The 72,089-nt window shown below is 34.6% G+C and overlaps 4 protein-coding genes and 2 long non-coding RNA genes across 10 annotated transcripts in view; 1 reads left to right on the forward strand and 5 right to left on the reverse strand.

The window, feature by feature from the left end:
* Positions 1-936, reverse strand: part of LOC106381796 (CBL-interacting serine/threonine-protein kinase 20) — a 2,541-nt gene extending 1,605 nt beyond the window's left edge. Inside the window, exon 1 of the mRNA XM_013821725.3 lies at positions 1-936. This exon is cut by the window's left edge and continues 1,605 nt beyond it. The gene's annotated coding sequence lies outside the window, so the exon portion shown is untranslated.
* A 15,299-nt stretch (positions 937-16,235) lies between these two features.
* On the reverse strand, positions 16,236-20,596 carry LOC106381795 (protein MALE DISCOVERER 1). 2 transcript variants are annotated; one of them, XM_013821723.3, is made up of 14 exons: positions 20,234-20,596; positions 19,651-19,998; positions 19,440-19,572; positions 19,283-19,354; positions 19,058-19,201; positions 18,808-18,957; positions 18,644-18,724; positions 18,487-18,536; positions 17,925-18,362; positions 17,655-17,845; positions 17,446-17,578; positions 17,199-17,353; positions 16,918-17,109; positions 16,236-16,829 (listed from the first exon to the last, which is right to left on the reverse strand). In XM_013821723.3, exons 2-14 carry the CDS (start codon positions 19,748-19,750, stop codon positions 16,572-16,574), a joined length of 2,097 nt encoding a protein of 698 aa, XP_013677177.1. In that variant the 5' UTR covers positions 19,751-19,998; positions 20,234-20,596; the 3' UTR covers positions 16,236-16,571. The 2 variants fall into 2 exon arrangements, with proteins under 2 accessions (XP_013677177.1, XP_048603837.1); XM_048747880.1 differs by having other exon boundaries at positions 20,391-20,595.
* Positions 20,597-23,915: 3,319 nt separating this feature from the next.
* LOC106379662 lies at positions 23,916-25,666 on the reverse strand. The gene is made up of 2 exons (XM_013819564.3): positions 24,328-25,666; positions 23,916-24,243 (listed from the first exon to the last, which is right to left on the reverse strand). Exons 1-2 carry the CDS (start codon positions 25,585-25,587, stop codon positions 24,202-24,204), a joined length of 1,302 nt encoding a protein of 433 aa, XP_013675018.1. The 5' UTR covers positions 25,588-25,666; the 3' UTR covers positions 23,916-24,201.
* Positions 25,667-30,521: 4,855 nt separating this feature from the next.
* Positions 30,522-32,890, forward strand: LOC106379661. 2 transcript variants are annotated; one of them, XR_007319575.1, is made up of 3 exons: positions 31,794-32,201; positions 32,268-32,501; positions 32,631-32,890. It is a non-coding gene; the product is annotated as an uncharacterized LOC106379661 (long non-coding RNA). The 2 variants fall into 2 exon arrangements; XR_002655556.2 differs by lacking the exon at positions 32,631-32,890 and having other exon boundaries at positions 30,522-32,201; positions 32,268-32,549.
* Positions 32,891-40,681: 7,791 nt separating this feature from the next.
* Positions 40,682-52,261, reverse strand: LOC106379658 (protein LIGHT-DEPENDENT SHORT HYPOCOTYLS 9-like). 3 transcript variants are annotated; one of them, XR_007319576.1, is made up of 3 exons: positions 51,006-52,261; positions 41,808-41,908; positions 40,682-41,651 (listed from the first exon to the last, which is right to left on the reverse strand). XR_007319576.1 is itself a non-coding variant. In XM_048747882.1 (2 exons), exon 1 carries the CDS (start codon positions 51,707-51,709, stop codon positions 51,050-51,052), a length of 660 nt encoding a protein of 219 aa, XP_048603839.1. In that variant the 5' UTR covers positions 51,710-52,261; the 3' UTR covers positions 41,665-41,912; positions 51,006-51,049. The 3 variants fall into 3 exon arrangements, 2 of the variants coding, with proteins under 2 accessions (XP_048603839.1, XP_048603838.1); XM_048747882.1 differs by lacking the exon at positions 40,682-41,651 and having other exon boundaries at positions 41,665-41,912; XM_048747881.1 differs by lacking the exon at positions 40,682-41,651 and having other exon boundaries at positions 41,667-41,908.
* Positions 52,262-62,310: 10,049 nt separating this feature from the next.
* LOC125581830 lies at positions 62,311-65,558 on the reverse strand. Its single transcript, XR_007319577.1, has 3 exons — positions 63,997-65,558; positions 63,711-63,900; positions 62,311-63,368 (listed from the first exon to the last, which is right to left on the reverse strand). It is a non-coding gene; the product is annotated as an uncharacterized LOC125581830 (long non-coding RNA).
* Positions 65,559-72,089: the final 6,531 nt, after the last annotated feature.

A 72,089-nucleotide genomic window follows, 5' to 3' on the forward strand; every position in this document is an offset into this window, starting at 1 on the left:
TGTTTTTTTCTTGAGTCTCAAAATCTGCATATATAAAAATAGTATTTCTACAAAAAACTCAAGAGCAAAAATCTAGATTTGTGTGGCTCTGAATATTGCTTGAAGTGGGCGCCCCTAAATACATGTATCTATATGTGATTTTTATGGGCTCCTAATTATAGTGAAGGAGAAGTTGATAAAAAATAGTATTTCTAAATTTTTTTAAAAGATTCCAAAATTTAATTTTGGAGCTATGTTCTAGATTCATGAGACTGCTAAATATTAAATATTCCAAAATAAAACTTTTTGCCATCTCCAATATATAATTTAATTATTTACTATTAATTTATATTTCAAATTAGATGTCGTGTAAATACTAAATTATTTCTTCCTTTTATTAACAAATAAAATAATAAAACTGTAGTAAAATTATATTAAAAATATGACATGATATTTATTTTATAATGAAACGTTTACATTTAATTTGAAACTCAAGGAATATATTTCAGTGGCTGCCCATAAATCTTGAGATGGTGAAAGAGTTGACGAATGACATGTCTTGATTTAAAATAATGGCGGGCGAATCATGAATTTTTTTAAAATATGTGATGTATTAAAATTTTCTTTGGACTATTTTTATATAATTTTAATTTTTGACTGTTTTTTCCAGTTTTGTTCATCTTTCGAGAAGCTGGCGTAGTGATCAACTTTGTTTAAAATGATTCTAGTTAATTTATATGTGTTCAAAATGTTTGTGTCAAATATATGATGCATATAAAACATTTTTAGAACCGTATTTTCATATTTTGGACATAAATTTTAGTATTACATAACGTATCTATTCATGTATGTATCTTACTTGAGCTATAAAAAAAAAAGTTTTTGAGCTACAGTATTGAAGCTATCTACATCAGCTTGGAAATTCTGACCAATTAAAGAGTGATGAATTGCCACGTCATAAGAGATTTTTTCGAAATAAATACTGAAACTCTCATGTGGGTTTATGATATTTCCTAATGGCTCAGTCAAGCCCACTTCAAGATACGGCCCACACACTTTGTCTTCTCCGTTTCGTATCCTTCCTTTACGATTTCGTTTCACCTTCCTATGTATCTTCTTTTATATAAATCATTTCTTCCGATCAGAGGTGACCAATCTATTGTTTGTGTTGTGTGTGAGCAAAGTACTTTGGGTTTTGATTTCTTAGAATTAAAAAGTATGAAAATTGATTGGTGTTAACTGATACATGGTTTGCCTTCCTGTTTTGTACAAGAAATTCATAGCACACTGAAATTCTCTAAACATTTGACTATTTTTAGCAAATTACCTGTTTTTATCAGCATACATTTAAGTACTTAACTCCATACTTATCAATGGTCTTACATAATTGTCTCCATGGAATCAGTGGCCTTATTCTACTGTCGATATACTATAGATTCCAACAACAATCACAGCCAAAAAGGGGGAAGATGAACATGGCGACTTGAACTCTGTCTGATGAACTGGCTCTGGTGAAAAATCGTTAAAGAACACGGCGATGAGAGAATTTTCAGTGGCTACCATTATAGATTCATTAGTTACTATTCAAGTTATGCTGCAAAATGATTAGTTTCATAAGTTTCACCTTCTACATTGATATATATGTACAAAAAGAAGAGAAAGAATAAAAGCTTACAAGGATTGAGGATGTTTAGGGTCGTTAAAAGGAAAAAGCACTGCAAGAAATGAACGGCAAGAGCAGCATTTTGAAGTATTGGAGTATTCCTTATGTATTGCTATTATATTACATTGAGAATATAAGAAATGTATTTCTTAATTTGCTTCACCAGTTCCAACAATCACACAATTATAATTTGTTCTTTCTTCTTTCAGATTCTAATGATTGGTTGTTATTTGAGGTGTTGTGGTTTTTAGTAAGGATGATTAAAGGAAAATGGAATCTAACAAGTCAGTGGCGGAGGTTAATGATGAAATTGAGGGATGATGGTAGTAAATAGGTTTGTAGTTGATCATTTTAAATAATGTTTCATTGGACATAGTGTTGAAGTTGATATGATGGCCACATACTGCTGATGTGGTTGGCTAATGGTCAGATTCATCTGATGTTGATCACAAGCTCAGGCGGTGATCTTGATAAGAAGGCTAGAAAAAAGCTCAGACATATGGCTCTAGCCTACAAGGTCCCGGTTATAACAACTGTAGCTAGAGCATTGGCCACGGCTGAGGGAATTAAGAGCTTGAAGCCAAGTACTATTAAAATGAATGCTCTTCATCACTTCTTTGAGGTGAAGAATGAATCTTTTTTGCTCGTATGAGTTGAGCTTTTATTTCTATGTTTGCTCGTTTATGTGTGGAACGTTTACGAATTCAGTTAAATGTTAACTGATTTTGTTTTCTTATAATCATTTCAATGAATAATCTTCAAAGGTCTATTTCTGAAATGCAATAACAACTAAAAGCCATTTAACTCTGTCTTCTTCTTCAATTATGTATCTCACTTCTCTCCTCTCTTCTCTTTTTTCTATGATTTGGGAATTTTTTTCTCTCAGCTTTCAATTTAGGGTTATGAAATTGGATCTAGGTTCATGGGCTTATGGTTTTTTCGGGTCTAGGTTTTTAATTTGTGATTTAATAGATGTAATCTGGTCATTTATTGGTCCAAAACTTATTTCATTAACCAAAACACTACAAGAAAACATGACCTTAACGACTACAGTATTAGTAGCTATTTGGTCGTAATATAGGTTTTACGACTAATTAGCTTCAAAAAACGATTGGTCGTTAGAAGCTGGTCGTAAATAATTATTCGAGGCACATTGGTCGTAAAGTTACGACTAATGGTGTTAGTCATAAAGTTACGACTAATGGTGTTAGTCGTAAAGCAGATGTAAATGTACGACTCCATTAATTGGCCGTAAGTTATACGTAAATGCATTAGTCGTAAAGCAAACGTAAATGTACGACTCAGACACTTGGTCGTAAGTTAAACGTAAAATCATTAGTCGTACATGTGACGCACATTTACGTCTCATAAATTAGATGGACATAGGTCATAAACTTACGACCAATTTGCTTCTACGTTGATGTTTATTTGTCGTAATGTAACGAACACTTTACATCGACGTTAAATGTTCATTGGTCGTAAATTAACCCACTTTATTTATTTATTTTTGAATTTTGTATTTAATTACGAATTTAATATATTAATTAAAATCAAATATTTAAATTTATTTTGATTTTAATTTTTAAAATTTGATAAAATTAAAAGAAAATATCTAACATTTAGAAACATAATAATATCCATCATATAAAACATTCATAATACTAATTAACTAAAACCGAAAAAAACTAAGTGTTAAGGTTTATTTCGCCGAAGAGGTCGGAACTATGCTCATCCGCACGTCGCTCTAAATCTGCCTGCTCTTCCGGAGTGAGATCGGGGATAAAGCTCGGACGTAGAGACTGTCACCTAGAGGCAAGAGCCGGGTTGACGTTTGGGGTTGTCTCTATCATCATATCGAACATATTTGCCATACATGCAAATTTTTCCCTGTGGTCAGCTATGACTTCCTTGGCCGCAGTAAAATCCCTACGGAGAGAAGATTCTTCTTTCATTCTTCCAGCGTGTTCAGCTCTCGCCCTCGGGACATCGTTGACAGACCCGATCCCAACAATACGTCCCCTTTTCTTCGGGGCAACCTTCAATTAATAAATAGATATTTAATTAGTACATATGTAAAACTAACTTAAAGAATAAAAAATGTAAATAAACATATATATTTAAGAGATCAAATTTTTAACCTGCTCAAAAATTTTGTTTTGTTTGACGGTGGACAGCTGGACCGGTGCACCTTCCGGATTTTGTTGCGACAACTGAGTCTGGACCTCCTGGATCCGAGCCTCAATAGTGTTGTAGATCCTCTCTGCTCGAGGATGCGAGAAGGTGCCATCAGAATGCTGATGTGTTGTCTTGTAAAGTCGGGCCAGAGATGGTGGTGCTCCTTCTTGAGCAGCCTGTATAAGAAAAATTAAATTAAACTCACGCATTCAATAAATAGTCAATTAATATATATTTAATAAAAATTATGAAAGATCGAAGACTTACAATTTGTATTGTCCTCCGAGCGTGTGGAATATGTACGGAAGTATGAGGTATTGGCAGGTTACCATCATCATCGCGGGTCAACCGAGCCGTAGAGCAAGTGACAGACCTCTGAACTAACTTAGGCAAATTCCAATAAGCCTTCAAGCCCTTCCAAACGTCATTGTTGAGGTAGGCTTCTTTTGCGTCGTCCCCCAAAACCCTCCACTTCTCCTTCCAATCACCAACAATGTTTCTTAGGCGAGCCATCGCCTTTTTGTAGTACTCTTCCTTCACCTTTTCGTTGACAGCAATGGACCAATTCCATTTTTGCTACGATAAAAAAATTAAATTAAATAAATAATTGTTTTTAAAATAAACAATAAAAAATTATATTTAAAACTAACCGCGAAGCACTTGAACCAATTCCTCCGAACGTGATCAGGTGTAAGAGACCAGTTCGGATGCGCTTCCCGGAAGTTTGCTCTGATGATATATCCAACGCTCTGTCCCACACAATTGTCCGTCGGAAACCTACAAAATTTGAAAGAATACATATATTTAGAGCAATATGTATAATTAGTATATTTAAATGCAATTAAAACTTTAATAAATTAAAAATTACCAGTAAGTGTGGGGTGGTCGATCTGGGTTGATGATTGGTAAACCTTCTCGTCCCGGCATCTGGAGAAGGTCTTCCACTGTATATCTTGCATATGGTGCATTCGGTGGCACCATCAAATCAGGATGAACAAATGCAGGAGCCGGAGCAGCTGCATGAGCCAGAGCAGCTGCAGGAGCCGGAGCAGCTGCAGGAGCCGGAGCAGCTTCAGGAGCGGTGGACTGCTGCTGAGGATGGTGTGGAGGATAATGCTGCTCATACCGAGGCTGCTGTGGAGGCTCATCGTACTGGGGAAAGAATTGAGTAGGGTCATCGAACCGCGGATAGTAAGCTTCAGGGTCATATGCCTGTGGAGGCACATACGGATGGGCAGTAGGAACTTGGCTATCAGGCACATTCTCTTGGCCGGATGCAGTGCCAGAAGTAAAAGTCGATGGATCCGGATGTGGGAAAAAGTTACTCGCGTAAGAGTTTTTAGGCGTAAGGTTCCTAAGTCTCTGTCTACCGCTAGCCATAGCAATATCGTCAATCTGAAAAAAACAAACATTAAAAATAGATGGTTATAAACAATTCAAATTTATTATATAAAAATAATCTAAACCTATTCTAATTTGATCATAATCTAACTTCTTCATAATCTAATTCCATCCTAAACTAATTCCAAACCTAAACTAACTAACCACCTAAATCTTAAAAAAAATAATAATAATACCTAGAGAGAGATGGGAGGTCGTTGTTAGAGAGAGGGTAATGAGCAACTAAATGGCTTCGCGAGGTCTGTGTACATATAGAGTTTTGTCGTTAGTCGTAAATTGGTTGTAAATATACGACCAATGAGAGACTAGTAGAAGTAAATAAGTCGTAAGCTTACGACTAATGGGGGACCAAGTGTTGTTACGACCAATGAGAGACTAATTTTTTTCTTCGTTTACGACCAATGAGAGACTAGTAGTCGTAAATAAGTCGTACATTTACGACCAATGAGGGACGAAACCTTTACGACCAATGAGGGACGAAACCTTTACGACCAATTACGGACTACCGTTGAAAATTTGAAAAAAAAAGAGAGAGAAGAAAGATGCCTAGAAACACAGGTGGAAAGAGACAAAGCGAGACCTACGTAAAACATACGTAAGTCTCGCCCTGTCTCCAACTACATGTTTTCTAGCATCTTTCTTCTCCTCCTTTTTATTCAAATCTTTCTGATTTGATAAGTAAATTGGTTTGGGATTATGTTTGATTTGGGGAGCAAAGTGGTGAGCTTTTATAGGAAACTGCGGAAGGCTTTACGACTTAGTAGCGTCGTCTCGTTTTCATATAGTCGTAATTGACCCGTAGTTTATGACTAATTAGCTTCGATACCTTTTAAGTTTGTCGTAAATTAGTAGTAGTTAACGACTAATTAGCTTCGATCCCTTTTTTATTAGTCGTAATTTAGTAGTAGTTAACGACTAATTAGCTTATATCCCTTTTTTCTAGTCGTAAAGTAGTAGTAATTAACGACTATTTAGCTTCGTTATCTTTTAGACTAGTCGTAATGGAGTCGTAGTTGCGACTAATTAGCTTCGATTTTTGTTTTAACCCTAAAACCGAAACCCCAAACCCCAAATGACAAACATCATAAGTTATACACTTTCAAACCCCAAACCACAAACCTCAAACATCCTAATTGAACAAACATGATCGGATAAGTTATATAAATATTATTTGTAATACAAAGAGTTTAATAATACAATAAAAACTCGATCACTCATCATCAAAAACATCATCCACTTCATCATTTTCTTCAAATTCATCTTCGTGGGATTCGTCTGTTGCATCGTCTGGAAGTTCTTCATATCCCTGGTTGTATGGATCAACAAGTAAGATATCATTTGTAGCTTGCTCTGGTACTTCTACTTCATATACGGTATCTTCTTGTAAAGGCGGTTGTTCATCAGTCAAGACTCGACCCCGAGGTGTAACTTTTATAGCGGCTAACCAAGATATTTTAGATTGTCTAATCCTCGGATATGGAATAAAACAAACTTGCTCTGCTTGAGATGCCAATATGTAGGGTTCAAATTTATTGTACCTCCGTGTAGCATTTATATCAACAACTTCAAACTTGCTATACCGAACACCTCTATTGACGGTGGGGACAAACCAGTCATATTTGAAGAGAACGCATTTCAGCTTCACCAGGCCGGGGAACTCCACTTCGATGATCTCTTGTAATATTCCATAGAAATCAGTTTCACCTTTCACACATACTCCATAGTTCATTGTTGCTCGCCGACTTCCATATCCGTAAGTGTGAAAAGTGTAGCCTCGTGTGAAATACATAGATGCTGTGGTGACCTTAGCGACCGGACCTTGTATCATTTCGTGAAGCCACTGAGGATATAATGGATCATCATAATCAACCTAGATCATCAACATATATATATAAATATATAACTTCATAATCAACCTTAAATATTATATTGTGATGTGTATACCTGCGTTTTCAACCACTTCACAAAATGTTGGTCTTTCCTTTTGTTGAGATCATTCGTTGATATCCCTGGTATAGCTTCTTCGACTTGGGCAACGAAATCGTTGTTTTATGCCAATATATATATATCATTAAAGAGTACTATATATATATATATGTGTGGTAAAAATATGTAATGGCCAAATTAATTTTAATTACCTTTCAAATGCCTCAATTTCCTCGCTGTTAAAAAGTATATATGTGTGGGCACTGTGAGCATCATCTTCACTCGACCACCAAACTTCTTTTCCCACCTAGACGTCCAATCTGACAGAATATGTCTGGAACATCTTCAACAATATATGTCGGCATAACACCACCATCATCATATCTGCTCGTAGTCGTTTTTCGTGTTCGGACTTGGGACCCAAAGTAGTACGACGTTAAGTGAGATGTTTCCTCATTCAAACTCCCAGCAACTATTGAACCTTCCACCCTAGCCAGATTTTTGGTTTTCCCTTTCAAATAATTCATGGCTCGCTCGTAAGGATACATCCATCCGTTATGAACAGGTCCACGAAGTAATGCTTCGTACGGAAGGTGGACAACTAAATGTTCCATGACGTCAAAAAATAACGGAGGAAAAATTTTCTCCAAGTTGCACATCAAGATTGGGATTGTAACACCCCCGAACCGTCCTAGGCATAGGTCAACCCACCGGCCAACAATCAAACAAGAACATGACCGACGGACGACCCACACCAAGGGTTGGAGATGAAAGGTCAACCGGCCAGCCAACAATCAAACAAGAACATGACTGACCGTCCAACCCAACACCATGGTCCGGAAGCGCTACGTGACAGGTTAGGAACGATCCGGCCAGAGTCATAAAATTTACTCTACGACCTAGACCAGTTCGTCCACTAACACGTCCCGCTAACTCAAGGCTTATGGGTTTGCAACCTACACCCGAAGTTAACGGTTCCGTTAGATCGAGGCCTAAGACTTCTCAACCCGTACCAATACCTAACGTTGTGTTGGTTCGGACTAAACCAATATCATATTGGACCCGATGATTTTTAAATTCAATTCTATGTCTTTTAAGAACAATTAAATATTTTAGGGATCCCAAATCCAAATAAAACGCAACGGAAACATGAAATGTTTTAAGAATCAAACCGTAGCCAAATGCACTGCAAATCTACTCTGGTGGCCTACGCGTCCAATCCTCTACAACCTGGTTTCCTGCAAAAAGGACAACGAGAGTTGGGTGAGTAACGTAAGGTCACCCAGTGAGCTGGCTACCTCTACCCAAAACCTAGTAGCTAGCCCCGACAACCCCAAAATAACAATCAACTTAGCCTAAGCGCAATAAACAAAGCTTAAGGCTAATCCGAAAACACACCGACTAAGGTATGCTCAACCTTAATCTAATATTAATCCTTGGCCACACGGCCAACTACTAATATGGATCCCTTACAAGTCTAACAATCAAGACTCGATTAAAGACAACACCGTATCTCGGTACTAACACTGACTCGAGGGTTCCACAACCCCAAACACAAATAAGACTACTCGTCACGACACAATACTCTAACTCGGGCCCTGGTGACATCGTGTTCATCCTCTCTATCGGCAATATCCTATCCCCCTACCACAGAGGCCAGAAGAAGGAACTTTCAACCGACCGCAGCCCACAGTCCTTCGGGTCACCGCGCGACAGCCCACAGTCCTTCGGGTCACTGCCACGTTACACCGTCGTGTAATCACTCAGCCATTGGCCATGACCCCGTCTATCTGAGTCTTCCCGATCCAGCGAATAAGGGGTTTCCTTGAACCCACTGAATACGAGGGCGAGGAAACACTAGTCCACCCCAAAACATACCTAGCATGGGCGGGTTTCGCACCTGCTGTCGGCATAACACAGACTCGACACAATTATCCCTAGGAAAGACCTAAGGGACAAGACTCCAACCCAAAACTAAAAAATATATAGGAGTCTACGACAATATCAACCAATACTCGTAGTCCAGCCTATATGGCATAGGACCCGTAGTATTAACATCACAACCAGGAGATCGGCCTATATGGCCAAGATCCCTAAACAACAACATTATCACTAAACAACTCAACCAGTTAGTCACTCCCTTACCAAGAGATGACTAACCTCAATCAACAAGATTAATTAAACGAGCAAGCATTTAATTAAATCTACTCAATCAATCTACTCAATCAAACCGTTACCCAGATAGTTCGGCCTCATGCTACGACACTATCTTTAAAGATAACGGGAACCTGCACTCAACCATATCAACACGCAAGAATATAAATCATGATGCATCCTAGTCCTAGTCAGGTTATTATCTCAGTCTTAATTTCATTTCATCTCAGCTAGCCCGTGCTAAACTGAGTCCGGTTTAATAAATAACCCCAAGGACTCTACCATGCAAGAATGTGAGCATTCTACTCTATATGAATACTCGATCTTCCCTAAGTTCCAAGTGGAACTCAAACAAAACCAACTCACAGTGTTCTAGCAGCTTTTTGGTCGGAGAGAGAGCTTAGCCAAAACCCAATGCTGACAATTTGGACGGGCTGGACTGGACTGATCAGAACTTGGACAGAACCTCCTTTAGCTTCTGGTCGATATTCGGACTTCCGGGTAGCGTATCGGCTTCAAAGCTTCGACTGATATGAACTAATCTGAGCAGCACCTCTACTTGATCACCAAAGGAAAGGCTTGTACGAAATGGTTTGGACAGAGCTTCTGCTTAGAGATTGCAGAAATTCTTCGATCGGGCAGAACTTCTCTTCTCGGTGATATCTCGGTCTTCCGAAAGAACTTTTCTTCTAAAAATTATTTTTCTTTCTCTTTCTCTCACTAGACACGTCTTTAAGTGTCTTTTGGTGTGTGATGGATCAATGAAAATGAGCAGGGGGTGAAGGGTTTATATAGAAATCGCCAGCGAGTCAGACGGTGCCACCCAAGCGGCTGTGTGTCGTCCCGCATGCTTCCGGTCGCATGCGTTGCGACACACGGGCGTCCACATGTCCTGATGCATGCTTCCTTTACATGCCAGATGACAGCACCACGTCCAGATGGCTTGCTGCATGGCTGGAGTGCATGCGTCGCGACACACCGGCCTCTGCGTGTCGATTCGCATGCGCAGATCGCATGTATTGTGACACCTCGAGCTACGACTTGTCAAGCTGCATGTTCAGCAACCATGCATGTCTACGCCTCCTCCTTTTGTTGACACTCAGCTGCTGATATGCTAGACAGAACGTCCTGGCCATATGCATAGAGACACCTCGAGCTTCTTGGTCGGTTTACGCGATTTTTGACCCTTCCGGCATATTTTCGACCCGCGATCAATCCCGAATATTTTTCCGCTCCCGTTCTGATGAGCTAAATATTCTTAATAGACTCCAAAATATTTCTGACCTTGATGAAAAATATTTCCCGAGTCTCCAGCTTCCTCGAAAAATTTCATAATACCGAAATTAGGGTTTTTGCCCGATTTCGGGTTTTCCCGTCGTGCTTCAATACCGTCGTGCTTGCTTCCCGTCCAGCTTAATTCCCGTCCTGCTTCCAACTTATTATGTCCCCAGAATAATATTTTACTGATACGAAGATTTTCCGAGAAAACTTCGTGATGAAGAAACGTCGGTCTTCAAAAACGTCGAGCTTCTGAAACGTCGTGCTTCCAAAAATGTTATGCTTCCAAAACATTCGTCTGATCAATCTAAGACATCTTCTAACTATGGTCGAGCAGCTTATTCGACTCATAGTTCCCTCGCAAACAATTCTTCGACCACCTCATTCTTTGAAATTTGCCGATCGATCTTTACCGCCCGCTGTTCGACCACAAAGTTGATGCTCGACCAGTCTTCTCTTTTCTTTGAATCATGTCAAGTTTTATGTGATCAAAACTCAACATTCCTCCTGATACTTAGACTCCCAAATGCTTGGCTCCAGATTCATTTTTTTTTTATCCCGAAGGGCGGGTTATCACATGTCTATTCTCATCAAGTTGTCTGATGACATCTACAGTTAAGGTGCGTGCGCTAAGATCTCTGAAAAAATTTCGGATGCCTGCAAATGTACAAGCCAACGTAAGATACTTTTCATAAGTTTTTTTTCCGACAAGAAGTAATAATAGCTTTATTTGTTACCTGCAAGTGTTTCGTGAACAATTTTTGGAAGCAACTCCGCAAATACAAATGGTAGAAGTCGTTGCATAAACACATGATAGTCATGGCTCTTCATCTCTGAAAACTTATGTCCCTGCTAATCAACACATCTTGATAGATTTGAAACATATCCATCAAAAAACTTCACATCTGATGCCACCCACTTGAACAACGCTGCTTTTGCTTCTGCTGACAATCTGAAAATGGGAACCAGAATTTTCCCATCGTTTCTAATATGCAGTTCAATCCTAGAACATAATGCAGGCAAATCCAACCTTGAGTTCTTGTTATCTTTTGTCTTTCCGGAGACGTTCAACAATGTATTGATGATGTTGTCAAAGAATTTCTTCTCTATATGCATCACATCAAGATTGTGGCGTGGAAGTAGATTTTTCCAATATGGAAGTTCCAAAAAAATACTCTTCTTGTGTCAATTATGTTGTGTCCCGTAACCAGCAGACATATTTGCAGTAGTATGCCAATTACCCCCTTTCTTGATTGTGTCTTGTGCACCATAGTAATCAATATCCTTCTCGATTTCCTCTCCAGATAAATATGGCGGAGCGGTGTCTCGTACAACCCTTTTTGACCGAAACAATTTCTTGTTCCTTCGGTACGGATGGTTAATGGGAAGAAATCTCCGATGACAATCAAACCAGGACGTCTTCCTACCACTTTTCAGTTGAAATGCGTATGTGCTTCCCATACAATAAGGACAAGATAGCCTTCCATGCGTCGTCCAACCTGACAACATCCCGTATGCAAGAAAGTCACTAATGGTCCATAAAAGAACTGTTCGCATTGTAAAGTTTGTTCTCGTTGAACAATCATATGTCTGCACGCCTGTTGACCATAATTCCTTCAATTTTTCTATCAAAGGCTGTAGAAAAACATCAAGGGACCTCTTCGGATGCTTTGGCCCAGGTATCAATATACTCATGAAAAGCAATTCTTTTCCCATACACATCTCTGGTGGAAGGTTGTATGGCGTTAAGAAGACTGGCCAACGCAAATATTGTCTTCCAGACATTCCAAATGGACTAAAGCCATCTGTGCAAAGCCCAAGATAAACGTTTTGGGGGTTGCTTGCAAAATCAGGGTACACCGAATTCAAGTGTTTCCATGCTTTTGCATCAGAGGGATGATTGATCTCGCCTTCCTTCTGAGTATGTTCTGCATGCCATCTCATCGTTGCTGCCATCTTTTCATATTGATATAATATCTTCAGTCTATCCTTGATAGGTAAGTACCACATCCGCTGATACGGCACCCTATTCCGCCCACGTCCTTGCAAAATCAGGGTACACCGAATTCAAGTGTTTCCATGCTTTTGCATCAGAGGGATGATTGATCTTGCCTTCCTTCTGAGTATGTTCTGCATGCCATCTCATCGTTGCTGCCATCTTTTCATATTGATATAATATCTTCAGTCTATCCTTGATAGGTAAGTACCACATCCGCTGATACGGCACCCTATTCCGCCCACGTCCTTGCGGTTTATATCGTGGCTTCTTGCAAAATTTACACTCTAACAATTCTCCATTTTCTCCCCAGTATATCATACAGTTGTCTATACACACATCAATCATCTCCGAACGTAAACCAAGGCTATGAACCAGTTTCTGAATCTCATAATAAGATTCAGCATACTGATTATCTTCAGGCAAATACTCTTTAAACAATTCAGCCCATGCATCCATACAAACTTCAGGTAAGTTATGATCAGTTTTGATATTCATCATCCTAGTTGCCAATGATAATTTAGAAAGACCTTCTCTACAACCTTCATAAATTGGCTCATTAGCTGCTGCTAGCATTTCATAAAATCTTTTTGCATCCAAATTAGGCCCCTCTACATTTTCTACCTCCTCTATTACTGATCTTGTTTCACGAAATGCATCTGTAACCATATCATGCATCCTATCATGATCTACCATATGATCCTCTTGAAGGTTACAACTTTCAAAAGGTAAATGTGGTTCCTCTCTGTTACGAGAATTTTCAACATGATTACTACTACTAGCTTCATTCCTATTATCAGCTTCTCCGGGGTTAAACCAGATATAGTAATGTGGAGTAAATCCTCTATTTACTATATGTTTCCAAACCGTTTCACTAGCAGCAAATTTTGTATTGTTGCATTTACGACAGGGACAGAACATTTTACCCGTTTCTAGTGTGAGAGACGTCTGTCCGGCGTGGTACATGAACATCTCTGCTCCGTTGAGAAATTTTTCTGTTACTCTTCCGCTTGAATCTTTATGCGCATACATCCAACTCCGAAGCTCATAGATATTTCTAGGCATTTTTTTTTTTACTATTTCTCGTTTTTTTTTGTGCATCTTAAGAATGAGGGAGAAGATCATATTTATAGGGAAATTTCGATTTTGGTAGGTAACAATGTTACAACGAATTTACGTTTGATAATAACTTAACCACCAATGTGCAGCTGCATTCCTCGTAAATTGGTCGTTAATCAGATGGTAGATTTTCGATGTTACTTAATCGCATATTTACGACTACTTTACGACTACTTGAAAGTGTAGTCGTAAACGCGAAGTTAATTTACGACCAATTTTCGACGAGAACTATTAGTAGCAAACTTACGTCTAAGTTACGACGAACTTTCAGGTAGTCGTAACTTAGTCGTAAACGCGAAGGTAATTTACGACTACACATTTGTAGTCGTAAATCGTAGTCGTTACTCCCACGTTTTCTTGTAGTGAAACAGTCTAAATTTATAGGCTTAAACCGAGTAATTCAATTTTGTGGAGTCAGAGATTTTGAACTTTTAATTCATGAAGAGATAGGTGTTAAGCTAAAGTTCATGGGAAAATAGGTTACAAATGTTTAATTTGGAGACATCTGGAATGAGGCCATAGTTTGAGAGACATATGGTGCTATACAATATTTCTCGTGGGAAAATAGTTTGCCGTCCCATATTGTTGTTATGAACTTAATTTTGATGATATTTGGTGCTTATGGTCCTTTTTTGATTAACCTAGAGCATTTCAGACCTATGGAAAGGTCCAAATTAATTCTTAAAAGGAGATGAAGTCTACAGATAAACTCTTTTTATGGGTATTTAAATAGGTTATAAGCAATAGAGACATATCTGCGTATTCACATGTGGAACTAATAATTTAGCAGTAAAGAGGAATCATTTCATGTGTGGACCAACAGTGCAATTCCTCTACTAGTGGAAACTATTGGACCACAACAATATATGATGCATATTTATGCATACTTATGGTCATACTAATCTTTTTTATTTATATAGATCAATTTTTTCTACTTACTCAAATGAAATTTAAAGTAAAATTTTATTTTATATGACCACCCAGATTTACAGTGGTAGAATTGTTTCGAATCCAAACCGCTTAGCTTTTAAAAATTCGCCAAACGTTCTACCACTCCCATATGGGTGATATGTACGTATCTATAATATTATTTTCTATAATATGTTTAGAAGAAGAAACTGATAGAATAAATAAAATGTAAGCTTATATGGTTTAAAAGTCGTAGAACGTGTTCCAAGTTTGATAGAGAGCCTAAAATACTATAATATTTTTGGAATCGAAAGAGAGCTTAATAATGCTTTACACTAGAAATTAAAATAAGGCTAACAAATGTTTAGAGTTTCGATTACCACGATCTCCAGAGACATATAATTTCTTCTGTTTCATTTCTTGAATTTTTTGGATGGTTTAAATGATTTTCCACCTCTAGTTTTTGTCTTTTCTGTTTGAGGTTCACTTTCTTGATCGTTTTTATTGATGAAGGGTACATGGATCAGTTAAAGCATCATTTTCGAGCTGATTGTTTCGATGTTGACCATGTAGGATGAATTTTTCTCCATAATCTATTCATAACTTGGAGCAAGAAAATTTCCTGCTAATGGTTAGAAAGTAGACATAGAATATGAAAATGACACCTTTTAAATTAATAGGTGATCTTTTTTCTTGTTGATTTACTGTGTCTCTTCTAGAACTAGCCCAACTTCTTTTGGATATTCCTCATTTCCTCGTAAGTACTACTTAAAGAAAGTAGTAGCAGATGCATGGCCGGTTCAAAGTATATATGGGCCCATGAACAATTTTTTTTTCACACGTACCTATGGACATCTTATATTTTTTGGGCCTGTATCCCTAATTATTTTGAAAAAAAATTGGACTCCTCTTTAACATTATTTTTGTTAAAAAAATTGAGCTCATGCTCTATTGCCCCATGCTCTAAGCCGGCCCTGAGCAGATGTAGACCATTTTAGAGGCGAAATAGGCTTTGGAGATGATATAAAAGACATTTTCTTAGGTTGATCTATAATTATAAGGGTGAGATGTAATATTCTCTATTAAGTATAGGTACATTCAAACTTTTTTTTTGTAACTTATCCACATTCAAACTTTCATCTTAAGCTTGTGTATATTTACTCGTGGTAATATTTGAGACATTGGGTGGGAAAAGCCATCTTTTCTTTTTTATGTCACAAATTTCCGCATATCGCATATGTGGAGGGATATCCATATGTATTCAACTTCAACTAAGTAAATATTTTATTTGCTTTTCGTCATATGCAATTAACCTTGAAAAGGTTTTATCTAACTCCATTTTAATCTAATTACAAAAAAAAAAAAAAAAAAAAAAAACTCCATTTTAACAAAAAATTGTTTTCCCCATTTGCATGTACGTAGTTTGCGAGTTAAAATTGGTTTTCCAAGACCGGAAGCAATGTGACTATTACTAAGCAGTGATAACATCTATCTGGAATATTTTGAAGTTGATGTTCAAATCTCTTGGCTTAGGAGACTTGTAACAGGAAACCAAAGTGCCACAAACAATCATGTCATATACCTCTATCAATAAAAAACACTTCACATACAAATGAAAAATATCACAGAAGGAAATAGTTCAGAAAACCGAAGTTAATACTTAATAGTTACAACAACATTTCACCATAAAATACGTATACGTAATAGGTATATGTATGGTAGAATACAATTATACAGACACATCGTTGTATTATCTGGATCCAAATACACTATCAAAACCAACCAAGAAACAAATTTAATATGAAGAATTTAAAAAGAAAAGAAAACAACTTTTACATACGACGATGTTTACTGTAAGCAGAGGGAAAGAGACAGAGAAAGAGCGCGTGAACCTGGACCTCTTGACACTTGTGACAACTCGAAGAGAGAGAGAGAGAGAGAGAGAGGAGGAGGAGAGAATGGTTCTTCCAGTTAAGTAGCTTCAGAGGATAAGATCTCAAGCTCTGCCCACCAAAGAGGAGAGAGTCTCGGTGTAGCTTGTTCTGGAGAAATGTTGATTACTTCTTTCAGTTGCTCAATCACATCTTTCATTGTTGGTCGTTGACTCTGGTCAGTTCTCAGACAATGCCGTGCTACGTCACATATAACTTCAAGGTCCTCTTCTTTAAACGTTGTTAATGTAGGATCTATCATATCTTTCAACTTATCACTCTCCAGATACTTTGATGCCTATTAAAGAAACCATAAAAGTGTTACATTAGTGATGTCAATTTCAAAAGAAAATAGATCCTTTTTTGTTATATTTGAGTTGAAGTACCCATTTTGTAATTGATCCTTCCTCATCTGAATCTGGGGGTTTTCCAGAGATTATCTCAAGCATTAATACTCCAAAGTTAAAGACATTAGTCTCTGGTTCAGCTGGTAACGGCAATAAAGATTTGTCTAAATCACCACTTGTCGGCTTTCTCGATTTAAGTCCAGTTTGTGAGCCGAAAGGAACCTCTCCGACCTGAAAACAGAATAAATTATTTAGTGGTTTATTACGCAAGCAATCAAGAACCATTGAAACAGTTTCTTGTTAAGCAAGGAAACAAGAACCTTTGCTGCATAATCATCGGTTAAGTAGATTGCTGATGAAGCAAGTTTAGAGAGTGACATTGGCGGATTAAGCTCGTGCATATGTTGCAGACAATAAGCAGTTCCCATAATTATCCTCATCCTCGCGCTCCAATCAAGATGCTCCATCTCCTTATCTGAACAAGACAAGATGAGCATGGTTTGATGATAATAATAATAACTAATAAGCAACCAATATCACAAGATGAAGGCCTTTTTAGATGTTTACCATGCAAATGTTCGAAAAGAGTTCCATTTGGGGCATATTCGAAAACCATCATTCTATTAAATGGTTCATCTTCTTCACAGTAACCAATTAGATTTATAAAGTTCTTATGGTTGACTCTTGACATTGTATCAATCTGCAAAGTTGAGCTCTCCCAATATCAATCAAGATTCTTCGAAAAAGGCGAAAATGTATGATTCTTAGAGTGTTACCTTTCTACGGTAAGTCATTTCCATGGCTCTTGACCAGTCTCTCCTTTCCAAAATCGCGGTTGACGCAACCCCAATCTCAACACCACTTGATAAAGTTCCTTTATAGACAGTGTAACCATCATATGTTTCAATGATGTTACTGAAATCTTCACAAGCTGTTTCTAATTCAGACCGGTTTAGCTTTGGTACACCTGGAAAACATTTCTCACATTATGTCAAACCTAAAACAGAACCAAAATAAAAAAAAAAGTTTTAAAACCATTTTCTTACCAGTTACAAAAGCTTTCTGCAACTGTCCACTTAAACCAGTCTTCCATGGACCTATAGTCTTTACTGCTCTTTTCCGGAAGAAGAATATAACAGCTATTACTATCAACACCGCTACAAAAGCAGCAACGCCGATAAGAACATATAACCAAACATCCTTAGACCCTTTTGTTTCTTCTTCTTCAAATTGCCTCGGGGGATCAGAGCTTATGTTGTTGTTGTTGTTCTCATCTGTTGGAGGAAGAGAAGGAGGGATCAATGGAGGTATTCTCTTCTTTGCAGTAGCCAACGCAGGAAAAGACCCGCTGCTTCGAGGAAACACGTTGGTTATGATCTGAGGAGAAGGACTAGGAGCATCAGGCGCAGGCATAGCTGCTAAGTTACTTGTTCCCTCTAGTAACTCACGCCTTCTGAAGATACTAGATCCATTCTCTATGGAACCTGCCAACAAGAGAAAAATAAAATTAAAGATTGAGTTACATTTAGCATGAGTTCATTAAAAAAAAAATACATTTAGCGTATGTGTTTCAAAAGCAGAAGTTTGGGTTGTTTTTCTTTTGCTTACTTGGGATGTAAGTCACGACTTTATTCTTCCCGTGAGGCTCACTTAGCAGCCTGAACAGACATAGACATAGAAAATCAGTAAGGAAAAAATAATACAAAAATCAAACAAAAATGATTTGAGTTGTTGAATTTATATTTTGAAAAAGGAAAATGCTTTCATGTACTGTCTTGTAGTTGCTTTAATCCGCAATACAAATGCTTTTGCTTTGTTTAGTCTTAACAGTCTTCTCCTTGAAACACTGTCAAATGGATATAGTTTTTATTAAAACATTGTGTAAGAGTCCTCCAACTGAACATCAATAATGCAGAAAGTTCATTTTACCAGTATCCAAGTTTTCTATTTACACAGTCGAAGACAGCATTGGAAGCAGAAGACAGCTCTCGATGCTTGTTCAAGTTGACTTTATATAGCGATTGAAGTCTAAGGAACTTTATCTTCATATAACCAGCAAATTTGTTACCAGAAAGCAACCTGAACCCACCAAAAAAACAAAAACAAAACGTTAGTCTCTTGTCCATACATTGATTTGGTTTTATTCAAAAAAAAAAGCGTCACAAGCCTTTTGACTTACAAGTTCTCTGGTGACAACATCTTGTTTAGCTCAGGTGGAACTGCTCCGTTTAACTTATTATCTCGTAAATCCAACAATTTCAATCTCGGGAACGTGACAAATTCATTTGGAATATCACCAAAGAGATTGTTCTTGTTTAGTATGCTACACAAAAGAATTGGTTTTGAGTTCTTGTTTTTTTCTTCAAGAATCTGAGCAAGAAGATAGGTTTCAAACAGCCCTTACAGAGATGTTAGTTCACTCAATTGACTTAGCTCAGGTGCTAAAGTTCCTCCCAAAGAACATCCACTAAGATTCCTACAGAACCAAACCAAAAATATTCATCATAAACTGCGGCAAGAATTTCAAAGACGTAATATTAAAAAAAAAAACAGGAACTTACAGCATCTGGATTTTATTGTCGACACACGTTACACCAAACCAAGAACACAGATGATCATCAGAAATATTCCAATTCGCAAGAGTTCCATGAGGATCAGAATCAACTCTTTCCCGGAATTTCAACAACAGAAATCCTATAACATTCAAGAACATTTCAATTAAAAACATTCCAAAGAAGACAAGATTGAGAAAAGGCTGTTGATATGTTTTACCTTCGGAGTTGAGGGATAATGAGGAACGAGATTGAAGGGTAATGACCAAGAACATAAAGCAAGAGTATTGAAATCCAGTATGATTCCATCGACAACCCATTTCAGGTAGTGCTATACAAAATCTCCAGATTTTTTTTTCTAATAAACAAATACAGAAATAAAATAAAAAAAATTGCAAACTTTACAGAATCCTCAGCAAGAAGAGAAGGACGAGGTTGATGATTGAATAATAATAAGGGTCTCTCATTGTTTGCAAAATTTATTGCACAACACCCTAATCATCAAAAAATGAATTTTCAAGAGTCAACAACTCGTGAAATTCTCTTCTTCTTGATAATCTTTTAATACCTAAAAGCCAACACGAAACAAACACAAAAGAAATATCAAAAATTTGAACAAAAAGTATTAAAACAATTAAAAAAGGAATACGAATAACGCCTTGAAGAAGCAACGTGAAGAAAATATGAACCCACAAAAAATTCCAAAAAGAAAGAAAAAAAAATCATTCTCCCTCATAAATGAAGAACTTTTGGATACAATGTATAAACAAATCAAACATGTAATCAGAAGAAAACAAATTTACCTTACAGAAAAAACTTCTTCTTAACAAAAAAATCGGGAATCGTTTACCAAAAAGAAGGGAATCAACAACTAAAATATATCCCAGGAAGCGAAAATGACTTATAAAGAGAATTTTAATGAATATTGAGTTATATTTTCTGATTTCTTGTTGAACTTGCCCTTGTTTTTGCAGGATGTTGATGATGATGATCTCAGAGTTTTTTCTCTTCGACCATCTTTGGTCTCTCCAGGGCCAAAGGGTGGTGGGTTCTCTCTCCTTCCTCTCCTTTTTCTTTGTTTCCTTCTCTCTTTCTGCGAATCCCTTTTTTCTATTTTTTTAATTCTTTCTAACAATTTTCCCCCACAAAACTCTCTCTATTTTTTTATCCTCTCGAAACTCCCAATTCGATGAGTAAGTCTCTATTAACTTGCTTTAAGTTTTCCATAATTATAGAAATGTGTATACACATACATGTAACTATTAAAGAATTCCACATTTTTACTATATTTTTATAATTTTCATTAAATAAAAATAAACAAAAAATCAAGAAATCATTCATTTTGCGGTAATTCCTTCCAGTGTCCCCGAATATATATGCACGGCGGGAAAGATTAGCAGAAATATAGGTCCCACTATTTCAGTATTTTTATGTTTTAAAATGCGCCCGTTTTGCCGAGAACTTGTCCAATTAAACATTGATCATAGATTTTTTTTTTTTTTTTGATTAACCTAGAGGGACTTCCACCCCCCAGGGGCCAATCCCTCGGCGCGAGGCAGACTATTTGGTACTATAGGGAATTAGATACCCCAATTGCCTGGCCAGCGGTTCGAACCCGGGTGCGTATTGAGGCCGAAGCTCTCTCAACACCGCCAGGCCTACCCCGCTGGTTACATTGATCATAGATTCATAAGATTGTTTAACCAAAAAAAGATTTATAAGATTATTATGGTGAACAAATTGTGTCGGTCTGTCTACGCTATAAAACGTATTTCCCTGCAATGGTTGAAGAAAAGAAATCGGCTCTTAATTTGTGAAATTGAGTTGGCCCAATTGAGAAGCTTTGTAAATATTAGAGTTTTATGTTTAAAAAAAAAACTAAAATTAGAGTTTTATGTTCCAAATTAGAATTTGTCATAAAGCTGCTATATGTAGATAAAATTCACAAAATAACTTGTAATATGGTAAACTAATGAAAATGAATAATGTCGCCATAAAAAGTTAGTAAAATCGCAACAAAAAAAGTTGAAGACAGATATATCGCATTTATTAAACTAAAACTAAATATTGACAAAGTGCGCTCTGTGTTGAACTTGTGAGCTATGGACGCGTACTTCTAGACCATCAACATGTACATTATATATAAATATCTGGATTTATAGATAAAATACCAAAAAGCCCCAATTAATCATGTATTGTTTTTATTAGTTGTTAATGGGGTGATCAACGGTTATAAGTCTAGTGACGTGGCATATATAGTGAGCGCAGTAACATGACTGATGTACTCTATATAGTACATGACATCCACAACTTTCTTTTAAAATTGTTCTTGACTAAAAATCTAAAAAATAATTGTTCGAGTCAACCTTAATTTTTTTTTTGAAAGTCAACACTAATTATTTTTTCTCGACTTTATTATTGCAAAATTTTATAATGGGGTTATTAGTTGGAATCACCAAGTGATTTTGATACATCTATATGATTAGCTTCTTTTTATAACTATAGAAGTTCTGGGCATTAAACACATAATCTCTCACATGCCGGAAATTAATCTTTGAAATTAAAAAATTTCATACTAAAAGTAGTTTAAATTCAGTGTACAAGAGAATGAATCGAACCTCCTTGCATTACCATTAACCCTTGTTCTAAAAATCGGCCGCCTAGCCGATTAATCGGACGAGTAATCGTAAAGCGGAAGGTAACCGTGACGAAATGGTTCAATTCGTTTCATTCTACGCTCAACCGCATAACGGACGCGTAATGCCGTGGAATTAATAAAACGTCCGTTTAATAAGCAAAAACGCTTCGCCCAAACACGTCACTTCCTCGTGTATATATTTTAGTTTGGCCCAAATTTTTGTTAAACACATCTATTTGCCATCGTCCAATCTCCAAACCAATTATTAACCCAATCTTCTCCCAAACTTTATTTCCTATACAAAAAATTCCCCATTTTTTTTGAAACCCTGACTTTGAAAACTAACAAAATCTCATTGGAACATGTATTATATATGTTTGATGTGTAACTTTAACATGTATTATACATAAATACGTATAAATGAAGTGTTATACATATAAAAATACCAAAAATTCCGCTCCGCGTACTCTCCGATTTTTTCCCGTTTTTCTGATAACTCGTTAGACCCGGGTGCGCCGCACGCGTTACGCCTAGCGAGTTTCCGAACAAGGCCATTAACCACCGATACTTTGGTATTAGTGTTTTTTTCTTTCTCTTTCTTGATGAAAATTGTTGGGCTTAATTTTATTTTATGTATTCTTCGCTGAACCTAAAGATAGGTCCAAATCATTCATAATTCTTTTTCAGTAAGCCCATCCGTTTACCATAGGCAATACGCATGCTCTATGCTAGTCAAACATCTGAAATGATTTTTTTTTTTGAGAAATTCTATAGCCGGACGGATCCGTGAGGACCACACTTATTGCTACAGAGTGGACTGACTACCACACTGTCTGATCCGAATTTGGAATATCTTTCAATTAATGTCAGAGGTGAGCCGATCATCTGTTACGATCTACTTTGTAAACCAGACTGACCAAGTGATGATAATTTAGTTTTTAAGGAGAATCGAATCTAAAACTGACGTGGATACAGACCCAAAAAAATTGTCACTATGAAATGATTTGAATATTGAATGATTGATGAGCATTACAAGAAGTTAATGATTTTGGGTGGTCAGAAAATTCATATGTACGTCTCATTGATTTTTGTTTCCAAAATACCAGTTAAAACTTAAAACTAGGATCATTTAATATATATTTATATATGTATGGGTTTATTGGTGGAATAACAAAAAAAAAAGGAAAATAAGATTTTTAGAAAGAGGGGAAGAAAGAGATAGGAATAGAAAAGAAGAAAGAGCTTGGGATTTTAGCAAGATAGCTAATTATATTTTTTTTGGTGTTATTGAACCCAAATTCCCTATATATATATTTCAGTTTGGGTGATGTAGTATTTAAAAAAAAAATAGTTGTCAAACTAAAACTGATTTCTTGTTCATAAGTTTGATATGGTTTCGGTTTTCGATCAGGTTTAGGATTCAGTCACTTATATCGTTTTTAATGGTATGTAATGTTTTAAAACTATATATTAAGTTTGGCTTAAAATTATCGGATATATAATAGCTTAAGTCAGTTTTCTGGCCGATTCATGTCAAATCATAATTAGACCATGAATTTGAATCTTTTGTATTTGTAAAACATTTTGGACTAAAATTATAAAAGCAGATTGATTATACCTAAAAATTCAATAACAAAAGACTTTTGGTGTTTTTGGATCATTAGTTAAGTATATCTAGGATGTTAGAAGACATTTATAAAATACTATAATTAGACATTTGTCCAGATGAATATATTCATGGATTTTTTTATCAAATAATATTCATGGTTTAGCCCATGAATTGGATCTTGTTTAGACATTTGTAAAATAATATAATCAATATTAGATTTTAAACTTTTATTATAATATTTTAAAATAAAATGAAATTTTCGTTTAAAAAAAATTCATTCCAAATGTTTGAATCAATACACATACACATCCTTAGATACTGGTGGTGATAATAATAAATGCTGATATGTGGCACTATATTTCCGACCTAACCCAAACTGGTCCGACACGGAGTTTGGATTGATCCGACATTATTACCTCTTCTACAGATTATTTTTCTTCTTTAACACACACATACCACAATCGTAATAATAACATTAAATAAATATCACTAAATTTTACTGTACCGGAAAAGAAGATTCCGGTTTATGGTTTGTGTTGACGAGAGGGATGAACAACAGTGAGCTCCTGTACATAATCCGGAAAAATCACACTGAAAATCAAAATAAAATACATAGAAGAATAAAGATATCTTCAGAATATCATTCATACCTCTGAGTAGCGTACATTGTCATGGTGTTTATAAGATGTTTTTACAATCGTCTCCCATTTAATAGACTTTTGATCCATCATCTTCCTCAAACCGGTGTCTTGACCGGATAGAAGGACGGGTAATTGACCAGGGACGACGGTGCTGACTGTCGAACTTCTCGGAAGTGTACGGCAAAGCCAGGACTCTGAAGGAGTTTTAGGCAACGGAGGTTGAGAAACAGAGATATTCCCTGACCTGTTTTTGTTTCTGTTCCTCGTTCTCTTTACCCCCTCCGAAAGAAACCTCGCATCTTGTCTCTTGATCTGAGTACTCGATGTCCTTTGCAACCTCGAAGTTGTGGAAAGCTTTTCTGAAAATCTTGGTATTGGACAGGTTTCTTGAGACTTGCTCATAGCCTTGTTTGATCTCACGATTATTGTTGATGATGCTGGTTTGGTTTTATAAACAGAATCTTGTGTTTTAGGGTTTATGATTTTGCTAGAACTTACCGCAACATTCTGACAAGTTTTGATCCGAAAAAGAACCGGATTAAGAACATCCAGTGAGTTCTTGGAACATAACTGTGGCAAGAACCCAAACATAGCCTTCTTGGGCTCACTTGAGTGGACTGCTTCTTCAACATGATCATGACCATAATCATCATTGTTTAAATCTTGATTTATGGCCATGGAGACTCTCTGTAGAGCAATGATCCGTTTCTTTTTCTTTTTCTTCATCATCTTCTCTTCTTGGTCTCTAAAAGATCCTTTCTTCTGTTTCAAGGCAATCGCTTTAGCAGCTGGTAAAAATCTCGCCATGATGAGGTCACGATATTCAAGATTGACGTCATCTTTTGATACACTGCTTGGCCTGCCTCCATTGTTCTCGAACTCATCACTTACTCCGTTTGTACTACAGTTAACAGAGAAGCTTGCGGTTGAAGAAACCATATCCAATGCTTTGATTAGGTCTGATTCTTGGAGTAGTGTATGATGATCCTTTGGCTTTCCAGGTGGAACTAAAGATGGTTCCATTACATGATCGAAGCTCTTGTCATCTTGTAATAACCGAACCATAGTTCCATGCTCAGTTTCTTGACATGAATCTTTGACTTTTCTCCTCCTGGTCGTCGTTGTCTTCTTCTTGGTGTTCTCTGAGTCGATTGGATTCTCTAGTTTCGTTGGAATTCGTCTCACGGATAGAAACGGAGCATCAAGATTCGGTTTCTTCTCCTCCATTGTTTCTTCAGACAAAAAAATCCTTACATACCTCTGAAGCATCAAGAATGTGTAATATAAAAGAAAAAGAAGCAAGAGAGTTATTGATGTCTTCTGCTCTACTATATATTGTCATTTATATAAACTTGAAGCTCTACATGGGCCTACAAAAGGCGATAATGAAGGCTGTAGTTCCGGGGATGAGGGGACTCAAGACTCAAGAGTAGTCAAATTCATAAAAATCATAAGTGACTACTTGATGGTGACACTTTGTGGAGAGGTAAAATATTATCGGTATAATTATATGTAACAAGAAATAGTAGCAAAGGATGATACTACATTTAATCATAATTTTGGATGAGGAAATAATAAAAAGGTAAACAAAAGTTTAGCTACATATACTTTAATGAATGTTTTGATACAAAAACAAAAATAAGTGAATTATATGTATATCCTTTTAACTTCTTTACAAGAAAATCTAGAAAAACAAAAATGGCTTACAAATTTTTTTTCCCGATTTCATTAAATTTATTACCAGGATTGATAGTGATATTTTGGATCGTCAAATTCTATCATACTAGCTTAAAATCCTCGCAATTACGCGGGATATTATTATTTATTTATATTTGTTTATGTATTATGTATATAATTAAATTATAGTAAAGACATAAATCAAAACAATACATCTTGTAAATAAATCAAAACAATCATTTTATTTATTTTATATGGTATATAAATAAATTTTAATGACATGGACATAGATATACAATATATTTTTTTTTTTTTGATCAAAAGATATACAATATATTATATTTTGAGAATTTATATTCATATGATAAACACAAAATTTCTAATCTGCGATTTTCTTAATGCAAATTTCAAAATTAAAATATTAAGGTTTCAATACTTTTTCAATACAAATTTAAAAATTACCATATTTAAGTATTATTCTATGTTGTATAGTTTAATTTAAAACTATATTATTATATAATATGAATGTCTAGTAAATGAGACTTTATATTCATACGATTTATGATCATTTGTATCTTGTTATTACCAAAAAAAGTTAAACCATTGATCACAAATTTTCAATGTGAGATATTTAACGTTTTAAATAATTTTTTAGCCGTTTTAAAAATTCAAAATATAAGATATATATATGGTTAATATAGTTGTTTAATATCTTTTATTAATATAAAATTAAACAAACAAGAGCTAAGATACAAAACTTATTATCAAATATTTATTATTCATAATCATTAATTGTCATATATACGTTAATCATATTAGGCAATTCCGTAACTTTTATTTAAGAAAAAAGTGCGAGAGTATTCTTTTGTACACTATTTATCAATTTAATAGTTAGTTTAATAAAAAATATAATATAAGTTAAGATTAACCAATCTATTTCTCTGAAAATTCTGAATTTTATTCTCATTCATGATGACATGTGGATACAAAATAATGTTGTAACGTTTCTTATTAATATATAAGGGATTGGGTCCGATTGATAATTTTGGTCGTACAGATTTTATACAAATTGATCATTACAAAACCCATAGTGATTATCATTCTCACGTTAAATTTAATTCGTAGCTTGATAGATTTCAATTATTCAAAAATAAAAACTATTAGTACTTCTTTGGAAAGAGTAGTGACATTCTTCGATATGATGAATTCAACTTTTGTTGTTGGGTTATTATGTGGCTATGATTTTCTTGAACAGCTCCACTGACGAATATCAATGTTATCTTTACCGAATGTTTAGAATATGACACTACTGTATTAGTGTTAGTTAACTTCTTACTAATCGAAGTTTGAAAACGACACCATATTCCAAAACAAACCGTTTTGTCGTTGTTGTCCGTAACGTTATAATCTGATTGACCGTGAGTGTGAGTTGTGATTTGCTTAAGACGTTCTTCCATTGGGAAAAACAAAATAAATGAAGGTTTTGGTTTGTTTATTGCATCCGTTACCTGCATAGTTGTTCGCAGGTACGACCTAAAGGCTAAAGGATAAACCACCAAAATCATTGATTAAGGCAATATATAATCAAAAGTGGCACTTTTGAGCTTATTTTTATTAATATTTATAGATAAATAAAATTGATATTTTTTTAGTTTAGAATTATATTTGTTGGATATTTTTAGCGGAAAAAAGTTTGTTAGGTACGCAAAGTTTAATATAATATGGTAGAACCCATCTAATGTATAAAAATGTGTCCACAACTACACCATGTTTATGTTAGTATATGCCACATATACAAAGTAAATGATTATATGGTGGCAACATCACATTCGGGTGTAATTGATTTTAAGCTAAGTTAATGAGGTTAATCCGTAATATATTAAAATTACATCCGATTTACTAAATTTGACCTGACCCGAGATTCTTTTACCCGACCCGTGTCGACTTAAGTATCTTGTTTGGATCCCCAATTCGTAAATTAGGGTTCATAACCAAAAAATTGATTTCAAAGAGATGCAATATAGAGTAGTTTTCTTTAATATTTTTATCTTCTCCGCCATTCTTAAACCTCGTGGAACAGAGTACGTGAGTCAATCTTCTAAAAAAGATACTTTTTTTTTTCATATTCTGCAACTTTTGTATGTGAAGAAGCGTAAGAACAAGTGGGTGTGCAAACCCAAAGCTGGGGTTATTATGCAAATCAACGAGAAAAACATTATTTTCTCAGAAGTTGGACCAAGTTCTTGACAATGAGAATTTGACATTTCACTTGGCTCACATATCTCTTTTTTTTTTTTGCTGACCAATGGAAAAGCGTTATGTGAAGGCTCCTTCTCTCTTTCTCGCTAGACTTTCTAACTCTTAATGTACATAACATACATTTGGCTTTGTTCCAATACAGACACTAATCAGTTGGGGTTGGGACCGTTTATAAGAAAGAACAGTAAAAAAAACAAGCGGGGAAGATAAAAGTATTAAAGAAAATCTCCTCTCCATTGCATCTCTTTGAAATCAATTTTTTTTTTATGAACCCTAATTTTGAATTGGGGATCCAAACAAGAGACTTAAGTTGACACGGAGCAGGTAAAGTAGTTGGGTCGGGTAGGATTTAGTAAATCAGAGTTAACTTTAGTATATTACGAATTGACTCCATTAACTTAGCTTAAAATCAATTAAATCCGTTTGTGATGTTGCCACCATATAATCATTTACTTTGTATATGTGGCATGTATTAACATAAACGTGGTGTAGTTGTTGATATGTTTTTGTACATTGGATGGTTTCCACCATATTATAGTAAACTTCACGTAGCTTACAAACTTTTTTCCATTTTTAGCAGGTTCGTGAGCATTATTGAATCTGAAAAGTTCTTTAAAGAATGATATGCATTAAGACATAATTGGTTATATAATTATATTATACAGCTAAATATTTTCTGAGGACAAGTACCAAAAGTATTTATAAAAGTTACTGAAAAACTTATTTTTTTGGGTAATCCAAAAGTTTTGGAAAAAACTTTCCGAGCTACATGAAGTTTACGCTAATATGGTAAAAACCATCCAATATATGAGAATGTGTCAATAACTACACGATGTTTATGTTAATACATGCTACATTTACGAAGTAAATGATTATATGGTGGCATCATAACAATTGGGTTTAATTGATTTTAATCTAAGTTAATGGGGTTAATTCGTAATTTATTAAACTTAACCCCAATTTAACTAAATCCAACCCGACCCAACCCGACCCAAATTATTAAAACCTGATTTCTTCCTTTCCCTTAGCCCAACCCGTGTTCTTCATTTTGCCCCAATTGGAAATTTTAGGGTTCATAACAGAAATCGATTTGGGGAAAACAGAGGTGAGAAATTGAGAGAAAGGGAAGGGCCCGCCTCTAGAGACAGAGTGAGAGCCGACTGCGAACCTTTGAGTAGACAAAACAGAGTGAGATTTTGTATGCCTATGCTTGAGATATAATTGCCGGTAACCCACAAAAATAAAGCGCATTGCCTACACTTGCCTTGCCCCTTCGCTTAATGTTGGATCATCCCAATTCCATCTCTCTCTCTCTCTCTCTCTCTCTCTCTCTCTCTCTCTCTCTCTCTCTCTCTCTTCTCTCTCTCTCTGTTTAAAATCGATTTTTTGTTGTTATGAACCCTAATTTCAAAAATTGGGGATCCAAACAAGAGACTTAAGTCCACAATTGAGTCGGGTAAAGGAGTTGGGCCGGGTTCGGATTTTGTAAATTGGAATTAACTTTCATATATTACGGATTGACCCCATTAACTTAGCTTAAAATCAGTTAAACTCAATTGTGATATTTCCACCATATAATCATTTACTTCGTACATGTGACATGTATTAACATAAACTTTGTGTAGTTGTCGACACATTCTCATACATTCCAATGGTTTTCACCATATTAGCGTAAACTTCCTATAGCTGGGAAACTTTTTTCTTAGTCAAAACATAAAAACAATTTATAGATATTGTTGACTATTTGGTGTCAATCACTGTAGCTAAAAGAAAATTTTCGAAATTAAAACTGTTAAAACATATTTGCGGTATATCATGCCACATGAAATATTAAATAAGTTGGTTTTGTTATATCCATTAAACCATCTATGATTGAAATATCTAAATACACTAGTTTATTGAATGAATTCAAAAGAACATGTTATATTTATAGTCAATTGTTTTCTGAAATTTAAGTTATTTTATTTTTCTTTGTTTTACAATTTTAGATAAAATATAGAAATGGTACAATTTTTAATTCGCTTAGATCAATGTAAAATGTTAAGCATCACGGGTTATTCGTCTAGTTGATTAATCTCAGATGACTCCAATACTATGCTTACTATGCTTAAAGCATCTTCAACACACTTCTATTTTTATCTATATAATAATATTTAGAGGTAAAATCGCTCCAAGTCTCCAACTCATCTCTATTTTCGTCTCTAAAATAGAGATTACTATTTTTCTCTATTTATAGAGGAGGAAATAACATTCCTCTATATTTTGCTCTATATGTAGAAATTTCTATTTTAGAGAAATATATTGGAGTAAGACCCATCTCTATTATAGAGTTCTTCTATTTTAGAAGTAAAAATATAAATATATATTGGAGATGGTATAACAACCTACAGAACTGACTCGCTCTGCTTAAACCCAAAAGATTAAACATACATTAAGTCCAAATTCGGATAGGTTCACAAAAAGTAATAACATAATGTCTTCTTGGCTAAAAGACTTTGTTCATAATAATTATTTTCAGACTATCAAATTAAATTTCACCGTATTTAATTAACATAAAATTATGAATTAGATGATTAGTCAAGTCCAATCAATAAGAACAATCCAAGAATATAGCACTAATACACTTGTTTGCGATAGAAGACTCCAAAAAGTTTCAATAACAACAAAACATTATGTCAAAAGTTAGTAAGCATAGATAGAAAACTCTACAAAAACCTCAAAATAACTAAACACCATGTTTAAAACCAGAGTACATCAGTAGTACACTAGTAAAAATTTTCCGCATAGCCACGGTAGTGCCAGTGTAAAATCGTGGCTTATTTGAAAAAGTCATTGTTTAACCACGATTAGCCACGGTTAGCCACAATTTTTTAAAAAGCCACGATTATTCTTTTCTAGCCACGAATCAGTCACTAAATAATCATGGTTATTTTAGTAGCCACGATTTAGCTACGAAATAACAGTGGCTAATCGTTAGCCACGACTCAGCCACTTTATTTTTGTGGCTATTTAGTTTTTATATACCCTAAACCCTAAACTTCAAAATTAAATTATATATTCTAGATACTAAAACCAAAATACAAATATAACATTTTTTCAAACTTTAAATATAAATGTTAAATTTAAATTCTAAATATAAATTTCTTTAAAATCCATTATAAATCTTAAACCTAAACCCTTATAATCTTAAACTTCACATACAAAAACCATAAATCTAATGTTTTCAAACCACAAACCTTATATCATACATTAAATCACAAATATTTAAATCTAATTAAACCCAAAATTTATATATTTCAAACTCTAAAAATATTTATACTTTCAATTATTTAATCTTAACATTTACATTTAATACTAACAAGTATACTCAAATCCTATTTCTCAAACTATAAACTCTATATTGTAAACATATATCATTAAACCATGAAGCATTATATCTTAAATTCAAAATATTGAAATTTAAATTGAAAATCTTATCAATTTTCTTTAGGTTATGCACTATAATCATTAGCTAACAACTAAATAATAAAAAGAAAAGAAATACTGAAATCTAATGCTAATTCCTAAACTAACTTCTCATTGGTCAAAAGAAGAAAGGAACGGATTACCCCCTGTTAGATCACAACCATTCATAAAGATCTATCGAACGGCTACAACTACACACGCTTTTTATTTTTATTTTTAATTTATTTTCTTCTTCCTTCTCTTCTCTCATCTCTGATTGATTTTTAGATCTAAGTTTCGTTTTCACACAGATCTCTCTACCGCTCACACATCTCTCCATCTCTGCTCACAGAAGAAACATCAATGCCTCTACTCACATATCTATGTTTGTCTCTTATCAGTTGTGTATGTATTTGATTTTGTTTTGATAGATGACAGAGACGGAGGTGGACTGCGACGGTAACGAAGATGGAGAGACATAGAGGGCTGAGGAAGAAGCGGAGGTGATACTGAATCTTTTTCGTATTTGCGTTTTTTAGATTTCGATTAATGTGTTTATTTTGTTTCAGATTTTTAAACTAGGAAGAAGAAGAAGAAGGAGAGAAGACAAAGGAAGAAGAAGAAAAGCCAAGATGAAGCTTCGCTGGCTCCTTCCAGAGCCAATATTGAAGAAGATGAAGGTGGTGAGGTGGTGCGTGTATCACCGGCGACACGGGGGTAGGCTATCACCGGAGGAATGTTGCGCGTGGTTCATGGCCTGGTGCGCGTGGTGCTGTGCGAGGATATACATATATAATAAACATGTAATTTATAAGATTTTATATTTTATTAATAAATTATTTTATTTTTTATTCTTGTTTTTTTTTCTTTTTAAATTTTAATAAAGCCACAGTGAGATAGTGGCTAACCGTGGCTATTTGTTGTTATGTTAGCCACGAAAAGCAGCATGGTAAAACCGTGGCTCGTAGCCACGTTTAGCCACAGTTTTTTCCAGCCACGAGGCTATAGCCACGGTAAATTTCCAATCCATAAGCGTGACTTATTTTCTTTGTAGCCACGTTTTTCTCTTCTATAGCCACTGTATTGTAGTGGCTATGCGGTGAATTTTTACTAGTGGTATACTTGTTTTATTTTTTCATCGTAAGGTATTTTAGCTTTCGTTTATAGTTTTATAATATAAATTATATTTCCACTGTTTTGTGTTATAGCAACTCCAACCATAACACCAAAATTAATGTTGATATTACATAAAATTTAGTGTTAGTGTTGAACTTTAATTTTCATCCGTAATCATAATATCAAATTCTACACTAAAATAATAATAATAATAATAATATATCATTAATATTTTAGGTTTAATATTTAATACATTAATTTATGTAATTGAGTAATTATATTTTAGGATATTTAGATTTTATATTTATTTGTTGAAATTTGCTAATGTTATGTTTCACTGTTTTTTTTTGTACTAAAATTATATATATATATATATATATTATAAAACATTATTAAATTAAAAATTTATATATTTTAAAATGAAAAGTACATAACATGAATTTTATTTTGTTACAACTTAATGTAACTGATAATATTCATTAAGTTAAATTATTAAATATAAATAAAATAATATTTTAATGTTAACTAATGTAAGAAAATACAAAATAGCATCATATGTTTTCAACTATAAACTAAAACTATCAATAATATTAGTCTTTTTATAATCTATTTACAAATCACCAAATTTAATAAAATGATGTCATTTTGGTGTCTCATTTGAGATGAAACAGATCAGGAACAAAGAGAGTATGCCAGATGGTAATAAAAAACTCAAACACATCTACTTTGTCGGACTCAACACTACAGTACCATAATGTAATGTTTGGGCAACGACTGAAAATGCTAATAAATGGTACTTCACCTTCTATTCTCACCGTTTATGTACATACAACATAACAGCTATTGGACTATACTATACTGAGAACAATGTTGATTGTAAAATAACCAAACAACATTGTTTCATTTAGAGAATTTAGAAATATATGTGCAATAATTTATATTATTTTAAAATAATGTGAATATGGTATGACAAACCATCTTATATAGGTCATCTATATATGCTTCAATGTACGTGGATATCTGACTGTAATTTCAAATTTGTTATATATATATATATACATATATATACTGACATTACTTATTTTGCTACAGTTTTTAATAGGCTAAAAGCCTGACATTTAAGGTAAGAAAAAGAGAAATTATAGTCATGAATTTTGGCAAAGAAATAATTTATACTTTTGTAAAGATATTCATCCATAGTTTATGCCTTTCTCAAACAGTTTCCAATAATGTGGACCATATATGCATCGAAAAAGGTGAAGAAATTGATAACAAATATTAATTTTCTCCATTATTAGAATTTAATAACTACCAAACTCTTTGAAAGTGTGTAAATGTTCATTGAATTCACCAGCGGTGTTTTTGTTTCTTGTGAAGAAAAGGACGAACATTTTAATAGTAGCTTTATTTATCGGAAAATGAAATTGATATTATGATTTCAAAACTAAATTAGTACTAGCTTTTTCCCAACTACACATTTAATTGAAAAAACAAGACATTTAAAAAAACAATTAAATTTTTAATGAGAGGTTAGAGAGAGATAGGAAAATAAATAAGGAGAAAGGAGTGTTTTGGTTACATAGTGAATTTGAGGTTTTTTATCTATATGGGAAAAAAATTACCCTTACTTCAACTAAGAAATTAAAAATGCAAATTAGTGTTGGAGTCATGGCACGGTGGGTGTAGGGATTGCGTTCGGTGGAAGCGGCATTTTAGGGTTTTCCAAATAGTCTCTTAAGTCTATCGGAGAGTCGACGGCTCGTGGAGGTGGTAGATCTGTTCTTGCCTCAGGTCTGGTTTGAAGTCTGGTTGACCGGTCTGCGGCAGAAAGGCGAGGATTGCGGTTGGTTAACTTTATTTAGATGACTTAGGGTCTTCAAATGCCGCAGTTGTGGTTACGGCTACGGAAGTTTGCGGATACGGATAGCTGTGGTTTCTAGCGGTTCTAAGAGTTTTGTACGACTGGTTCTGCGGTTAGAAATTAGTACGTTTGCAGGATACTTATGACTGGTTAACCACTAAATGCAGCAGCGGTTAAATAATAAATTAATAATATTTAATTTTATATAATTATAAAAATATCAAAATCATAATATTATAATAAATATGTAAATTATATTTAGAAAGTTATAGTTTTAAATTTTTTAAAATTATAGAAAATATTTTTATTTTTAAATTTTAAAATATTAATTAAAATATAATAGTTATATTTTAGTATTCTCATAATTCCAATTTAAATATTTTATTAAATATTTTACTAAATATTTTTATTTTTGTATTTATATTGTTTAGAAAAAAGAAAAAAAATGTATCATCTCGCAACCACCCGCAACAGGCAAACGCTAGCTAGAACCAATTTTTGAATTTATGAGGTTTAGAGTGGTTTGAGTGATTGTTACAAAACGCCAACAACCGCTACTGATACACTAAAATTGCGTATTTATCTACTGCAAGCTCACAGTATATATGTAGTATTTGAGATTCAATTCCAGAGGACCAATTCACACTTTATCTTTATGGGATCAATATTAAGCTACAACAATATGGGGGTTTTAAAATTGTGAATCGCATAAAGCAAGTAACAAGTAAGTTTGGTTTCAGATTATACAGAATGCTAGCCTAGGGTGGTTGATCGGGTGTTAAACAAATGTGAGCCAAACAATTATTCAAGTTTAATTTAGCACTAGTCTAGAACTCGGATCACTTAAGATAGATCAGCCCACTGTCGTGGTGCTTCACCTTTCAACGATCAGCCTCAATACCTAAGCTCTCGCTTGGATCAAGGCGTGATGATGAACGTTAAGATCAAGTCCGATAGGTTCACAGAACACCCTAATATCTACTTTCGCTGATTAGGAATGCAATGCTCATTCATAACAGATCTAGCAACCTATTACACGATTAATGAACAGGTTAAACCTATGATCTAACAATAACTGGCCAGTTTAATACAAGCAATAAGAATAGTTATGAATGAAGAAAATTGAATGATTAACTTATTTATGTTTAGCTCACAGATCTAACACCGTAACACCCTAGACTAAGGAAGGTGACTACTCAGCCACGAAGCAAGAAAACACAGAGACAGAGACTGAATAAAACATGTGTAGATAAAATAGAATAAGTGTTCAGGGGGTTCTTCTCTATGGTAAGAGAGATGGAGCCTTCTCCCTTTACAAAGTATCAAATCACAAATCTCTAAAAGCTCAAGTCTGGTTTCTTGTCTCCAAAAACAGCGTAGAAAAATATAGAAAAACAGAAAAATAAGTTATATGGAAGCCACATGCGCCTGAGAGAGAAAATAGAGAGATTAGGGAAAATTCCGAAATATGTTGTAGTTTCCTTAAAAATCTATGCCGCTGGAACAGGTACTCGGGTTGCTCCGTTCGATCGGGAACAGCCAATCGGACTATTTTGCATGAAAATCACCAAATTGCACTGTTTTCTCCGTCTTTGCTCCAAGTGGCCTATCTTCCCTCAAAGCCAACTCTAAACCTGTAATGACTCAAAAAAGACTAGGAAGACTCGATAAATACTTGAAAACCAATTAAAAAACATATATACAATGATGACAAAAACATTATATATCAGCTACTTATAACAAAAGCTGCATTTGCGAATTGTAGCGGAGAAACCAGTCATACCCTTAATTACTCGCTGCCGTCTTTTCTTATAACATAACAGAAAGTCTAAAATTTTCTAATCAGCTTCATTCAACCTAACAGGCTAACACTCTAGAGACTTAACCATTTGAACCAACTGAATATTATGTTCAAAGGTTTGACAATCTACCCATTGGACCATACGAAATTAATCTCCATAGCCCATAACAATGTTACCATTTTTGAATAAATGTGATAGCCTTTTTCACATCAATACTATTTAAGTAGAAAGACAAATATACAAATAATCTTGGTACCACTAAAATATTATAGATTGTACTACTGAATTTGATGAAATCTGAACAAATTTTTAAAAGAAAATTGGTCATCAAACATAAAAAATGATTTTGGAAGAAACCTCCTCAATATATCCTCAAATTCAATTCAGGATTTTCCTGGGTGAATTATGAGAATTTCATGATTATTTTTAATGCGGGATAATTATGCTATTACAAACTATGAAAAACATTACAAAGACGATTATACAGCCGACAATTCTATATGCATTATAAAAATTTACGATTTGACAGCATCACACTGAATCGTCCTATATATTAGATTCTAAAAAGCTATAGCTTCAACCTAATGTGACGGTTTTGTTTATTATTTAAGCATAAATTATACTTTTTAAGTTTTTCTCTGTTTTGAAGTCATTTGAATGTTTTTGAATTTGAAGGCTTTTCAGATATGAAACAGACTTTTTAAGACTTATATTAGAAGACTCTCAGAAGACTCCCCAGAAGACTTCTAGGCAAGTCTTCTAATGCATTTTATATTAGAAGACTTTCCATGAAGTCTTCAGGTAGTCTCCCAAAGTCTTCTTCCCAAAGTGGTACAAATTTTGGATATGTATTTTATATGTTTTATATATATTAAATTCTATAAAATTATAGATTCAATGTAATGTGACTGTTTTGTTTATTATTAAGCATAAAAAAAAATATTTTTGAAGTTTTCTCTGTTTTGAAGTCATTTGAATGCTTTTGAAATATGCAAACTTTTCATATCTGAGTCAGACTTTGGAAGAGTTTTCAGAAGACTCTTGGAAGACTCTTGGAAGACTCTCGGAAGACTTCTTGCGAAGACTTCTAATGCATTTTATGCTAGAAGACGTCCCACGAATTCTTCAGGAAGTCTTCCGAAGTTTTATGCCCAAAGTGGTACAAATTTTGGATATGTATTTTGTGTGTTTTATATATTAGATTCTAAAAAGTTATAGATTCAACCTAATGTGATTATTTTGTTTATTATTTAAGCATAAAATGTTTTTTGAAGCTTTCTCTGTTTTAATGCCATTTGAACGCTTTTAAATATGTAGATTTGTTTTCAGATCTAAATCAGACTTTGGAAGACTTTTCAGAAGACTCTTGGAAGAATCTCGGAAGACTCTTAGAAGACTTGGAAAGTCTTCTAATGTATTTTATGCTAGAAGACTTCCCACAAAATCTTCGGGAGGTCTTCCAAAGTCTTCTGCCCAAAATGGTACCAAGGAATGATGTCAACTGGAGTCCACCAAGCTTATCTATGTTGAGGAATGATTTCTAGCTCCATGTGTAATAGTTTGTTTAAGCCTTGTTTTATGATTGTATCTGTACTATTTTAGTTATGAATTCTTTTGTAAATTTGAACATATTTAAATTTGAACAGATGTTAATCAAAAGAATTTGGTAAATATGTTCATATTTTGCCAAAAGTACTTGACATTAATGAAGTTATTAATACAACATACCAATAACATTTTTAGCCATTCTACCAACTCTTAACAAAACAAAACAACATAAAAACTTAGTCAAATTTACTAAAACTAAGAGAGAAGACTTCACAAGAAAACTTAGTCAAATTCACAAAATATCAAACTTGAATTTTAAGTGAAAGTTGAAATTTTAAATCTTATGTAAGTTAAAAAGTATATCTTATGATCTAAAAAGACACATTAAACTACATGACTTGATATTCTTGAAGTTACTTAACACTCTTGAAAATCAAACGTAGAAAACTTCTTAAGAAGTCTTCTCGGATTAGCTAGAAACATTAGTAAACATAAAAATTTGAAATCTCATAATTATCACCAAATAAGTTATGAATTTGATCAAAGAGCCCCAATATTGACTAATACACATGAATAAATAAGAAAATATTAAAATGTCATTTTAGTTGTAGAGAAAATGAAAGTTTATTAAACATTAACGTAAAAGATTCTACGGAAGTCTTCTATTTAGGTCATTTTTGCAATTGGGAATTTACGAAAGAAGACTTCTTAGGAAGTCTACTATATATAAGACATGTTGAAAAGTATACCTTTGTAAATTTGCTTACTTTGGAATTTTAAAAAATTTCGAAAATACCAGAGAAGATTTCTCGAATAAATAGGTTAGTTTTGCAATTGACCGAAGTTTGTCAGAAATTTGATTTTTTACAGAAGACTTCTCAATGTCGCAAGAAGTCTACCTGAGATACTTTTGCAATTGACTATATTTGACTTTTCTAGAGAAAACTTTTCTAGAAGTCTTCTCTAGTAACCAAAGGTTTGACCAAAACCCGGAATAAAATTTGAGAAGACTTCTAAAATTTTTAAAGAAGTCTTCTCATTAATATTAAAATTTTTACTATTATTTTTCAAATGCATAAGTAACTCACGCAAACTTCTTGCAACAGTGAGAAGACTTCGGAAAACTTTCAGAAGACTTCTATAAATGTTTTTCTCGAGAAGACTTCCCGAAAAGTCTTCTATAAAAAGTCAAATTTCTGACAAAATTCGGTCAATTGCAAAACTAACATGTTTATCTGGAATTTTTTACTTTTTTTTTGTTAATAAAGGAAAGTTAGAAGAATTCTAGGGAAGTCTTCTTGATGGAGAACACATCTAGCGAAGTATTCAGAAAGTATTTCTAAAGTCTTCTTCAAGTCTTTGCGAACAGATCTGAGAAAAAAACCGATTGCATACCTTGAACATGTGAGATGACTTGCTTAGCTTCTCCAAGCACCCAGAACTTCACTACAAAAGCTACCAATTCGTTAATGACCACGAATCATGAACTTCAATGTCTCTATGAACCTTACAAAGCTTGGAATCAAAATCTTGTTTTTTTTTATGAATTTGAAGAGAGAGTGAAAGAGATGTGATTTGTGTGCATAAGTAATGAGATATAAAGAGTAAAAATCGAAACTTTGGTCATGGTGGTTAATGTATTGATGACAATGTCAACATTGTAAATACTTGGTGAAGATGAAGATGATAAAGTAAAAGACTCATTTTCGAAAGAAAAAAAGAAAGAAAAAAGTAATGACATTTTTGTGAATAATTCAAACTTCTAGGCTAAATAGGAAAAATGAAAGTTTTTAAAAACATGAATTATTTTTGTGTTTCACTTGAAATTTTAAGTCATATTTTAAAAAAGAATACAAATTTAGTAAACAATTTAATTTTTATTAAATATTTTTTTTGTTAGTTGAAAACCTATACTCATGCTTTAACAGCACAAAATAAAATTAAATTTAATTCTTAAAAACACTTTTTATCATATGTTTATAACCAATCCAGCCAATACCAAAAGTGGATATAGAGCATTTCGGTTAACCATTAACCTAAGATTTAAATTTTTTTTCATTATACCTATCATCTTGTAAAAATGTTTGAGACCACGCCATTTACACTGCATGAAGAAAGCTCATACCCTAGCTTTCAATCCGCCGGTGTTGATGATCATTTATCCTGCCCAACCAACCATTCATTTAATTAATTCCCCACAGTTTTTTCTTTGCAATCATCTTAAAGACTCAAGGAAATCTTATTGAACATAAAACAATGGCGAGATTTCATATTTTCCCAATAGCTTAAGATACAAGTTTTCTATGGGTTTCTTGTAAAAGTGTATTTTATATGTAACTGAATCAATTGATGGATGTCAAAATCTATTTCAGTTTCGATTACGCGTCTAGGAAGAAATGTATAAAAGATTTACATATTGACGATATTATACAAAAAAGTGTATCTTATTGATAATACGAGTAAAAACGAGTACGAATGCAATAGGTATCTAAGAACAAAAACAAATGTATTGCTCTAAGACAATTCCCTCCTTTTCTTCTGTCTTTGGTTTTGTTTTTATAGGTCAAGAGTCGCTCGGAACGGCCATGTGATCTCCGACGAGTATCATGTGCCTTTATTCCTTTGACCTGTATTACACTGTGGTTTGATTGTGTTAGCTCGGCATGAACCGTTTGTTGAGCTTGGCATGGGCCTTAGATTTTTGTGAGCCCGTTATTTTGTAGTGAGTCTGGAGAATTTTGACTCGGGCTCGGACCGGGTATGAAGCAGGCTGAATTCTGCCTCTAACATCAATGATAACATGTTCTTTTCAAAGTGCGTCGGTAGCTGTAACTCTTTTTTTTTTCATTAAGGATAATAAAGTTCTGTCCCAGCCAAACGACAAGGGATAAACAACATAGAGTATCGAGCAGAACTAAAACCAACTCCAATAGGAGAGAAAAAAAACAGAGCCTTAAAGAAAGGAAACCAAAGCACAGCTACCCATCAGAACATGGAACTCCTTAAGCTGATGCTTCCTGGCGAATCAGAGATGCCAACCACACAGGACCATGAAGAGCTACTACATACGACTGATGTCTATGATCTCTCGTAATCATATTGGCTAAGTTGTTACAGGAGAACGGGACAAAATTCAAACTGCCTTCCACAATGGAATGTATATTATATAGCGCAAAGGAACAGCTTTGATAATCGCCTAAGGACACAAGTGAATGCTCCATAGATTTTTTGACTTCTGAAGACGAGAACTCCATAATTACCTTTTAAAGCTTGAGGTCGCACATGGCTGCTGCAGCCCACTGTGCTACCAAGTTAGCTTGGGAGGAAGATTCAGTTTGAGAAAAAGACCTGCTGTGGAACAAAACCAACCTTTCTCATCACGTACAATACAAGCACCCCCTCCGATTTTTGAACTCTCATCCCAAGATGATCCCACATTGCATTTAACAAAGGATGAAGGAGGTTTTTGCCACTTCCCCGGAAAAATGAATGCTAACAACGAAGTTGGATGAAGGAGGTTCCAAGTGAAGTCGGCCATGGTTTGATTGGTTTCTCCTTATAAACAATTTATATCCTACGTTCTCCCCTTTGTTTTCCTTTTTCTTCCTGATTTTGAATGTATATAACTATACATACGATATGTATGAATATCATGTTTTGACATGTATGATATACACGCGTGTATGTATATGGATACAAGACTACAAAGTCGTAAACATAGATATAATACCAATACATTTAGAAATAGTTTAGAAATCTTCTCAAACTTACAATTATATTACCTGGCATATATAATTTCATGGCTCAAAAACTGTATCCAAAAATGGTAGGCTGTGTCTGAGATCGAGACTATCTTTTCCATTTTTAGTCATCTTATTTGATTCTGTTTGCAAGAAGAAAAAAAAGAACATGAGAAAATTAGTAAGGAATGACCAGAGAATATCATATTGAGTTACGAAGTTAACAAAATATGTTTTACACAAAGATGACCATCCAAATTCTTGAACTTTTGTGGTGGAAAAGAATCCTTATTCAGATTCATCATATAAAGATCACATCTAAAATATAAATGTAAGATCAAAAAGAAATAAGTTAATTTATCATCGCATTCCAATTAATTTTTGCTTAGAAGTTGTGAAGATTATAATACAATATTATTTTAGGCTCTTTTCTTAGTCCAAATAGTTTAACTATGTTTTCGATTAGTGGGTATCCGTAGCGACTTTTTGTTTTTGTTATTGTTCTTGTGATATATTTATTAAATAATAAACAAAAAACTTGTGGGGGGGGGGGGGGGGGGGGGGGGGGGTGTTTATACAATACCTATTTTAATCTTTTATATATAATTAATTTACTCTAGCCATTACTACGACAGATCATGGTAGAAGATTAAAATAAGTCAATTTTTGTTATCTTTTGGAAACGTCTACTACATTAGAACAAGATAAAAATACGAAAATGTCACTTAGAAAATAATGGAGGTAGTAGTATTTAATCATAGGTTAATGAATTTTTAACCAAAAAAGAAAAATATGATAATCCATGCAAATTGTTATGAACCAGATCGTGGATGTGGATGGCTCATAACCAAAAGATTATGATTAGTAATCTTTCCATTTATCTATGACGGGGTAATCTCCTATATAAGGAACCTCTATGTTATGAATAAAGATAGACTTTTCCTTTACTTTTTAACACGTTATCAGCACGAAACTCTAAATCCCTAAGCTAATACTCAAATCGAAAAACCCTAAAACCCTAACCCTAGCCGGCGATCCGACGAACCCTAAACCCCGATCGCGTCTCTTGTTCCCGCATCTGTTCCAGCTCGCGTCCCCGATCAGCTTCAGCCCAAGGCGTTCCTGATCCTAGCTCAGACGTTCGCGACCCGAGAGCAGCTCCAACACGCGACCTCTTCCTCGTTCGCGACAGCATCAAACAGCTCGCGTCCGACGATCAAGGCATTCCCGATCAAGCAACAAAGGACGTCCGCGATCCGATAGAAGCGACTCAATCCATTTCAGCTCGCGTCCCGTTCATGTCCAGCTCGCAGCTCAACTCCTTTGGTGGTCCGATTCAACAATCATCTAAGGTTAAAAGGTAATTTAAAACCTAAGAACCCATAATCGAACATGGATTGATTGATAAAGAATGAAATCCTAAAACCTTAATCTTTATGAATCAAAACCATAGGGTAATAGATCAAAAATCCTAATTGAGTAAATCGAAGCTCTAAAAGTTCGATACCCCAAACCCTAAATCATGTTCCTACATGATTAAAACCCCAAATCGATTTTTACAAGTTAAAATCCGATAAACCCTAACCCTATATATCTATAAACCCTAACCCTATATCTATAAACCCTAAATAATATAAGTATCATAATTAATTATACTATAATTATCAAATCACATATTAAAACCCTAATCGAATATTTTGAAATCAAAATTGTTTTCGGTTTTGATCATTGAGGTTTTAAATCTGATTGAATCTGATGCTATGTTGCTAGAATTGTTTGACCATTAAATTGATAGATTTATTTTCTCATCCTGCTTGGTTAATTGTTCATCTGATTTAAAATTGTTTAAACCGACCAGCCTGTTAAAACATTGATTGAATCCGATAAGTTGCTAGCTTGCTTTGCTTATATAATCCGATAAGTTGACAGATTGATTGAGGTTTACTTGTTTAAAATCCGAATGATCTGATTGCATGATTCTTGAGGTTTAATATCATCTGCTAGGATTGATAGTTTTGTAATCTGATCTGTTTTAAATAGAAACCCTAAATAATCTGTGTTATAGGTTATATTGATCTGATTTGGATGTCTTTGAGAATTGAGAATCCGTATGCTAGGTTGATGGATTCATGATAAAATCTAATGTCTTGAAGTTTACGATTGTATGCTAAGTTCGATTAAATTGATTGATCTGATTATATGTTTTTGAGGTTTGATAAATTCAGATACTAGATAAATTATTTACACATGGTTTATGCTAAATACCAATCAACCTTGAAAGTGATTCATTGAAATTCATGATTGAAATCTATATTCTAGTATTGCTAAAATTAGCCTTGAAACTGATTCATTGAAATTCATGCTTGAAATCTATATTCTAGTATTGCTAAAATCAGCCTTGAAACTGATTGAGTGATTAATAAATCTTTTTACTAGTCTTGCTAAAATCCATTGATTGTTAAACCCTAATTGCATGATTAATTGAATCCGTTTTTGCTAGTCTTGATAAACCATAATATTATGAGCACATAGAAATAGTATTGCTGAGACTTGCTAGAAATTGACTGATTGATTAAATGCCTTTAAGATTGATAGTTTCATTGTCCTCACAAGATTGAAATCCAAATTGATTGTTTTTAAAAGTAAGGACGCATGAAAATTATACCTAAATATTGAGTGATATATGATTTGAGATGTCGAAAATCAACCTGGATTTTGCTGCCCTAAATCTCTCTGGAGATAATTATTTACGATGGGCATTGGATACAAAGATTATCCTAAAGTCAAAAAGACTTGGTGAATGTATCATAGAAGACAATAATGCCAATGAGAAAGATTGATACATGGTGAATGTATCATAGAAGGCAATAATGCCAATGAGAAAGATTGATACATGACAATATTAATTATTAGCCATCATCTTATTAAGAGTCTCAAAGATCAGTATCTGACTATAGAGAATCCTCTAGACCTTTGGACAGTGTTAAAAATCGAGATATGATCACCAAAGAACAGTGTTATTACCAAATGCCCTATTTGATTGGAGGAATCCCAGAATCCAGGACTATAAGTCCGTGGATGAGTCTATTGCTAGCTGGGCAAAATAATGGATTACTGATGAGAAACAGTGAATTGAGACCTCCTGGATTAACCCATTACCTGATACCAATAAGGCCGCAGAAAAAAAAAGATGGTAACCACGTCCAGAATGATAGACCACACGGTCATGGCCGTGGAGGGTGGAAAGGACGTGGCCATGGCAACTATAACACATTTGGCAGTGGGAATCACAATGGCAGAGGCCGTGGGTATCAACCCAATTTGAGCCATGGCCAAGGCAGTGGCCGTGGTATATCCTTTAAACCACAAAGATCGACCAAATCAGTGTGCCATAGATGTGGAATGGGAAACCATTGGGCTAAGATATGAAGGACTCTCAAACATTTTTGTGACCTCTATCAAAGAAAGTCTGAAAGGAAAGAATCATGAAACCCACTTGGTCTATAAATATGGTGAAAATAATTTTGAACATGATCAAGATGATCTTATGGAATATGAGACTTATGATTGCCTAAAAGAATCAAGTTGATAATCTGATTTCGACATCAAACTTGTGTGATTGCTTTGCTTGTATGCTTTCTCTGATTTTTATCTTCTTGAATTTATTTCTATTACATTGTCTGTTTAGATTAAATGAATGAATGATTTTCTATATGAGTACACTGAAAAACGCCAATATAAGTACTAAAGCAGGTATCGCCAGTCTGAAAGAAGACTATGGCTAGGCTAATATATTATTGCCTAAGGGTATGCATCTAGAAATCAGTGATGCCTTATATTCACAAAGACTATACCTGCATTCTCTATATATGTATAAAATCGCCCAAGACCATAATAAGTCCTAAAGACTATACCTGCATTCTCTACTGACCTAGACTATGCATAGATCAGTATAATAGAGGCTAAAAGCCTGCGAAAATATACACTTTATGGCACGACCGGATTGGCCATCCCGGTCCAAACATGATGCGAAAATTGATATTTAAAAGACACACATTAAAAGATCAGAAGAGTTATCCCAAAGAATCTCACGTGTGTAGCATGTACACAAGGGAAACTCATTAGGCTATCACCAGTAAAACGACTACGAGCCTCTTTTTCATAAATAAAGACTATATGTCTAGATAATACTGGTGAATACATGTCCCAAGCGTTTAAATGATTATGGTATGTCCATGGGGGTAAGTGTGGACAATTATGTGATACATGTCCATACCAAGAACGACTTAGCCGAAATCTTTTAAAACGCAAATAGCTGGTTGATAGACCATAACTTATGAGGTCAAAACTACCATTCACAGCTTAGGCCACACGAAATTTACATGCACCTAAGTTAATACGTATCAGGCCATTTAGTGAGCATAGATATCCCCTATCACAATTATTAACGGGTCGAGAGCCAGACATACCCTATCATAAGACATTTGGATGTGCTGTCTATGTACTAATTGCTCCACCACAGAGAACTAAGATGAGACCTCAAAAGGAGGATGAGGATATATGTTGGATATGATTCTCCCACAATAATAAAGTACTTTGAGCCAACTATGGGTGATTATATTTGAGGCCAGATACACGGATTATTTTAAGACCAGGAGGAGAAAAAAAAAATAAAACTGGTAAAAGAATGGTAAAAGAAATAGAATGGAATGAACCATCAATGTCTTGGCAAGATCCTCAGACTAAAGAATGTGAAATAGAGGTCCAAAGAATATACATTTACAAAGTTAGCTAATCAAATGCAAGACACATTTGCTGACCCGAAAAAGAATGACTAAGTCATATATAAACCAACTTGTAAAGCACCAGCGAATTTGATGTCCAAGAAGAGACACAGTCAAGTTGCTACAGAGTCTAGACAACGTATGAAACGTGGTAGACCAAATAGGTTCCTAAAGATAAGAATCCTCGGAAACAAAAGAAAGGTGCAGAGAATGATAATCAAAATCCAAATCCGAGGTTACTAAGGAAACCATCCCAGACATGGAGATAAGGCCGGCCGGCTCAAGGTACTTGTACCAAACAATGTACCTTGGGACACCAAGCTGCAAAGTATTAAAGGTCCTGATAATAATGAATCTCAATCGATTATATCATGTCTGGAACATAATGGAACCAATAAGGAATGTCGACATAAGATGATTTATTTGCATACAAGGTAGCACTTGAATTTATGAATATAAGCGAGGATCATGAACCCACGTCAATATAAGAGTGCACACTCGTAGAACATATTGGATTGAATGGAAACATGGGGTTAAATAGTTTAAGGAAGAAATGTGTATTTGGCCATATGATTAAGACGCCATATGATGTTAAAACCAGTTGATTTAAATGGGTCTTGTGAGGAATAGAAATCGTGAGATATAAAGCTGATGTTACACAAGGATTCTCACAAAGACCAGTAATAGATTATGAGGAGACATACTCCCATGTGGTGGATGCAACCACTTTTAGATTTCTCATAAGTCTGGCTATATAAGAGAGAAAATTAGACTTGCAGCAAGTTGATGTAGTGACTGCATATTTATATGGTCCATTGGATAATGAAAGTACTAGAAGGTATTGAGCTGAAAGTACAGCAAGTTCTCGAGAACAATATTGATAATCATCAAAGTATATGATCTGAATATCCTAAGAACCTCTGGATACAATTTTCCAAACAGTTGAATATCTCAAGAAAGAGTTTGAGATGAAAGATCTTGGAAAACAAAGTTTTGTTTGAGATTACAGCTTGAGTACATTAATAATGAAATCCTTGTGCATCAAATAGTATATACAGAAAAGGGTACTCAAGAGATTTAATATGGACCAGTCTCACCCATTATCTAGTACATGGGCGTGAGATCACTTGCTTTAGACACTGATCCATTCAGTCCAAAGGTGGACGATAAAGAAGTCCATTTAGTCCTGAGATGGACGATGCAAAAGTCTTGTTTTAGACACTGATCTGATTGGTCCATAAGAAGGATGATGAAGAAGCCTTTGATTTTGGTTTATTTTATACTAACCAGCCCACAGATGGGTTATTTGGTTTTGTTGATTTGTTTTCAGACATGCTATGTTTTACACATGGTGGTACACGCATATCACAGCAACATCATCCAAGATTTCGTGTGTGTGTATTTGAGGTCGATGACTCAATATGTTCGATCAGATTGTGGCATGGCAGATGGTAAAGAAGAACCAACTATCATATTCGAGGACGAAGCATATTCTACCCAAGATCTTCACCACCCACGGATTGCAGAAAATTGGAGAGGTCTAAGGGACCTTCGGTAATATCCAAATCAGGGGGAGTAATGTGTGTTGTACTCTTTTTTCGTCACCATGGTTTTGTCCCAATTGGGTTTTCCTGGTAAAGTTTTAATGAGGTAACATTAAAACACATTACAAGCACTAAATGGTTATGACATCTAAGGGGGAATGTTATGAACCAGATTGTGGATGACTAATAACCAATAGATTATGATTTATAATCTTTCCATTTATCTATGACGGTGTAATCTCCTATATAATGAACCTCTATGTTATGAATAAAGATAGACTTTTTCATTACTTTTATGTTATAAAATAAATTGCTTGTATATATATATGATAGTCTATATATGGAGACACATATATACGAGAAACTGCTTCATCTTGATCAAGCAATCTTCGATACGTGTAGAGAAGTAATGTTTAAGCGTAATTATGAATTCATGTTTATCTAAGTTAGGAAAGAAGATTAATACCTTCATTTCAATAAATATCTTAAATTTCAGTCAGTAATATCATTAAAAATACCCTATATATTAATTGAAAAATATTAAAAAAGATATAATATATAGTTTGTACTAATTAAAAAAATGCACTGCTGAGTTGTCACGTAATTGGAATGCTAATTTTGCTTACGTGTCGGCTTGAGAATCAATTGAGAATTTTATTATTCCAAAATTAAATTGCTAGAAAATATTATATTATATAATATGTCTATTATAGACCATTCATTTATCAAATTGAAATTATTATATATATTTTTCTTAAATAAAACCTACGGAATTACCTAATGTGATTAAGATATATATGACAATTAATGATTTTAAATAATAAAGATTTGCTAACAATCCGTATACTTTCTATTATTTTTTTTAATTATTTATAATTAAAATAAATTACACAACTGCATTAATCATATAATAAAAATTTAGATTTTTTTTGTATATGTTGTATTTTGAATTTTTCAAAACGAGTAGAAATTACTAAAATTGTTAAAAGTCTCGTATAAACTTTTGTGATCAAGGTTTAATTTTTTTTTCTATAATAAGATACAATGATTATAAAATCACATGAATAAATAATTTTATTTTAATAGGTGTTTATGTTAATATATATATTTCATATCGTTTAAATTAAACTATACATCATATGAAAATACATATTTGCATTTTGATATCTGCGTTGAACATATATTGAAAAGTTAATATTTTAATTTTGAAATCTTATTTTTTTTAAATGATTATGAATTATTGAAACCACTAAGCACTCCACATTAAAAAAATCGTTGGTGTAAAATTTTGTTACACAAATATGCAAATAATCATAAATCATATGAGTAGAAACCCCATTTAATAAATATTCATATTAAAAGTATATTATATATCTATGTTAATATCATTTAAATTTAATTACATATCATATACGATAGATAAGATTGATTATTTTGATTTATTTACCCTAAAATGATTGCGAATAAAATTGATTTATTTATGCACACCAATTTATTACATAATAGTAACTGATTTCTTAGTTATTTAATATATAATTATTATTTTATTATTTTATAATCTGCAGAAAAATATAAAATAAGTAATAAAATATAATATATTTATCCTCCACAAGTCGCTCTTAACTTTAAAGCATGCTCCTCTTCCGCCCTTGGCCGACGGGAACCTTCAAGTCTTAACCTAAGTATGTATCTCTTTAATAATTTTAAATCTTAAATATTTTCTAAATCTCATGCCAAAAAAAAATAACGAAATTAGAATAAATTCAAAAATCAATATTTATATCGAGCAATAACCAAAATGAAAAAAAACAACACAAAAATGAGAAAATATTGACGATAGATAGGATTGAACTTAAACTTTTCATAACCATAATTAACTTTAAATTGCTAAATCATGATATAAAACCAAACTGACATAGTTTTATTGTAACCAAATAGTAGGCCTGAGATTCTTCGGCATAAACGTTATGTTCTTATGTGATAAATGATTTTTTGACAAAAAATATTTTTTAAAAATGAGATTAGCTCATCAGTAAACAAATTATGTAATTAACAAAAAAATTAAAAAATTGTTTAAGAGCCAAAAATATTATTTCGATCAAGAATATAAATTTTATTTTTTCCGTACTATATTTCTTAAATAATTTTCATATAAATTCACTTTGCCCTCTTTATCCTAGTTATTATGAAAAACGCACTATAGCCATTGACCCTATATAAAGAAAAATATTTTAATCCAATAATTACCAAACCAATATACACATAGTAGACAATATTATACATGGCCTAATTAAGGAACATGCGGATAATTATGCTTTATATCTAATTAAGCTCTATATACACACATCATGAACTTTATTTAATATCATGGGCTGAGATTAAGCTTAAAGTTATAGCCACAGGTTATTATAAAAAAAGTAAACCTCCAAATTTATATATTGGGTTAATGTTAAAAACTAAGAGAAAAAAGAAAAGAATTATCATAAATTCTTAATTGATCCTAGTAAATGGTAACCTTACCAAACATCAAGGAATCATTGTGGAAAACATAGAAGATTAACATAATTTCTCATATTAGGTTTTTTCCCAAGGATTGACCTGTTACGGTTAGAGCATCCACATTGAATGTGCTCTCACAAGTGTTCTTAGATTGAAAAACTGAAATTTAAATTAAGAGAGAAGAAGAAAATGCTCTCCTTTGCGAACACTTAAAAGCTTTGTTTGAAATGTGTTAATATTATATTATTTTGTGTGTTATGATATCGTTGATCTAAGTTTAATTGTAATATTAATTTATATGATAATTTTATCCATAAAAGACTGATATCAAAGTCTCAACAATGCTGATGCTACCTTATGGGTCGAAGTACAGATTGGATCTAACTAAGTAAACGAGAATTGTTTTTTATTACCTTATATAAATGATCGAGTGATGAGTGATCACTGGGACTAGTGATTACGACCCCCCAGAGTTTGAAAAATCTTTCTTGATCACAACGGCGTCGTTTGCGGTTTTCTTCCTTTTCTTTTTCTTCCTGTATGGGATTCCACGAGCCTTAGCTTGAGACTCTCTAATTTCCCTCAAATGAATCCGAATTGACCCGTTCCCAAACGGGTTACTATCGGATGATCCACCACCATGTTCATCGTAAGCAGCTCTCAGCCGTCCGATCAAAGCATCTAAGCTTCCCCAAGCTTGCTTAAGAGGACAAGTGCAAGGAGATGGTGGATCGGGTTGCCCGAAGAAGGCACAAGCTTGGTGATGGACTTTGGTTTTACCGAACTGGTCTAAGTAGTCGAGGAAGCTTAGCACGTGCGTGTGGTCGAATTGGGAGATTTTTATGGGTGGATTTAGGGTTTTAAGGTATTGTAGAAACGTGTTCCAGTCGCGGCGTTTCTGTGATTCGTAGCGGCTAAGTTGTTGTTGAACCGGTGGTGGCATGTGGTGGCCGGAGTTGGAAGAGGAAGAAGGTTCATCCGGTGTATTGTAAGATGACATGGTTAGGCTGGGGGAAAGGAAAGAAAGAGAGACTGTTTTGGAGTTAAAAGTTTTAGAATGGAAAAAGAGAAAAAGAGAGAGATCTTGAATATGTAGAAACGAATATATGAGTTGCATGTTAGCAAAAAGAGAGAAGATAAGTTTATATTTTATATATTAAAGAAAGGAGAAAATACTTTATATACTGAATCATATCGTGCGAATATATCAACATATCTATTTTGTTTTGATTGCTTAATTTCAACACCCGACATAATTACCTAAGTGGACCATTATCTATGTGTGTTATACATATTTGATTACTTTAAATATGAATTTATTTATGAATCATCTTTAGCCGGAGATTAATTAAAAGAAATCAGCGGTATAAGCGTGTAGTGTTCTTTGTTTTTTATATTTGTGTATTGGATACGTTTAAATGTATTATTCGTTTACTTATGTGAATGCAAACATCCATATGAGTAAATTGGTTGAGTTAAATTCTGATTTGACCTGAGCTTGGGTTTAATAACACGAAATCGAAGTGACTAATGATAAGAAAACAAATCGAAATGTAACTAGTTTATATATTGATGAGTTCGGAAGAGTGTATAACTAGGGATGAAAGAATGAAAATATAGAAGGTTTCACATATCTGGAAGCAAGTAGTGACAACTAAAAGTAGTATTTAGTCGACCTAAACTACCATGATATTAGCATTTTACTAACGAGAAGTTTATTGATGTGTACAAAGTTTAATTCCCAAACTTTCCTTTCAAGGAATGAAGTTTAAAAATAGGATTTTATAGCCAAAAGAAACAAAGAAAAATTGTTTTTTTGGAGCAAAAAAATTATAACTATGCCCTTTTAGACTAATATATATTTTGTATCATTTTTGCCTATAATACTTTTTAATATTTTTGAAAATAAATTTAATAAATAGTTTTAGAAACAAAAAAAAAATTGGAAAAATAGTAACTATTGATAAAATACCTATATGAACTTAGTGACATTTTTTTCAGTTCTAAAAATGTTTAAATCATAATTTTTAGATCCTGTTCTAAATAAAGTAGAAATGACATTCTACGAAGTAGAAAACAAAATCTACTTTTTTCGTTGAATCTACAATGTTTAGAATACGTGATCAACATAAATAAGAGTATTCTAAAAATATTTAGAATACACATTCTGCGCTTAACCTACCGATCTAGAATCTTTAGAAATCAAAATCTACACATTAATATAAATCTTAAACACGTAGAAACTAACTTCTACAGATTTACTGTAAATCTAAAACGTGTAGAAATCAAAATCTTCACATTACTATAATTCTAAAAACCTGTAGAAACCGATTTCTACAGATTAGTTGTATTCTACGGATAAGAAATCAGTTTTTAAAAATATGGAAACAAAATATTTGGGAATATTCACTTTCATATTTTGAAAAAAGATCGATTTAAAAAAAACAAAAGAAGACAAAAAAAAGACGTGACAACCTTCTTCTCACGTCATCTTCTATATTCCATTGATTATTCACAAAAATTTCACAAAAATTTCACATTATTTCTACCAAATCAGTGTGAAATTGAGTGACTTAAGGTTTATGAACTTGAGACTTTGATTTTCTCCCCCTTTGTTCGTGAAGGAGATGAGAAATTATGGGTTTCATCCCAAAGAAATCGAGTTTAAAGAGTTGAAATCGTGTTTGGTCGGTTCAAATCAAGTGGAAATCAAACCGGATATAACCGGAAAAAAACCAGGAAATCGTTTTGGAATACTTACCTGGGCACGGGATCAATCGGTCTATAATTTGAGATCGGTCGATCTGTATGAAATCGACCTTTGTCGATCGAGTGAAATGGATCATGTCGATCAGTATATGCTCTGCGTTTTTTTTGTTCTGCATAATGATCAGTATCGATCGATCAGTTCGACCTTGTAATTTCAGATCGATCGATCCCGCGTGATCGAACCCATTATTTATTATATTTAAAATTACAATTTTAAGGGCATTAAGCCATTTTGAAAATAATTAGCCTAATGAGACATAAAGTATATGAGATTAGTCTAAAGAAACAATTCTTACGCTTCCTACTATAATTATTCGCTATAAGTCAAGGCTTTTATATAGCGGCCACCAACAGTCGCTACGTCCTGATCGCTATTATAGTCCTGAAAAACTGTCTACGCCTTATTTTTCACCATTTTGACTCTAAAATGCTCCAACCACCTTCAAATTCACCAAGAATCATCTCCAAACCCTAATAACGACAATTTCCATATGCTCTAAATACATCTAAATGCAATCTTAAACTGGTGCTAAAGGTCCTTAGAATGATGGTTAAGAACACGCAAAAACACAATACATCATTTGCCTAGTAGGTAAAACCTTTATACTATCTAGAAAGGTTTTAAGGGATCATGAACTCAATTCTCGTTGGGAGAGGTCTCTTCTATAAGAAAAAGGTTAATTTAAAATGTTATTGACCTCACTCTAAATAATCTGCGGGCCTACGGGTTAGAACCTCCTAATTATTTCAAAAAAAAAGATATTAGCCATTTTATATGTTTACTCATTTTTTTAACATTTGTAGTAGTTCACAAAATACGTTTGAATGATACAAATTATGATACTTTATGAGGTTATTAGTTACCATAAACACTTATAATAACATAGTCCCAATTGTTATAGATGTAATGGAAAAGTCGATCTTTATTCATAACATAGAAGTTCTTTATATAGGAGATTACACCGTCATAGATAAATGGAAAGATTACAAATCATAATCTCTTGGTTATGAGTCATCCACAATCTGGTTCATAACACTCCCCCTTGGATGCCGTAACCATTTAGAGCTTGTAATGTGCTTTAATGTTGTCTCATTAAAACCTTACCAGGAAAACTCAATTGGGACAAAACCTTGGTGAAGGAAAAATAGTACAACACACATTACTCCCCCTGATTTGGACATTGTTGAAGGTCCCTTGGACCTCTCCAATTTTCTGCAATCCGTGGGTGATGAAGATCTTGGGCAGAATATGCTTCGTCCTCGAACATGATAGTTGGTTCTTCTTTACCATCGGCCATGCCACAATCTGATCGAACAATTGAGTCATCGACCTCAAATACACACACACGGAATCTTGGATGATGTTGCTATGATATGCGTGTACCACCATGTGTAAAACATAATCTGTCTGAAAACAAATCAACAAAACCAAATAACCCCTCTTTGGGCTGGTTAGTATAAAATAAACCAAAATCAAAGGCTTCTTCATCGTCCTTCTTATGGACCAATCAGATCAGTGTCTAAAACAAGACTTCTGCATCGTCCATCTCAGGACTAAATGGACTTCTTTATCGTCCACCTTTGGACTGAATGGATCAGTGTCCAAAACAAGTGATCTCACGCCCATGTACTAGATAATGGGTGAGACTGGTCCATATTAAATCTCTTGAGTACCCTTTTCTGTATATACTATTTGATGCACAAGGATTTCATTGTTAATGTACTCAAGCTGTAATCCCAAACAAAACTTTGTTTTCCAAGATCTTTCATCTCAAACTCTTTCTTGAGATATTCAACTGTTTGGAAAATTGTATCCAGAGGTTCCTAGGATATTCAGATCATATACTTTGATGATTATCAATATTGTTCTCGAGAACTTGCTGTACTTTCAGCTCAATACCCTCTAGTACTTTCATTATCCAGTGGACCATATAAATATGCAGTCACTACATCAACTTGCTGCAAGTCTAATTTTCTCTCTTATATAGCCAGACTTATGAGAAATCTAAAAGTAGTTGCATCCACCACATGGGAGTATGTCTCCTCATAATCTATTACTGGTCTTTGTGAGAATCCTTGTGCAACATCAGCTTTATATCTCACGATTTCTATTCCTCACAAGACCCATTTATATCCACTGGTTTTAACATCATATGGCGTCTTAATCATATGGCCAAATACGCATTTCTTCCTTAAACTATTTAACCTCACGTTTCCATTCAATCCAATCTGTTCTACGAGTGCGCACTCTTATATTGACGTGGGTTCATGATCCTCGCTTTTATTCATAAATTCAAGTGCTACCTTGTATGCAAATAAATCATCTTATGTCGATATTCCTTATTGGTTCCATTATGTTCCAGACATGATTTAATCGATTGAGATTCATAATTATCAGGACCTTTAATAATTTGCAGCTTGGCGTCCCAAGCTACATTGTTTGGTACCTGTACTTTAGAGCCGGCCAGCCTCTGCACCTTTCTTTTGTTTCCGAGGATTCTTATCTTTTGGAACCTATTTGGTCTACCACGTTTCATACGTTGTCTAGACTCTGTAGCAACTTGACTGTGTCTCTTCTTGGACATCAAATTCATTGATGCTTTACAAGCTGGTTTATATATGACTTAGTCATTCTTTTTCGGGTCATCAAATGTGCCTGGCATTTGATTAGCTACCTTTGTAAATGTATAATCTTTGGACGTCTATTTCACATTCTTTAGTCCGAGGATCTTGCCAAGACATTGATTGTTGATTCCATTCTATTTCTTTTACCATTCTTTTACCAGCTTTATTATTTTTTTCTCCTCCTGGTCTTAAAATAATCCGTGTACCTGGCCTCAAATATAATCACCCATAGTTGGCTCAAAGTACTTTATTATTGTGGGAGAATCATATCCAACATATATCCCCATCCTCCTTTTGAGGTCCCATCTTAGTTCTCTGTGGTGGAGCAATTAGTACATAGACATCACATCCAAATGTCTTATGATGGGGTATGTCTGGCTCTTGACCCGTTAATAATTGTGATAGGGGATATCTATGCTCACTAAATGGCCTGATGCGTATTAACTTAGGTGCATGTAAATTTCGTGTGGCCCAAGCTGTGAATGAGAGTTTTGACCTCATAAGTTATGGTCTATCAATCAGCTATTTGCGTTTTAAAAGATTTCGGCCAAGCCGTTCTTGGTATGGACATGTATCACAGAATTGTCCACACTTACCCCCATGGACATACCATAATCATTTAAACGCTTGGGACATGTATTCACCAGTATTATCTAGACATATAGTCTTTATTTATGAAAAAGGGGCTCGTAGCCGTTTTACTGGTGATGGCCTAATGAGTTTCCCTTGTGTACATGCTACACACGTGAGATTCTTTGGGATAACTCTTCTTATCTTTTAATGTGTGCCTTTTGAATATCAATTTTCGCATCATGTTTGGACCAGGATGGCCAATCCGGTCGTGCCATAAAGTGTATATTTTCGCAGGCTTTTAGCCTCTATCATACTGATCTATGCATAGTCTAGGTCAGTAGAGAATGCATGTATAGTCTTTAGGACTTATTATGGCCTTGGGCGATTTTATACATATATCTGAAGGAACTCTTTGTTTCCTTCGCCCATTGTTTCAATATGGAAACCATTCATTCTTATATCTTTAAAACTCAATAGGCTGCTCTTGCTCTTAGAGCTGGGTGAATATAAGGCATCACTGATTTCTAGATGCATACCCTTAGGCAATAATATATTAGCCTAGCCATAGTCTTCTTTCAGACTGGCGATACCTGCTTTAGTACTTATATTGGCGTTTTTCAGTGTACTCATATAGAAAAATCATTCATTCATTTAATCTAAGCAGACAATGTAATAGAAATAAATTCAAGGAGATAAAAATCAGAGAAAGCATACAAGCAAAGCAATCACACAAGTTTGATGTCGAAATCAGATTATCAACTTGATTCTTTTAGGCAATCATAAGTCTCATATTCCATAAGATCATCTTGATCATGTTCGAAATTATTTTCACCATCTTTATAGACCAAGTGGGTTTCAGGATTCTTCTCTTTCAGACTCTCTTTGATAGAGGTCACAAAAATGTTTGGGAGTCCTTCATATCTTAGCCCAATAATTTCCCATTTCACATCTATGACACACTGATTTGGTCGACCTTTGTGGTTTAAAGGATATACCACGGCCACTGCCTTGACCATGGCTCAAATTGGGTTGATACCCATGGCTTCTACCATAGTGATTCCCACGGCCAAATGTGTTATAGTGGCCATGGCCACGTCCTCTCCACCCTCCACGGCCATGACCGTGTGGTCTATCATTCTGGACGTGGTTACTTTTTTTTTTCTTCTGCGGCCTTATTGGTATCAGGTAATGGGGTTAATCCAGGAGGTCTCAATTCACTATTTTTCATCAGTAATCCATTATTTTGCCCAGTTAGCAATTGACTCATCCACGGACTTATAGTCCTGGATTCTGGGATTCCTCCAATCAAATAGGGTCTTTGGTAATAACACTGTTCTTTGGTGATCATATCTCAATTTTTAACTCTATCCAAAGGTCTAGAGGATTCTCTATAGTCAGATACTGATCTTTGAGACTCTTAATAAGATGATGGCTAATAATTAATATTGCCCTGCATCAATCTTTCTCATTGACATTATTGCCTTCTATGATACATTCACCAAGTTTTTTTTTTTTTACTTTAGGATAATCTTTTTATCCAATACCCACCATAAATAATTATCTCCAGAGAGATTTAGGGCAGCAAAATCCAGGTTGATTTTCGACATCTCAAATCATATATCACTCAATATTTAGGTATAATTTTCATGCGGCCTTACTCTTAAAAACAATCAATTCGGATTTCAATCTTGTGAGGACAATGAGACTATCAATCTTAAAGGCATTTAATCAATCAGTCAATTTCTAGCAAGTCTCAGCAATACTATTTCTATGTGCTCATAATATTATGGTTTATCAAGACTAGCAAAAACGGATTCAATTAATCATGCAATTAGGGTTTAACAATCAATGGATTTTAGCAAGACTAGTAAAAAGATTTATTAATCACTCAATCAGTTTCAAGGCTGATTTTAGCAATACTAGAATATAGATTTCAAGCATGAATTTCAATGAATCAGTTTCAAGGCTGATTTTAGCAATACTAGAATATAGATTTCAAGCATGAATTTCAATGAATCAGTTTCAAGGCTGATTGATATTTAGCATAAACCATGTGTAAATAATTTATCTAGTATCCGAATTTATCAAACCTCAAAAACATATAATCAGATCAATCAATTTAATCGAACTTAGCATACAATCTTAAACCTCAAGACATTAGATTTTATCATGAATCTATCAACCTAGCATACGGATTCTCAATTCTCAAAGACATCCAAATCAGATCAATATAACCTATCATACGGATTATTTAGGGTTTCTATTTAAAACAGATCAGATTACAAAACTATCAATCCTAGCAGATGATATTAAACCTCAAGAATCATGCAATCAGATCATTCAAATTTTAAACAAGTAAACCTCAATCAATCTATCAACCTATCGGATTATATAAGCAAAGCAAGCTAGCAACCTATCGGATTCAATCAATGTCTTAACAGGCTGGTCGGTTTAAACAATTTTAAATCAGATGAACAATTAACCAAGTAGGATGAGAAAATAAATCTATCAATTTAACGGTCAAACAATTCTAGCAACATAGCATCAGATTCAATCAGATTCAAACCCTCAATGATCAAAACCGAAAACAGTTTTGATTTCAAAATATTCGATTACGGTTTTAATATGTGATTTGATAATTATAGTATAATTAATTCTGATACTTATATTATTTAGAGTTTATTGATATAGGGTTAGGGTTTATCGGATTTTAACTTGTATAAACCGATTTGGGGTTTTAATCATGTAGGAACATGATTTAGGGTTTGGGGTATCGAACTTTTAGAGCTTCGATTTAATCATTTAAGATTTTTGATCTATTACCCTATGGTTTTGATTCATAAAGATTAGGGTTTTAGGATTTCATTCTTTATCAATCAATCCATGTTCGATTATGGGTTCTTAGGTTTTGAATTACCTTTTAACCTTAGATGATTGTTGAATTGGACCACCAAAGGAGTTGAGCCGCGAGCTGGACACGAACAGGACGCGAGCTGGAATGGATCGAGTCGCTTCTATCGGGTCGCGGACGTCCTTTGTTGCTTGATCGGAAACGCCTTGATCGTCGGACGCGAGCTGTCTGATGTTGTCGCGAACGAGGAAGAGGTCGCGTGCTGGAGCTGCTCTCGGGTCGCGAACGTCTGAGTTAGGATCAGGAACGCCTTGCGCTGAAGCTGATCGGGGACGCGAGCTGGAACAGATGCGGGAACAAGAGACGCGATCGGGGTTTAGGGTTCGTCGGATCGCCGGCTAGGGTTAGGGTTTTAGGGTTTTTCGATTTGGGTATTAGCTTAGGGATTTAGAGTTTCGTGCTGATAATGTGTTATAAAAGTAATGGAAAAGTCTATCTTTATTCATAACATAGAAGTTCCTTATATAGGAGATTACACCGTCATAGATAAATGGAAAGATTACAAATCATAATCTCTTGGTTATGAGCCATCCACAATCTGGTTCATAACACCAATGCTTTTTTATCGTCTAGAATAAGTGTTACATAAGAGCAGGTTGTGAAAACTGCTTAAACATAACTGAGAAAAGAAAGAAACCACGATGAAAATCTTATGGGAAAGACTATCTTCGTTGTACTCTGCTGCTTCTCGAACAAACATGCAATCCAAACGGAAAGGTCCTGACCCTCAGAGCAAACATCCGTTTTATCTAATTTTAACGCATAGCCTCTCTGTGTAGTCTCTCATGAAGCCACGCCGGACCACCCATATATAACTAAAAAAAATTAAAATATATAATAATTATTTAAACCACGAATTTTGAAATCCACTTTTGTAAAAAAAAATTAAGAATGAATTACACATTCTATCTTGCATGACAAATTTACAAAACCAAGAAATTTCAAAACTTTTTTAATATGGGAATATCTCAGACCCAAACTAATATTCAAGAAAATATGCATATATCATTTCTCTAGATATTCAAATGAAGCATGATGCATGGTTTTATGTCCGTATACACAGATGCAATTAATTTGAAACATAAATTTTGAATCTAACTTTCCAAAAATCGTTTTACTACTCGACCACATCCGCATATTGAAAACTAATTCAAACACATCAGTTTAATCTAATGCATCTAAATATTTAAGTGTTCATACTTCTATTACTGTTTTCGTAGAAAATTCATTTTAAAACAGCTTTCCCACCTGTTGTTGGAAAAATAGGTCTGCATTTATTTATTTTTTTCCTTCAAGTTATGTTTTATCGTAGTATATGCCATGAAAAAATAGTTTGACTATCGGCGTTGAAGAATTTACCGAAATTAAAAGAAATTTTATTTTTGATAATCGTGAGGATTCTAAAAAGTTTCAAGGTTCAAAAGACTAATCTCACAAAATCTTGCATCCCAATATGCAATTAATCCATAAATAAGACATGGTTAGATGGTCAATGTGAATCAAATCTAAGTGGTTATCAGTACGTCAAGACCATTTGGTTAAATTAAAAGAAACTCAAGAGAATATATTCCGTTGGGTGGGGTAACAACAATGGACGACTGAGGCGACCTGTCATTACTGGATCCACGAGAAGGTGGTTCTTTTTTCCATTTCTGTATATTTTCTACATTTCTTTAACAGTTTTGTTAGTTTGACGTTAATTGTTTATATGTTATTGATGTACCTATTTACGCACTATAATGCATAATCTTTATCTTAAGATATCAAAAACTATTATTTTAAGCTATCTATATATTGTACGACTTAGCAACGCAAATCAAACATTCGTCTCAAATATGCAAGTATTTTAAGTTATTACTTGTTAGTTATAGTGACTTGTTAAAAATAATTGTCCAAAAAAAGAAAGTGACTTGTTAATTAATTCATTAACTTGCTTGTCTTAGTGGCGATTGTCCAACTAATAATATAGTCTACTATGTAACTTTATAAACCTACTATTTAAATCATCTTTACGATATGACTACAATAATGCATGATGGACAACAATAAGCCGATGAATTTATTACATTAATGTAGCATTATCAGGTTATCACGCACGTACTACTAAGCTACTTAAAAAATAAACATGAGCATAACAGTCGCAGACAAGTTGATTAGGTTTCCTCCGGAGAAGTAATCAATAAGTCATCTAAACTATTAAAACAGGATTACAATTTGAAATTAATCCTAACGTTTTCTTAATATTTACAGTCTCATATCATTAGCTTTAAATACTGATTTTAAAACATTATTAAACCACCCTAATTAAATTAACATGCTTAATCAAGCTTATTCGACTACACCTAACCAAATAAAACGATTGTAACAACGCTCTTTCATTGCTGATTTTTTTTTATTTATGGAGGATTTGAGAAATACTCACCCAAAATTCAGGAAAATCGCTCAATCCATGGCTGATTTCCTCTTAATCTTAGAAGATAAGTTTTACATTCTAATTCGTCTGAGTTTTCGAATTTCTCTTCACACATGAAGAACATTTATTTTCTTCTTGATTAATTGGATGATACTTGATATTGTCTGACTGTTGTTTGATTTCAGATTAATGGATTGCTTAGGACTAGAGCCCTCGCCCGATAAGCGTTTCCGGCTACATCTCATCAACTTCTGGACAAGATGATTTCAGGTATTCGATTTGATTTATATACAAAAAAGATTTGGGGGAATACCTTGAAATCTGCAAAGAATTTTAATGGGTTTGATAATAAGACCAAGTTGTAATATGATCTCGAACGTTTATGTGACACCCGTAACTTTCGAAATAGTAAAAATAATTCGATAAATACAAATATCTGAAATATCCATATATAAATATTTGAAAGTCAACATCCACGTTTGAATTCCATAACATAAAATAAAATCTGAAACATAAAGTACGACATAAACCGAGAGTCCGAAATACGAAATAACATAAACGATAAAAGCCCAAAGGCTTAGAAGCCCGATAACGATAAAAGAGATAAAACGATAGAAGCCCAAAAGCCCAATACTAGTAAAAGCCCAAAAGCACCGGTCCGGTATAATCACTCCTGCTCGTCGGTCTCACCTGAAAGGGGGAAAGAAGGAGGGGTGAGCGACAGGGGAATCGCCCAGTGAGGTGTGGGATGCTAAACCGCAAACCACTGACTCAGTTCATAGCACTACAACTATGTAGGCCTAGCTCTAGCATGAAGCAAACACGGTGTCTATTACACCACACAGAACAATCACATATGTCTAGTGGACTAGACACGCTACAACCAATGCGATAATAACATACCGCATTTCCTCATAAGGATATAAATATATATATATAACTCTACAGCGTCGTAAGTACAGTAGTCCACTCTGTACCCCCGCAATCTCCACAAACAAGCGGCCTAGTACATACGTCTCTGTACCCCGCTAAACACACGGCCTAGTACAGATATCTCCGTACCCCGCGATCTCTCAAACAATGCGTAGCTAGCACAGACGTCATGTGCCCCCGCAATCACACGGCCTAGTACAAACGTCTCTGTACCCGCAAATTCCGCGGCCTAGGCAGATACCTATGCACCCCGCAATCTCAACACATGGACTAACATATATACATATATATAATTAACAGTTTTTAGCAGCAATCATTTCAATCAACCGTTGAATCCTCTATTATCCTATTTCCGGTTTAACAATCAATATCAATAACGAACAACCAAGACTCTCAAACAGACTCGATTCAAAGAGACGGATCCATGTTTCGAAACTAAACTTTCCATAATGGTAGTACTAAACTAGCTCGGGATTTAACGGAGTAGCCCTCACCTTAGCAATGAAGAGAAGTGGTATATATGAACTCCAGCTGCTCAAATGGACTCCAAATCTGAAATCAGATCGAAATTTCGAGTCAGAACGCCTTTCGAACGGTTTAAAACGGGTATTTACGGAAAAGTCAACCCGCTGGTCAAAGATCAATTATTTAATTAATTATTTAATTAATTAATTAATTAATTAATTAATCCGGTTTATCCTAACCGATTTCCAATTGATTTTAACCGATCGGTTTAACCTAACCGAATTGAAATCAATTTAAACCGGCTAACCAACCGGTTAACCGAGTCAACCAAGTTGACTCACCGGGTCGACTCGGCCGAGTTGACGAGTCGCCGGCGAGTCACCGGTGTCGGTCACCGGCGGCGACGGCGGAGCTACGGCGGCGGCTTACCGGTAAGTTGGCCGGCGGCGACGGCGGAGCTGCGGCGGAGGACGGTGGTCCGGCGGACGGCGGCGGCGCGTGTGTTTCACGCGCGCGCCGAGGCGAATCTTCGGGAGGCGCATGCGGCTTCGTCCGGGCTCCGTTTGAGGCGTGGTTGGTGTCTACGGCTTCGTCTCGACGAGAGGAACACGATGATGGTCTTGAATGCACGAGATGATCAATGGTTAGGAAGTTATGGGCGATTTACTAAACGGAAACGAAACTGAACTTAAGGCATGCGGTTTCTGGCGGTTACCTAAGGTGTTGATCGGTGGTGGCAAGCTGAACGTGGTCACGGCGCACGGTTGCTCCGGCGACGAGATCAGGTGAGCTTTCTCTCTCTTTCTCTCTCTCTCTCTCTCTCTCTCTCTCTCTCTCTCTCTCTCTCTCTCTCTCTCTCTCTCTCTCTCTCTCTCTCTCTCTCTCTCTCTCTCTCTCTCTCTCTCTCTCTCTCTCTCTCTTTCTCTTTAAAGAAGTTGGGGATGGTAGAGATGGTGGAGATGGTGGAAGTGGTGGGGATAGTGGAGGTGGTGGGTCATTTCAATTCTCCCCCACTTATAAGGAATTCGTCCCCGAATTCAAGTCATAAGCTGACATGCCCAATGTTATCGTAGCAAAACCTCCAAAACCTCGAATACTAATCCTCGCTCGGCCTTTCAGGTCTCCTCCTGAGTCTTATCTCCCTCCCAACGAACTTGGACAAGCACGGTCGACATTCCCCGAACTGTTTTCTCTTGATGATCCAAAATCTTCAATAGATGAAAAGGTCCATAAAATCTTTATGAACTCACTTGACGTCAACTGCAAAATAATTATAGCGCCTTCTCAACTTTTGCAATGCTGTCATATGAACCAAGTCCTAGAAGGCTGATATACTGCTGATAAAGTAACTGCAAGCAACTAATCCAATCCACTCTAGTGCAGGATACAATTCCATGTGTCTCGGTTTAAGCTCCTTTATCTTCTGAGTCTTAGGCTCCTCCTGAAATGTTCTTAATTTCAGGTATATTAGGTGTCCATATGTAGCTCCAAATCCTTACGGCGCTTAGCTACATAAATCTTTTGACGTCATGGGCTTCCGAAAGCCAATCCTTGAGTATGTCCTTTGCTCTACTGTCTCTTGAACCATTAATAGTTCTAACTCATATTGCTCCCCCACTTTGGTCCAACAAAGTGGTATACTATAAGGTCTACCATAAATAATCCTCATATAATAATTTTTTTTTTTTTAATACTCAAAAGATTGCTGTCGATATAGGCAAACTCTGGTATAGGTAGATGCTTTCTGGAATTCCATCCCACGCAATCTCTGAACATATCCTTTAAGTTCTGAGTAGTCCTCTCTGACTGACAATATGTCAACGGGTGATAAGATGTATTGTCCCAAGTGCCTTCCGAAAGGCTCTCTGAAATGTAGATGTGAACTTCGATTCCCAATCCGATACAATGTTGACATCAATGAAACTTCCCAAACTCAATAATGTAGGTCTGCTCCAATTAATTAGCTCTGATTGTCTTCTTAATTACTTAGGAAATGGGCTGACTTGGTAAGTCTATCCATGACTACCCATGTGGCATCCTTTCCACATATGGTGATTTAAAATCCAATAACAATGTCCATAATCACCATGCCTCATTTCTACTCCGGCAAAAGCAAGCTCAAAAATAACATAATAGATAACTGATCCTCTGTCATTGCCATATAACATGTCTGGCACTGCGACGTAATGTAGTTACAAACATCTTCATACTACACCAATTATAGTTAACTCTTCATATCTTTGTACCCTTTAGTGTTCCTGATGCGTAGAGAAACACGAGTTATATGTTTGTTGTAAGATTCCTTTTCTTAACAACTCATCGTCCAACACACAAACTCGGTTTCGGTACAAGTATATCATGCTCAAAGCTGTATGATATCCAATACTCCCAATCTCGATCTGTTCAACCAAATCCATAATGCTAACTTGTGCTTGTGTATCCTCCATAGCAAAACTGCTTGCTCCAAAGTCCCAAGGACATCTGTTTCTCCATTGATAGTAATGGCACCCAACCTGAGACTAGCAAATCTCCAACTCATGAACCTTCTTGGTTCCTGAGATACAGCTCATACGCCTACCCAAGGCATTTATCACCTGGTTGTCCTTACCAGATAGTATGCGATATCCAGACTATAGCCTGCTACAAACTCAATCCAACTGCACTGTCCAAGTACAAGTTTTTAATAAATGAAGATAAATTTCACATTCTAATAATCCTAGAGAGTCTGAACTTCCTTCCCGTACAATTACGATCTCCAAAACGATAACGCAAATACCACTACAGCCTCTCTGGCGTGATGCATATGAATGACTTAATCCTCATACCTTAATTTAAATCCAATCCAGTATCTGACACATCACAGTAAGCCTCAGCCTCAGTAGAACCCAAAACTGGTGTCTTCATTAGTTGTGCTTCAATTCAGTGAAACTCCTCGAACAAAAATCTATCCAACCACACTTAACGTCTTTACATGTAGACCGCGTCTTTAACATTACTATACCGGTGAAACCCTTGATGAACTTCCAGTAGTACACTATTAACCCAAAAAGAACGGCAGATCTTTGTAGCGCTCTTAGGTTCCGACCTTCCCGAAACGGTATTAATCTTCTTTGGATCCATCAAAATTCTGCTTCCAAAACCATGTTACCCAAAAATACAACATTCCTCTGCCAGAAGCTACACTTCCTTAACTTAGCGAACAACTGATGCTTTCCAGGCTTATCCAATGCAATCCGCTAAATGCTCACAAATCTCCTTTCTATTCCAAAATAATCAGGATGCCGTTGGTGAATACAATCGCACACCTATCCAAATGTTCACGAAAACGTCATTCATATCTTCATGAATGCAACAGTGCCTTTGTCGACCCAAATGGTATCACTACGAACTCGTAATATCCATAACGGAAATCTGCATTCCGTACATACTCCTCAACTATAGCAATCTGATGGTATCTTGATGCCAAGACAAACTTCGAGAACGATGAACCTCCATTAAGCTCTTCTAACAACTCGTCAATACGATGGTTACCATGTTCAAGTCTATGTAGTCGATACAAAATCTGAAACTCCCACCTTTCTTATTTACAACAACAATGATGCTCCCCATGGGGAAGAACTCGATCTGATAAATCCCTTATCAAAGAGTTCCTCCAATCGCTTTCTCAACTCAGTCATCCATGCTGGTGATAGACGATAAGAAACTCGCGAAACCAGTGCTGTTTGCTCCAAAATAAAATAAAATTGCAAGAGCGTCTCATGTGTCTTGTGGTGGCCTTTCCAAAGGTCACAAATATATCCTCATACTCTGCAATAACCGGAAGATCCTGCAGCTCATGTTGTCCATCATCCTTAACCATCGAGATGGTAGTCAAAAATATCTATATCCTTGTACCCCATAACTCCTCAGTATGTAGCATGCATGCACTAACAACTTCCATCTGCTCCAGCAATCGGAACTCTTGCCCTCAGGCAATCCAACACTACTTGATGCCGTGACAGTCAATCCATCCCAAGGATAACATCGTAAAAACGTAGCTCCATCTCTGATGAATATCCGAATAACTCGACTCCTCCAAGAATAACTGGTACGCCGCATTGAATATAAATAGCTCTCAACATCCTATGTCAGCTGTCCGAACTGACACATCTCTGAAATGATCAACAATGTCAAAAACTGGCAAACATACCAAGCATAACTCCACGATCACACAACGCAAGCTGCCGCACCCCAAATCTAAAAGCGATCCCCACGAGTTTACAAACTAACCATGCCTCCAAGGCAGTCTATATATCATACACACGAATAACACATGCCAACTCATGGCTCACAACTCATACCACATAATCTCCAGTAACAAAACTCGTTGAGCGATGACTTGAAGTTTGGGGGGTGGCAACAACGTCACACATCCACATGCGAACAATCTCCGAATACGGCTGACGAAAACTGATACACACCTGAGCAATCCGTTCCACTGTGACATCATCATTCATATGTCGAACATCTGGCAGAAATCATGTTAGCTAGAGAACGGATGACGATGAGTAACTCATCGTCAATAAAAAGAAAATTTGATTAGAAGTTACTGAACTGGAAGGTGCTATTTATTTTCATTTTCAAAATTCCCAAATCCCCGAAATTTTTTTGAAATCGTCTAAAATCGTTTAAACCGAATAAAACCGAATAAACAAAGGTCTCCAAAATCGCCATCCCGGGTCGGAGCCGGGACGGAACCCGCTCTGATACCAAAATGTGACACCCGTCACTTTCGAAATAGTAAAAATAATTCGATAAGTACAAATATCTGAAATATCCATATATAAATATTTGAAAGTCAACATCCACGCTTGAATTCCATAACATAAAATAAAATCTGAAACATAAAGTACGACATAAACCGAGAGTCCGAAATACGAAATAACATAAACGATAAAATCCCAAAGGCCTAGAGGCCCGATAACGATAAAAGCGATAAAACGATAGAAGCCCAAAAGCCCAATAGTAGTAAAAGCCCAAAAGCACCGGTCCGGTATAATCACTCCTGCTCGTCGGTCTCACCTGAAAGGGGGAAAGAAGGAGGGGTGAGCGACAGGGGAATCGCCCAGTGAGGTATGGGATGCTAAACCGCAAACCACTGACTCAGTTCATAGCACTACAACTATGTAGGCCTAGCTCTAGCATGAAGCAAACACGGTGTCTATAACACCACACAGAACAATCACATATGTCTAGTGGACTAGACACGCTACAACCAATGCGATAATAACATACCGCATTTCCTCATAAGGATATAAATATATATATATAACTCTACAGCGTCGTAAGTACAGTAGTCCACTCTGTACCCCCGCAATCTCCACAAACAAGCGGCCTAGTACATACGTCTCTGTACCCCGCTAAACACACGGCCTAGTACAGATATCTCCGTACCCCGCGATCTCTCAAACAAGACGTAGCTAGCACAGACGTCATGTGCCCCCGCAATCACACGGCCTAGTACAAACGTCTCTGTACCCCGTAAATTTCGCGGCCTAGTACAGATACCTATGCACCCCGCAATCTCAACACATGGACTAACATATATACATATATATAATTAACAGTTTTTAGCAGCAATCATTTCAATCAACCGTTGAATCCTCTATTATCCTATTTCCGGTTTAACAATCAATATCAATAACGAACAACCAAGACTCTCAAACAGACTCGATTCAAAGAGACGGATCCATGTTTCAAAACTAAACTTTCCATAATGGTAGTACTAAACTAGCTCGGGATTTAACGGAGTAGCCCTCACCTTAGCAATGAATCTAGCTCGGCGGACGGCGGCGGCGCGTGTGTTTCACGCGAGCGCCGAGGCGAATCTTCGGGAGGCGCGTGCGGCTTCGTCCGGGCTCCGTTTGAGGCGTGGTTGGTGTCTACGGCTTCGTCTCGACGAGAGGAACACGATGATGGTCTTGAATGCACGATATGATCAATGGTTAGGAAGTTATGGGCGATTTACTAAACGGAAACGAAACTGAACTTAAGGCATGCGGTTTCCGGCGGTTACCTAAGGTGTTGATCGGTGGTGGCAAGCTGAACGTGGTCACGGCGCACGGTTGCTCCGGCGATGAGCTCAGGTGAGCTTTCTCTCTCTTTCTCTCTCTTTCTCTCTTTAAAGAAGTTGGGGATGGTGGAGATGGTGGAGATGGTGGAAGTGGTGGGGATAGTGGAGGTGGTGGGTCATTACAGTTTAGCTATGGAGAATGGAATTACTGTTAGATGGGATTTATTTTTGGTTATGTTTAGATTTAATTAGTTGATCAAATAGAGGAAGATATGAGAGAAGAAAAAGAAGAAGAGCATAGGAGTTTGTAAACGACGTGAAGTTTTCTTTTGCTAACTTCTTTTATTTCTTTTATTTATATTTTATTAGTAAAACAGTGTGAAGTTTGACAATGATGATTACAATTTTTGTTACCGATACAACATTTATCTTGCAAAAAAGTCTTTTTCACACAGTCGTGTAGCAAAATATATGTAAAGTATTTGAAATCACTACGAGACCTAAGACTACAAGACGTGAGGATGGGCAAAAGATACAGATTAGAAGAATCGAACCAAATCAAAATAGACCGGAACAAGTAATACTTAGCCCGAATCAAAATTGGTAAAATATCTGAATAAGTCAAAATAATTTAAAATTCAGAAACTAAAACAAACACAAATCAAACCAAAATATTTTGATTATCTAAAAATATTCAAATTATACTTATAATATTTAAATATATTAATTATTTTTAAATTTTAAATTTATAAAATATTAAAATACACAAAATACTCAGAATTATTTTAAAAATATGAAAATAGCCAAAAAAACTCAAAACACTAAAAATATCTGTAGTACCTATCGGTTCTCCACCTAAATATCCAAAACAAACTAATTTTATGTTAATTTTAGATATTTAGTCATACTTATTCAAATTTATATGTTATATATTATTCAATCTTGAATTGTGAGGATTTTTATATATTTTTGAATTTTTTTAAAAAAAATTACATATGTCAAATCGTTTTCTGAGTCAAATTCACTATTATTCGAACTAAACACGAACCAAAATTTATAAATGTCCGAATGCGGTTTGAATCTCTAACTCTGTTATATTAACATTGTTGCATTTTAAAATATCTATATATCTATTTGAAAACAAATACTGTTATATTTTTGTGTAAATGTAACAACATCATTATTACATTTTAAAATATCTATATATCTATTTGAAAACAAATATACGGGTAAAGCTCTAGTTAGTCTTAAAGTAGTGGACGGCATACAGAATCATGATTCCTACTATTTTACCTACGAGTTTATGTTTGTCTCAACAAAGAAGTAAGAAAAGAAAAGAATGTTAAAGAGCCCGAGATCTAAGGATATGATATGCCACCATTAACTTACTCAGACCCTAATTAATTAAAATGGTTGTTGTATTCCTGTCTGGTTATCCGACCACTTCATGTTTGAGTAATAAAATGATCGTTTGACGTAAAAAAAAACGCTAATTAATTAAAATTCAACAAAAATGTTTTATTCTTTGGACGACGAACGTTCTCGAATGTAAATGTATAGTACTAATAACTTGGTTTGGATCTTTTCAAAATTCTCCCCTATATAAATTTACTTAATGAGACGCTAATTAATTAAAATGGTTGTTCTATTCCGGTCTGGTTACCCAGACCACCTCATGTTTGAGTAATAAAATGACCGTTTGACGTAAAAAAACGCTAATTAATTAAAATTTAACAAAAATGTTTTATTCTTTGGACGACGATTGTTCTCGAATGTAAATGTATAGTAGTAATAACTTGGTTTGGATCTTTTCAAAATTCTCCCCTATATAAATTTACTTAATGAAACTAAAAGTGAATCAATTTTCTGCGGGTTGTTTGAATTAAATTTTAATAAATCTAATATAATTTCAAACTATTTGACATGTTCCATTTCCATGTCGTTTACACAAAGTTTTCGATTTAGTTATCACAAGATCGTTCGATTTATCTAGACAAAATGTTTCCGTGTAAATTTATAGTCTTTGTTTGCATCTATTTAACTAAAATAGAAATACTATATGAATTTAGCTTTATTGTAATGGGGTATACAGCAGAAATGGCATTAAATTTCTGAAAAATGTCTAGGATTTCATCAAAATTATTTTGTCATAATAAATTTGGTCACAAAATATATAATATTATTTAAATATTTCCAAAACAAAAAAATAAAATTCTCTTCAAAAATTTCATTTCAATACTTTTGATATTTTTATTTTAAAGATAAATATATTATTATTTTTTATTATATTTTTCTGAAACTTACGTTCTCAATAATAAAATAGTTGCATAATTAGTTTATATATTATAATAAATTAATATTAATTCATTTTTAATTTATTTAATAAATAATAAATTATATAATATTTATATATACGTATATTTTATATTATAATTAACTATTACATAAAATAATAAATATAGTAAAATAAATTAGTATACTAATAAAATTATAAACTAAAAAATTATAATATATATTAACGTAGACATTAATTATATAAAATATAAAATACATAACTTATGTATAAGAAATCTAATTGTATTGAAATAATTATTTTCAATTAAAATTAATTTTAAGTTTTTAAATCTCTGGTCAATATGAATTATTGTATTAGGACGGTATTAGGATGGAAGACAAAAATTGAGAAAAAAAAAATACTACCTCCGTTTTAAAATAGATGATTTTTAAGTAAGTTTTTGGTGTTTCAAAATTGGTAA

Source organism: Brassica napus, chromosome C2 (genome assembly GCF_020379485.1).
Source record: "Brassica napus cultivar Da-Ae chromosome C2, Da-Ae, whole genome shotgun sequence".
Taxonomy (NCBI): Eukaryota; Viridiplantae; Streptophyta; class Magnoliopsida; order Brassicales; family Brassicaceae; genus Brassica; species Brassica napus.

Excerpts from the sequence above, each read along its gene's own strand:
- LOC106381795 (XM_013821723.3), bottom strand. The coding sequence starts at position 19,750 with ATGGGTTGTCGATGGAATCATACTGGATTTCAATACTCTTGCTTTATG. Across the intron at positions 19,355-19,439 it reads GACAATAAAATCCAGATGCT|GAATCTTAGTGGATGTTCTT; the intron begins GTAAGTTCCTGT and ends TTGGTTCTGTAG. Across the intron at positions 18,537-18,643 it reads GCAACTACAAGACAGTACAT|GCTGCTAAGTGAGCCTCACG; the intron begins GAAAGCATTTTC and ends ATGTCTGTTCAG.
- LOC106379662 (XM_013819564.3), bottom strand. The coding sequence starts at position 25,587 with ATGCTTCAGAGGTATGTAAGGATTTTTTTGTCTGAAGAAACAATGGAG. Across the intron at positions 24,244-24,327 it reads ACAATGTACGCTACTCAGAG|GAGCTCACTGTTGTTCATCC; the intron begins GTATGAATGATA and ends GATTATGTACAG.
- LOC106379658 (XM_048747882.1), bottom strand. The coding sequence starts at position 51,709 with ATGCAACTCATATATTCGTTTCTACATATTCAAGATCTCTCTCTTTTT.